Below are 72,089 nucleotides of genomic sequence, written 5' to 3' on the forward strand. Positions count from 1 at the left end.
AAACAGTTACAATACGCCAAAAGGTATGTAACTACCCCAACATTTTGCAACAACCAAACAGATAGATTAACAATTTGAGAACATAAATAAAAAGTATAATCAGATACAATTCAACATGTATCTAACAATCTGCAACAAGCCAACATTAGCCAGAAACAAGTAAACACTGAAAACACAAAAATAAATGTACTGTACCAAAACAAAGAAAAATGTTTTTTTAATCCAACATGGATTTCTTTTCCCACAGACCCAATGAATTAACAACAAACACAGAAACTGAGCAAATTGCACAGTACACTTGTTTGTAAACTACTAAATATGAGGGTTGAAAAAAAGCTGAAATGTCTATTTTGCAATGTAGTAAGTCCTTACAAACTACCAACACTAACATGATCTTTTCTTTTATCACATAAATTGACAAAGAATATATGTACTTCAGTTACCAAACCAAACAGTAAGTATATTATAATAATTACAACTCATAAAATCAGCTCCATAACACAACCATTGAAGCAAACATGTAACCGTACACCACAATTCAAAATGTTTACTTCCATGCATATGTTATACTGCAGTGCTTGTTACCAAACTCTACAATCTTAATGACATGACGTAGCCAAAACTTCACATACAAACTATACAAATCAAACAGTACATACACTGTAGATTTGCAAATATTTGATAGATATTCAATTCTATGGATGTGATCTATGGGTGTGATATGCTATGGTGGTTGTGGCCAGGGCCTAGAGTCTTGGGTGCATGGCCTGCGGCCTATGGCATTGCACCCAAGACTCTAGGCCCTGGTCACAACCACCGCAGCATATCACACCACTAGATCACACCCATAGAATCAAACATTTTTACTGTCTATATGGGCCCACCCATTCACACTTTCTGCAAGGTTTGGTGAGGATTCATCCAGGGAGAGCGAAGTGGCTTAGAACTTTGGTGCATATATATATACAATCAAACATTTTAACTATACATTATGGGCATTTTTATGTCCGCGGACACCTAACGTGTTCTAAGAACAGTTTTATTTTGCTTGCGTACAGCACAGACAGATATACTGTCCTTAGGACAACTCCATTTTGATGGATTACGGACATCCCGGTCAACACGCATGTTCTTAGAACAGTTTCAACTTGCCTGCAGACACGGCCAGATATACTGTCTTTAGGACACCCCCATTTTGATTGCTTACGGACGTCCCCGTCACTGTGCATGTTCTTAGAACAGTTTCAACTTGGCTGCGGACACTACAGACAGGAATAGTGTCCTTAGGACACCACCATTTTGGATAATTACAGACATTCCGGACACCGCAACTTAACCATAACTACACAGCCACTACCGTGGCTGTGTAATATTAAAAGGCCTGCGGTAGCGGCCATGTAGTTATGGTAAAGTTGCTAATCCCATAGGAAGAGCACTTTTTTGGCGGCTTATAACTTCACTCCCCCTGGACGGATCCTCACCAATCTTTTCAAAAAACGTATATGGCCCACTATGAATTTCATTCCAAAGCTTGATGAGGTTTGGTCCAGGGGGGGAAAAGTTATAGGGGGGGTCCCAAAATTTATTTTTTCCCATAGACATAATGGGAAAAAAACTTTGCTCACGCCTACAGCTCAAACCGCTGGACAGATTTCCACCAGATTTGTGGCAGGAGCAGTGGCTTAGTCCCGAAAGCGTGCTTTTGTTAATTTGATGTAAATCCATCCAGTCTTTTGTTTTTAAATGACCAAAACGTAAAGCAAAAAAATTAGTGATAACAATGTCCGTTCCGCTGACACACTTCCCTGTTTGATCTGTGGACAGGACACTGATTGGTGAATCGGCTTGCGTCATGTCCGTTGATACGCAACGTGTTCGCTGATTGGCTGGAGTGAGGCGTGAGGTGCGTCACATTGTTTCAATGTGCCCGCCATCTTGGATCTGCGGCAGCAAACAGAGGCAAAATGCAATTTTGGGGAGTGTGTTGGTGTGCAGGGTTTGCTTGGGGAGGTTTGGGGAGGGTTTGGGAGTAAGAGATTGGTCAAATACTGTATTCATTTGGGTGGCAGGTGCCCTGATGTGTTCGCCATGTGTGCGGCCATCGCGGCTGTCCGTGGACATAATAAATGCACTACTAGCTATTTCACTTTAGTATGATTTTGGTTTTGGGTTATGGTAGAGACACATGGTTTCCAAAGTGGTACGCCTGTTTGGGTAATATGTGTCTAGTAAATTGTTTTTCAAAATTTCTTGGCTGTTGGGATCATTTTTGGCTATTGTTTCTATGTCCTCATATGATTTGAGAACTCTTTTTCTAGATTTAGCAGGACCAAGACATAGGAGCCATAGTATATTGTCAGATGTTCCATACAAGGCATTACCAGTTAAACGGTCCGCAGCTTCATAGCAGCCACATTCTCTATGAGAGAGCATTTTTATGCCTAAGCTGTACAATTTCTGTATTAGTGTTTTGTCAGATGATATGCCATCTCAGAGGTCCTGAAGCACTGTTTTCCCTGCTTTGGTTAAGTAGGCTGTGACATATCATGCAACTGCAGTGGATTGGCTGCAATATACTGCACATCTACGTTTGCATTCCATAGGACGGCAATGATTGCATTGTAATCGTTATTGTATTTTGATTCTTCTGTTCTTTTTATGCAAAATGTGTTCTTAGGTGTTTCCTCTATGGTGATTCACCTTTGACACTGTCTGACTGAAGACATGAAGTTGTTTACTTGACCTGTTGCTGAAACTGGTCTAGGGAAACCAAAACAGCATTTGGTGTAGTATTTCCCTTTTTTTAATATTTGCGACGACAATATTTCCCACATTTGTGCCTTTAAAATTGTAAAGTTTGTGCATGAAGGTCACTATGTGTTTGTGAAGGGATTTATGACATATTTTTGGATGAACTGCAAAACAGTGCCATCACTGTCTTGACCAAATTTAGGAGCATCTTTAATCCATAACAGCATGTGGATGTGTGGTGCTCCTCTGGCTTGGTATTCTTTTCTCCAAAAGAAGTGTTGAACTTCTCCGAGGGGAGGAACAGTCTTATTGCAAATAAAGTGTAGCATAGCAATGAAGCGATGATGGAAATATCTTGATACATTTACAGGATCTAGAGAGAAGAGTTCTCCTGGTGTTTTCATATCTATTTTTGTTTTATTTTTGTTTGCTATGCGTAGGAAATCGTGTAAATCTTACCATGCATATTCTGCACAACTTAATGTAACAAACCAAGTGGGTGGGCCAAGGTTTCTTATCATACAGCGTACATCTCCGTGACATCAGAACCAGTATTCTTTTTACCACACATGTTTGCTAAAAGAACCTCATGTTTGCTAAAAGAACCTCATGTTTTTCTTGCACTTTTTGTAATAATTGCATAGCTGACATATTTTGGAAATGGGTACCTGATTTTAATGTGTGTGCAACTCTGTAGCATAGAGTTGCTAATTCTCTTTCAAAGAGAAAGTGGAATATGTATTCCACGTTTTGTCTTAATCTGCGGTTGTCAGAATACATTCGTAAAGAGCAATATTCTGATGCTGTTAGCTGTGTTGGTCTATCATCGTACCTTCCTCTTTCTCCAGTAGAAAAGAGTAGAGGAAAGACCTGTGCTTCCATACTTTTTCCCATTTGCTGCTTGGAGATACATTGGCTTGTCACATTTGGTACGTTTCCAGTGCATCATCTATAGTATCTTTAGAGTGTAAAGGATGAATTGTATAATGGTCTAAAATATTGGATTCTGTAGCAGGATTTAGAAGTTGAAATTGACCATTTTCTGGTGACTCTTAAATTATTAGAATGGTTTCTCTCAGGCTTTCTTTAATATTAATTTCTTTGTAGTATTAATTGTTGTTTTTTAGATGTTGCAGGGCTTGTCTAACTTTATGTAAGTCCACAAGCTGTTGCCACATTCTTTTGTCTTTTGTAGGTACGCCATTTACTAAGATAATTAAAGATTGATCTACTGGCTGTTGCACTCCTAGAGTGTGTATATTTTCTTTGAGATCTAATGGTAAATAAACGGCTTTGCCATGAATGCCTTTCACTAATTCAGATGGAGGTAATTTTTCTGTTTTTGGTTGAAGGCGTATAATGGCTTGAAATGGGTGCACTGTTTGAATTATGATGCTCTCATATACATTTAGTTGTTGCAGAGGTTCTGGTAGTGGGACTAACTCCAGGTTATTTGTGATAGCACGTGAAGGTGTTTGGTTGTTGTCAAGTTTTGCAGTGCAGTAATTGCAAAGTATTAAGGGGTCAGTCATTTCGTAGTTGTTTTCTGCTATAATGTAGAGATCTAATTGCAACCATTTGAATCTTCATTGTCTTCTAGTTTGTATGTTATGTCTACAGTTTTTGTGCTACTTTTATAAGTCCTGTGGCAACACGCACACACATGGTGTGGTACTTCAGCGGAAGTACTTTTAAACTTTAGTATTTCTTTTTTGTATGTGTTTAATAGAAGGTTGCTATTTGTGCAGTAGTTGCTAGTTTGTTGTAAAGCTATTGCATTTTGTAAGTGGCTTTCTCTTGGAAAGTATTTTCTCTGGATGTGCTCTATTTCTTCGAGTAGTTGTTTGGCTGTACCATGTAGAAGATTGTTATTTAATTTGGCGAGTGCTAAAGCAGGACTTTTCACATAGTAGAGTTTATGTACCACATTTCTAATAGTTGAATGATGTGTTGATATCATTTTGATATGATGGAAGGTGCTTTTGCAAATAGGTCCTGAAATGCAGACTAATGAATGTCCTTGTAGTGCTGTGTATTTGTGCACTGGATAGGCATCCATATTTTGTAGTAGTTTCATTTTGAATTTGTCTTTGCTTTTTACATACTGATTTAGGAACTGGCGTAAAGATTTGAAAGTTTTTTGGCAATGTTACACATTGATGTGCACAGCCATTTGTACACTGGATGTTTTAGTTCAGTAGACTGGAGAGGTGATACTGAGTTTTCAGGGGATATTTTTCTGAGCAGAGTTTCTTGTTCCATAATGGTGTTATTAAGTTTTTCATACACTCGTCCACTACTATGTAAGGCAATTGGGTTTGTTTGCTTTTGTTTATATGTTTCCTCATTAAAATATGGTGCTGTGCTGATGGTGTAACTCCATTCACCTCCACAGATGTTTAAGAAGCTATTTTTGTTGATAATCTGTTTATTGAGAAGTCTTTTGTGTAGTTTAGTAGTTAGTTTTGTTAGTGGTTTCATTCCTTTTAAACCTAACATAAATAACTTCCTTTTGAGAAGGATTGCACTGTCTATGAGAGCATCTAGTATTAATTTTCTACGGTAGGTTTTAAGGGTTGTGCATGATTTCTCTCCTGTTTTGATAAGGTTGTGAAGGACTCTGGGGTGGAACATTTTTTGTAAAATATTTTTTTTGGTATGGTTACTTGACAGTACATCAAGATTTATAGGTGCAGCGTTAGAAGTAGTGGTAGGTGAAGTCTTGTTAATCACTTTCTGTTTCGTTTCATATTTTGATAGAGGAGGCAAAGGTTCTGTACTGGAAGCTTATTTTGTTTCGCTTAATGACTGTATTAGCTGTTTTGTTTGAACTTTTTGTACAAAATCTGCTAGAGATGGATGCTTATTTTGGACACTTTTATTTTGATTTGCTCTACTTCTGCATTGCTTTCTACAGAGTTGCTTTTTGGTAGGCATTCTTTGGGGTCTGTTGGAGAAAAATAGAAAGTGTGGGTTGGGCTGTTGTGCAGTGCATGCATGCTTTGTGCATGAGTGTCTGAGTATGATGTTAAGGATGATTGTGGAGGTATGTGATTGTGCAATGGGCAGCTACATCAAGTGGGGAAGGCTATTCTTGTATTTGTGTGTTACTATACTGGGCTTCAGATGACAATATAAAGTATGCAGCTGGTAAGGGGAAGCGCTAATACTACATCTAATGGTAAAGGGTTAATGCACTTTAAGTGCTGATAACTCGGCTGATTATCTTCATGCACAGAAAAGCCTTTGTATTCCCCTATGTATATGTTTCATATGATTTGACTGGACCCTAAGGGAATTACTGTAAGAACATACTTGAAGGATAAGTCTACAAATATAGTACCTTTTCAATGTTTAGTTCCTGACTGTTACTGAAGAAAACTATGCAGCCTAGATATGCCATTAAAGGAAAAAAAGGGGGAGCCAGACATGTGATGTTATCAGTGATGTCATCAATGACATTTGTGATGTCATCTTTGATGTCCTGGGTGTTAGTCTTAGCAGTGCACGGTGGTGGCACGAGTTATGGTTGCTTAGTTTACCATAACTGGTGAATTTCAGGGGGTTTTCGGTTTTTCTTGGAACCATAAGGTCCCTTTAACAAAGTTTTTGTACTTTATGCCATAGGTTTTTAGTAGCGCAACTTGTTATGGTTAAGTTGCGCTACTAAAATCTATTATTCCGTAAAAAAAAGCTGTTAAAGGGATGTTATGGTTTGAAGTAAAACCGAAAAACCCTTGAAATTCGCCGGTTATGGTAAGCTAAGCAACCATAACTCGCGCCACCACCGTGTACTGCTAAGACTACCACCCATGACATCAAAGATGACATAACTAATGCCATTGATGACATCACTGATGACATCACATGTGCATTTACTTTTCATGAAAAGTCCGTACAAGGGATTCTTATTATAATGTTAATAAAAAAGTGTCAAGGATCATTGGAATAATATCATGAGGTACGTAGCGCATTAAGCAATGCATTAATCCAAATTGCATTGTATTATGAAGTTTTTTTCCAATATACTAAGGTACACATGTAGTAACATAGGCATAGTGAATATCCGGCGATTGCCATATTCAAGCAAATGGGTAATTTTTGTCTACATTCTTGATCTGCAAATGTTTATCGTGAGTCAAGCGGTGTTCCTTTTGGGTATAAGAAGCGCATTGGATGCATTGTGAATCGCAAGGCTTTGGCATCAGCTTGGCGCTAGGCCACCGTAAACGATGTCAGGTTGCTCCTTATCGCTGGTACCGCGTAAGGGCATATCGGCCCGTGTCGATCGTCCCAAAAAAGAGTCATTGTGATCCATCCATTCACGTGTATCTGCAGGTGCTGGTTAAAAAACCCGTCAGTTCGTATCTGGAATCCATGACAATCACAGAAAGTCAGGATATAACTCTTTAAAAAAGATAACAGAAATGTGTCTCAGTAGCCGATCTTTATTACAGTTTATCAGATTAACCATTAATTTGGCCCTGTGTTAAAACTATTGATGAACACGGACGTGAAACAATGGGAACGCAGACAAAACAACGTGCTAAGTAATCTTCAATTTGCTTCAGAGAGTAGTGCTATGCAGTATGTTCAGCTCGAAATGGGATGCGGACGCTGATTCTACAATCAGGGTGCAAGCCAAGGCCAAGAATAACACATAGACAGAATTTGTATTCAATATTAGCATTGAATTATGCATTTGTGGAACCTGGGAAAACCAACTAGTGGACTACACGCATCTGAATGCTGGAATTTCCATGTGCCAGTGAAAAAGCCAAGTACACACACAGGTTATAATTGCGTGTCGTTGCAATATGCCACAAACAACAACCAGGTATAATGTCCTTAGGACACCTCCAGCACTTATCAGCACTTTCTGTTAGTTCTGTTTTTTTTTATTACTCTACCTTCCCTGTATATGCTCATATTTGTATACGTTGTACTCACACCACTTTCCTTAGGGTCCAGTCACATCATGTGATACATATAAATAGGGTAAGTAGCAGCTTTGAAAGAGAGCAATCATTTCCCTGCATAAAGATAATCAGTTAGGTTATGAACACTTTCTGGTACTACTGCTGCTTTTTTGCTTACTTCACTTTCCCTGTATATACTCATATTTGTATGTGTTGTAGTCTGTTTGTGTTTTGTCTGTAATAATGCAATTATGTAGTAAGTGGGTTTTGTTAGCTACTTATTACATGTTTCACAGTACACAAAACTCTAATAAGAAAGCACTTCTCATTTCACTATTCAACATGGCAAGATTATGAATATTGCACCTCCATCATGTATGCTGCACACAATGCCTATTTTCTAGATGAGAAGCTTAGTATACTGGATAGAACTTCATAAAAGAATGCTATTTATATCAATGCATTGCTTAATGTACTAAGTAGCTCATTATGTTTATTCCAATGATTCTTAAACTGTTTTGTGAACATTATAATAAGAATCCCTTGTACAAACCTTTCATGAAAGGTAAATGCACATGTGATGTCATCAGTGATGTCATCAATGATGTCCTGGGTGTTAGTTTTAGCAGTGAAGGGTGGTGGCGCGAGTTATGGTTGCTTAGTTTACCATAACTGGCGAATTGCAGGGGTTTTTCGGTTTTACTTGGAACCATAAGGTGCCTTTAACAAAGTTTTTTTACTGAATTTCATAGGTTTTTAGTAGCGCAACTTAACCTTAACGTCCCTTTAACATTTTTTTTTATTCAATATAAATTTTCATAGTGTAAATTTGATAGATGTTTACTAGGATTCCCTTACTTTATATACATGTAACATAGAACATACCGAACACCCCGCTAATGATTTTGATGTCCGCGGACGGTCACTGACGACATCAACACTACCCAAACACTCAGGAGTTATCTGAAATTGTTCTATCATACCATATAAAAACTGCACCAGTTCAAAAAGCAGCACATAAACACATTATATGTAATAATAAATAAGCAGTGGAACCTACATATCTAACACATCAACCATCCATTTAAATACCATATGTAATAAAATGGATTATACCATAACAAAAAAGATATGCCTCCAACATATTTACCTCACAGAAACTGCAGAGCTAGAAGCAACAGTAGACCTACACAACACTACGAATACAACTTACCAGAAACTAGTAAGTAAACTTCATTTTTCTTATATATTTCTAAAATGTTTGTATAAGGTACAGCATAATAATATATTTTTGTTTTTCACACAGAAATGTGCAGTACTCTGGAGTGGCTTGAAGAAATATTCCACGTGACAAAATGTCTGAAGACAGTGATAATAATAGTAGACACTTCTCTATATAAACAAATTAATAATCATTACTTTATGTGTACTTAACATATATATATATTTATTTTTAACAGACCATACAAACATTGAAAATATTACACCAAAAGACACATTGGAAAAGGCTCTGCAACGCATGGAACAGAAACTAGACATGCTCAAGGAAAATTTCAATGGTTTGAAACAGTTAGTGGAGGACCACATAAAACAAAAAATTAAATACCATTGTCCCACCTGTACCTGTGCCCCCTCTCCATGTCCCAGTGAACTATCCCCAAACCCTCAACACCAAGATAAACGTTTTGATGAGACTTCCATCCCTTCAATCCCTCCATCCATCCTCTCCAAACCCCTAATTCCCCTGTATTTGTATCAGTCTCTGCTTCCCCCTCGCTTTCATCAATTGTGTATATGCATATAATAAAAAAATGTTATGTTTCTTTTAATGAAATTCTTTGTGTCTTATTTTTTTTTTTTTAAAAGCAGTTAAAATGTCTGCGGTCAACGCGCCTGTCCGGCCTGTCCATAATTAACAAAATCTGGATGTCCTAAGGACACGACACCTGTCCGTGCCATTCGCGAACCAAGATGGAACTGTTCTTAGAACACACCAGGTGTCTGGGATTTCTGTAAATGAACAAAATGGGGGTGTCCTAAGGACACAATTCCTGTCTGTACCGTTCACAACCAAGATGGAACTGTTCGTAGAACACACCTGCTGTCCGAGATATCCGTAAGTGAACAAAATGGACGAATCCTAAGGACACTATACCTGTCCGTACTGTCCGCAGCCAAGTTCAAACCTTCCTAAAAACATGCGCGGTGTCCGGGATGTCCATAGTCAAACAAAATGGAGGTGTCCTAAGGACATTATACCTGGCCATACAGTCTGCAGAACAGCTACGCACATGTGCACCACACCCGTAAATCCTGCGAACATCGCGCCTGTCCGTAACTGTCCGTCTCACTTGTGTCGCACTTTTAATTAGCTTCAGGACACGAGCACTGTCTGTAGAACACCCGCGCGCATGTGCATGACCATTCCTGTGCATTTGGTATCCTGCGGACACCTGTTTCCTTCGTGGACGTGTTCCCGACGTCATCATGTGACCGCACCCACGCTGAGCGTGTTTCCTAATTTGCGCACTCTGTCTGGTTCCCCAATATTTTAAAAGAACTTATTCAGACAATCCAAATTATTTTACAGTACAAGTCACCATTTCACATGTCCCAGACAATGGCCCTTGCTTTCCACATACTTTTTATAACTTTTTGAACCTTTTTGGGAGTTCGATATGTTTGCGAGACGCACCCCTACACCCCTATAAAAGGCCACACCCCATAGCTGATCTTCATTGTACTGCTGGCTATTGCAGATTGACCTTTGCTGCCTTTGCTGCTCTTGCTGAGATTATCTCATAAACCGTAATGGCATCCATGGCTGCTGTTGCTACATTTGACTCAGCAACACCCCCAAACCCTCCACCACCACCACCTCCCCAAGGGCCTGCAGGGGGAACACGCGTGAGGATGTAGAGAACGTGGATGAAGAGGATGAAGAGAATGAGGTCAAGGAACTCCCTACTACCAGCACTCGTCGGGAGTCTTGGGTGTGGCAGTTGTTTACCATTTATGGTAATTACCAAAAGCATGTGCGAACAAGGTCACCTGTAACCAGTGCAAATTGGTGCTGAGTTGTGGGAGACATGGTTCATACAGCTTTGGTACGTCATCCATGAAGCGACACCTAACTTCGTTCCACAGTGCGGACATTCACAAGGTTGTACCTTGTGATAAACGTAGTAGGTTGAGTTCCTCTACAGCATCCTCTGTTTCCGCTCCTATCACCACAAGAGACACTCCTGTTGGGGAGCGCATCCCTCCAGCTGCTTCACAGGCCATTCGCGATGCTGTTGACCCTTACCTTTCGAGGGTCACAATATTGTGTATGTACTGCAACGCAGTACTCTGCAGGGGGGAGAGTCTTCGAAGTGCTTTCGAGACTACGGTCAAGGACCACCAAAAGACCTGCTACCTACCTAAGTAAGGCCCACCCTACATCTTCCTCTCTCCACCTGCCCTTACTTATCCCCTTGGTTGGTGTGCTTTCCTTGCCCTCCTTTCCCCTCCTCTCCTAGTGTGTTGTGTGTAAAAAAAACCAAAAAATAAAATAACAAAAATCCAAAACAAAAGGCTCTTTTCAGAGCCACCTTTCACAGTTTAAAAATAGAAGTGGCAAATAAATAGTGCATGGCCCTGTGCATTTTTTGAAAGTCTGTGGACAGTCCTAGGACATCTAAAATGTTAGAGTGCTGCCCTAGCAAAACCAATGCACTTTTCTCTGGGAAGAAGCGGTGGCTCTGCAAATAACCTTTTGGTGGTGTTTTTGTGTGTTGGAAAAACTTGAAATCATCAACATCTACTGCAAAATAGGTCACTCTAGTTCCAAAAAAGGTCGCAATGCATTTTGTACATTTCTCATAAAAATCTGATTGCCAGCATATGTAAGATGGACTCCATCTCTGCGAAAAATGTATGTGCTACGAAACATAATTTTTTCTTTGTGAAAATATGACATGCCAACATCTCTTAGAAAGGCACAAACAGCCTTATTGACATTGCGCCTCGCTTTCTCCATTTGTGGACCAAATAAAGAAGAACGCAGCCACATTTATCTTTGCACAATATGAGAAAAAATTACTTGGGAATTTGGAAACATGTCCATGACCTTCTCAAGTCCTTCTTTCATTGCAAATTGCAAACAAATTCCAGACACATGTCCTAAACTGTTCCCTCCACAATGAATTATATTGATGTCCTGATGATGCTCTGTCTCTAAAGTAGCACAGAGAGGTACCAAGTCCAGCCACTTCATTCCATGCACTCCATGCCAGTGCACTTCCACATGAGGGAATCCAAGATCTGCAGCTACTCCACAACGTTCTGCATGCACCTCCAACCAATGTATCCATGAGTCTCCCAAAATCCAGATAATCTGTTTTCGAAAACACACAGCCATAGCTATCTGTTGTTCTCGCTGGAAAAATACATTCTCACAAAGGCTCTCCTTACACAACACACCCACTAAGCTTTACTGACCAATCCCTAGCTCTGCTCATTCTCATTTGCATGCCTCTCCACCCCAGAATCCCTGTAGGTAATACGCGCTGTCCGCAGACTACCGCCATGTCTGCGCACATATCGAAGATCTGAGCGTGGTGAATGTACATTTAAATAGTATGCCCGATTCCCCCTTTGAGGTGGGCTCTGAAAAGAGCCTTTTTTTGTAGATGCCTGACAGATACCTGTTATTTTATACTTTTTTGGGGTTTCTTTCTTCTTACTTTACAACTAAAATCTTCACATAACCTTCTCCAAACCAACCCTTACATTCCAAAACAACGTGGCATTTTCCAAAAAAGGTAAAGAAATACCATCTTCTTCAAAATAAACAGCATTACTCAAATCAATATTTTCATTATTACAGAAAAAACATACCAGCTCTAAGTATGAAAGCACACATGCCTCGATTGATTGCACACCTAGCAATGTTTTGCTGAGGACAAAAAAGAGAACTATTGTCAAATATTGCCCTAAGTAGTAATCCAGAAAAAATTAATTTCGCATTTGGTAGGATGTCCATTACTGCTTGAACCAACTGTTCCAAATCTGCCAACAAAGTAGGGGCACTCACGTAGCCCAAATGGAAAGCACCCTAGTGCAAAACTACCAGATGGGGACTCTTCATCCTATGCATATCTTCACGAAATTGTAGAATTCCCTCTACATTGTAATCAGGCACAGCGCTCCACACCACCTCCACTCCTTTAACATCAAAATTGTTTGCCACATGCCTGCATTGAGCATACTGCTGTAAACCACGGACAAACATATCTCCGAGCACCAACACCCTGACTTTCTCCACCTCTTCCATCTTCACTACACTCAGTCTCTTTCTACATAAATCCACAACGTCAACATCTGATTGGCTGATTCCTACAGTCCCCGCACGCCCTACCCGCGGACAGCCGAAGTGTCCACACGGCACGTAACTCTTAGCCAGCCCTCCTAACCTTTCCACATCACTCTCGGTGCCATTCCCTCATTGGATACAGCTAAGCAGTCAAACAAACATCCACCAATCACATCCAAGACCTCTACATCTAACTCCATCATCAGAGATCCGCACTTCAAATGTACTGTTGAGCAATCTGAGTTCAAGTCTCATATCATTGGAAAGCACCTACTACAAAAACTACTCTACAAGTCTCCAAGATTTCTACTTACAGCTGCATTCATATCCCCATGCATGAATACAAAATACAGGTATGCGTATTTTATTCACTGTACATGTACAAGTGTTATGAATCCATATAAACAGAGTAATGCCACTAAACCTGCATAGCCGATATATACATGACAACCCTACCAATTTAAGCATTAGACTCCCAATTTTTCATTGAAAAATCGCACCATTTTTTACTGTTTGCTGCATAACCTATACATGCCAACCCTTCCGATTTAGGCGCGAGACTCCTGATTTTTCATTGAAAAATCTCACTATTTTTTACTGTCTCCCGCCTAAATTAATGCTAATCCCAATGCAATCCTATGAGAAAAATACATGTTCCCATATGCTGTGGTGAAATCTCCCTCTCAGGTGCTCCCGATTGTTGGCATGTCTACCTATAAAATGAACTTATTGACATTTTTTCCATCTACTATAATAAACTGTCACTTCCAAACCTGTATGCTATATACAACAGACCTTTAAAAAAACAACTGATTTTCATGCACTTAAAATTCTACTCATTTGCAAAGCATGTTGCACTAACATATTGTAAATAAAATATAAACGCTGCACATAGTCAAATGAAATGCATGTATACACTATGTTCAGATATCAAACAAGAATACTACCACAAAAACATAAATATCAACGTCTACATTAACATCAGTGCTATAAACACACAAAATTACTAACTTCTTACTTTTACAATTGCAGCGAGGACCACTCTCCTGAAAATCAGCAGCATCTGAACTACAAACAACATATCCAAAGAGACCTGCTCATTGCACAAAAAAAGAGTAAGTACAATACTACCTTAATATTATTACTGTTCCTCAAACACACTGTGTGGTTCATTCATGTAATTTGTACACCATAAAAAAACAGCGATTTCTGAACTATTCTGCCCACAAATCCCCATTTATTAAATAAAGATTAGCAGGCAGAATGGCACACAAATCCCTGTTTTTTTGGAACACAAATAACATACTCAACCCTTAGAATGTTAGTACTACAAAACAAAGAACTGTTTTAATTGTAATCCATTAGATTCACTATTAATTCTTCTCCTCACCACTAGCTCACTTTCTACTCTCATCTGAACCGCAGTTTAGTAACCCACAAATAGAAGAATAGCCTTCCCAACTAATTGTAACTGCCCAATGCACAATCACCCACCACCACATACATATTTCCCATCATACTCAGACACTCATGCACACAGCCCAACCCATACCTTCTTTTTTTTTCAACAGACCCCAAAGAATGCCTACCAAAAATCAACTCCATAGAAAGCAACGCAGTAATAGAGCAAATGAAAATAAAAGTGTCCAAAATAAGCATCCATCTCTACCAGACTTTGTACAAAACGTTCAAACAAAACAGCTAATACAGTCATTTAGCTAAACATAACAAGCTTCCGGTACAGAATCTTTGCCTCCTCTATCAAAATGTTAAATAAATAAATAAAACAAAAAATGCTTAACAAGAATTCAGCTACCACTACTGCTAAAACTGCTCCTATAAATGTTGAAATACTAGCAAGTAACCCTACGAAAAAAAGTATTTTAGCAAAAATGTTCCACCACAGAGTCCTTCAGAATCTTATAAAAACAGGAGACAAATCATGCACAACCCGTCAAACCTATCGTAGAAAATTAATCTTAGAAGCTTTAATAGACAGTGCAATCCTTCTCAAAAGAAATGTATTCATTTTAGTGTTAAACAGAATGAAAGCACTAACAAAACTATCTACTAAATTACAAAAAAACTCCTCAATAAACGAAATGTCAACAATAATAACTTCTTAAATATCTGTGGAGGTGAATGGAGTCACACCAGGAGCACAGAACCATATTTTAATGAAGAACCATACAAACAAAAACAAACAAACACCATTGCCATCCATAGCAATGGACGAGGTCATGAAACAATTAATAATACCATAATGGAATAAGAAATACTGCTTACAAAAATATCCCCAGAAAACTCAGAATTACCTCTCCATTCAACTGAACCAGAACATCCAGTATACAAATGGCCATGCACGTCAATGTGTAACATTCCCAAAACATCTTTCAATTCTTTACCCCAGTTCCTCAATCAGTATGTGAAAGGCAAAGACAAAATCAAAATGAAAGTGCTGCAAAATATGGATACCAGTCCAGTGAGCAAATACACAGGACTACAAGGACATTCATTAGCCTGCATTTCAGGACCTATTTGCAAAAGCACTTTTCATCATATCAAAATGATATTAACACATCATTCAACTATAAGAAATCTAGTCTATAAACTGTACTATGCTAAAAGTCCTGCTTTAGCACTAGCCAATTTAAATAACACTCTTCTACATAGTACACCCATAGACCTTCTCGAAGAAATCAACCATATCCAGAGAAAATATTTTGGAAGTGAAAGCCACTTCCAATAGCTTTACAACAGACTAGCAACCATTCTGCCCATTGTAACCTTCTACTACACACATACAAAAAAGAAATACTAAAATGTAAAAGTACATCCGCTGAAGTACCAAACCATGTTTGTGTGTGTTGCCGCTGAACTTTTTATAAAAGTAACACAACAATTATAGATGTAACATACAAAATAGAAGAGAATGAAGATTCCAAATGGTTTGAATTAGCTCCCTACCTTATAGCAGAAAACAAATATGAAATAACTGACCCCTTAATACTTTGCAGTTACTGCACTACAAAACTTGAAAACAACCAAACTCCTTCACGTGCTATCACAAACAACTTGCAATTGTTCCCACTACCAAAACCCCTGCAACAACTCAATTTATATGACAGCATCATAATTCAAACAGTGCACCCATTTCAAGCAATAATACGCCTTCAACTAAAAACAGCAAAATTAGCTCCCTCTGAATTGGTTAAAGGCATTTGTGGCAAAGTAGTTTATTTAGATCTGAAAGAAAATGTGCACACTCTTGGAGTGCAACATCCAATAGAGCAATCTTTAACTGTCTTAGTAAATGGAGAACCAACAAAAGACAAAAAAAATGTGGCAACAACTTACATAAAATTAAACTAGCCTTGCAATATCTAAAAGACAATAAAGAATAGTACAAAGAAACACATATTGAATAATACTTAAGGGAAACAACTGAAATAATTCAAGAGTCACCAGAAACTGGTCAATTTGTACTTCTAGATCCTGCTACAGTATCCAATATTTTAGACCATTATACAATTCAACCATTACACTCTAATGACACCATAGATGATGCACTAGAAATGTACCAAATGCGACAAACCAAAGGGACACCAATCAGCATATGGGAAAAAAGTATAGAAGCACATGCTTTTCCTCTACTCTTTCCTACTGGCAAAGGAGGAAGGTAAGTGCTATAAACATTTTAAATAAAAAAAATAATAATAAATGCTTGGAGTGCTCGCTTTGTGGACTATACTGCCTGTCATTATCCAAGCTCTGTAAAGTGTTTCCTTCAGAAAGGCCTTCAAGACTTCTCTCTTGCAGTTTAGCACCTTCCGCCCATCTTAGATAGATTAACCTCTATTTCGGGTGATAATGATCTCTAGAAAACCCTAAAAAAAATCAAATCAAATCCCTGCCTTTTCTTCCTGTTAATTCTCTCTTTTCTAATTAGGTAATGCTTGTGGTTTTGCCGTTATGTCTGGATAAAGATGTGTTCTTTGTAGACACATCTGTTGAATGTTTGTGACATTTATTAGCATCTGAATCATCCATATGTCTATATCATTGAGCTTGTCTGAAGGTAGCCATAATTGTTAATATGTATTACTCCCGTCTGCATCTACATTTGGAGGTGTATGTTTTGTTTAGTGTAGGCGTGATGGTGCATCCATGGTTCATAGCCACATGCATTTCTAAACGTACATTGGTAATCTGTGTGTGGGTGTATGTGTGTGTGTGCTGTGTGTTTGTGCACATATCATCTGCATATGCATGTTTCTCCTGAAGTATCCAGTTCATCACTCTGTGTGTGTTTGCATATGTTATTCATATTGGCTAACATGTCCTGTAGTGTCCTGGTGGTGATGCCTGAGTGTGTGGTTGCACATGCAGGATCCATATCTGTGGGCATGTCTGGAGTTCTTTTGATTGTGTGTGTTTGCTGGTACATGCATTATCTGTATCCACGTTCACACCCTGATCTATATGAGTAGTCTTTGAGTGTACTGTTGTGTATGGGTAAAACATCTCTGTGGGCATGTTCGCAGATATCCGGGTGCTGAGTTTGCTTGTGTTTTCTCATGCATTGTCTGTATCTGAGGTGGATGCATCCAGATGTTGGCTGCTGATTTGAACCTGTGTTTTCCATGTTCACTTTTTTCAGTATCCATGTCTTCTGTGCACACCCAAATGGCATATTTATAAGTGAATGTATCGAATTTGGGCAAATCCATGTTTGCATTTTGTAGTGTGCACCATCTTTAGGTAAGTGGTATGTGTGTGCCAAACATCTCAATAATCCAGGTGCAAGCAATTCCGAGACATGCACCTGTTAACATGTGTTTGGGTCTATTCAAATCCCAATGCAGAAAGCTGTTGCACAATTTGTATTTGAATACAAATATTCATGACATTTCACCAATCTTGGGACTTGTGTTTGTGTGTGCACATACACTTTTTTTGCCTAATTTGGTGAACTTGATACAGAGGAAAATGTGTTCTGATTTGTCAATGTAAATTGTCATTTAGTGTACCATTTAATCTTAAGTATAGTGTTGCCAGAGTTGTAGAATAGTAGATATATGTATATATACGCGAACACTGTGTAGAATGTGTGTGTGTGATTCTTTATAGGAATACATAACTGTACAATGTGTACAGATAACTAAACACCGTGAGTACACACATGCATTTAAAAGTAAACTCATGAACGTATAAAAATGGACCTCATATACACAGACACAAACACACAAAGTATACAAAGAAAAAAAACTCCAATTATATGCACACTAAAAACGCACGATCGTATCACACTGAAGAGGAATATGTTTTGGGGGATTTCACGACCTACTTGGCTTTATCATAGTGTCGATAAACGACAACTCTACATCATATATTGAGCAAATAAATAAAACGCCACAATGTAATGTACACCAGGGGCAAGATAGCTAGGAAGCAAATCGCCAATGTGTCGAATTGAAGAAAAGAATCGATCCGCCAGACGCATGGCACGGGTGTCTGCATGTTGTTTCTAGTGCAAGGGAGGCATTCGCGGGCCGAATCGGGGGCAGTTCGTGTTTGTGTAATACCCTGGAAGAAATGAGACTGCCATGCAGTCCATTTTTTGTCCCCGCGTGCAGCAATGATTGTGACGCCCAGCGGGAGACAGTGGCACCTGGCTGTCCAGACCCAGCCTAGCACAAAGCCATCTGGGGGTAATTACAACAAGGTATTCTTAGAGGACCAGATGGGACCAAGGAACAGAAGCTCCTACCCCTCCCAGTCATTTGCAGCGTAATTCCTTTCAATGATATACTTAATCCTCCCACCAGCTAGGCTTTTCAGCTTGCGCTTGTCACTGTGCCTTTATGTTAATTCAGCTGAGCAACCGAGAAAAGGGGAGAGGGGGAGGAGGCGAGGCGGGCATAGAGAGCCAGCCACCAGTCCTCCCGAGGGACTCAAAGAAATTATTCGTCCTTAAATTGTTCCACTATACCAAGTACAGTAACATTTTTTTTAGAAAAAATGTAGGCCTTAAATTATCCTAAAGAAGAAGGTCAATGGTGCGGGCCTCGCAACACCAGCTGAGCTTGCCTCGGCCACCTGTTAGCTCGCAGGCCTGTGCTCACGCTCGCGACGCATTTAACCAGTTTCAAGGGGCTTTTTATTGACAAGATGCCGCCCTACATTCAGAAAGGAGCGAGCCACGGGCCGGCTTTGTGATCAAAATGTGTGCCACACAGGGCCTAATTGAATTATGCTGTAAGCCTATCCAGTTTGCATCGGTAGCCTTTCACTTTTGTATCATTTGTCATGGGCATTGTGAAGAGTTTCATTTTTAAGAGGTGGGGGACGTGGCCCACGAAAGAACAGCTTCTTTGTCAGTTTTTCATTCGAGTTTACATTGCAGGTGTGCACGCCTGACTTGGTCAGGTTAAGAGGGGTTTCAACCACTGCTCAAACAATGGCTAATAATCAGAAACAACAATTCAAAATGCACAAAAAAACATGGTTTCTAGTGTGTCTGGATATTTAAAATGAAACTGTTTGAAATAATCCCAAAAGAAGCCACATGTAAATATATATCCCATAGGTTAATAGGAGTGTGCTTCCTTTTTTTTGTCATGTTAAAATAAAAATACATAATTTCACACAGGATCATCAAACTTAGAAATAATGTAACTGTTCATATGAACAGTGTTTTGACATCAAAAATAAAAACTTAAAAAAATCCACAAGTGTTTTTTAATTTTCCTAATAGCTGTACAAAGAGTGCAAGACCTCAAGAAACGTGTTTTGACAGTGCGTTACAACAGTGACATTTTAAACCCTTTAAGCGTATATTTCATCTTAACCGAGGGTTCAGAAAACTCGTTGAGATGTGGCAGAAAGTCTACACTTGAGCAGAGTGCTAATCCCAGTGTTTCAACAAATGTCCATGCATTACATTAAGTGCGAGGAATGGAATTTTCCATGAATGTCTAATGGTTTCACGCTCATTAGTTTGTGTCATCTACAGCACTGAATTCCTAACCGACTTTCTTGTACGTCTTTACAAAATCGACACTTGTTTACATACACTGTGGATAAATAGTGCCACCATTTGTGTGTGGGTCATGGAACGCACGCCTTGTTTTTTCACCAGCACCACATCAGACTACACCCACTGCACAGAAAACTGGTTAGCAAGTATTCAGGCAGTTTAATGTTCTGTCTTTTAAATATGTGTTGTCATTGGCAGAATTAGTTGTGAATGGACCGGGCTAAGTGTCGCAGGTTGTCGAATTAGGAGAGCAAGACAATGTGTACAGGAAGTACGTTTTCATGATTTATTAAAAGTGTTTTTAATAGGTTGATCCCATTGAAAAACCCTTTTGAAAACCAGATACACTTATTATTCACATACATCCTCCTCGTATTATGTGTTTTGATTAAATGCAATGTAATACACCAACATCTCAAAAAATGGAGACAGTTTGGGGGAAGTTTTGAAAAGGTGGGACTTGATAAGACCCACATAGTCCTGAAAAACATAGTTGTATCCATAGAGAGATTTAGGGTCTGGAGGGTGGTGGAGGGTCTCGGGTTGGAGAATGGTGCCCCAGCCATTCACTTACCTGCCTAGCCAAGTGCAAGGTTTAGAGAAGTTGCCACTGATTAAAAACATGTCCTTCCAGCTGAAGCTATTATTGACAATCAATGGGGTTGAAGAAGGCAGGGATAAGAGAGAGGCTTACCACGATCTATCATTGCCCATGTGGTGCTGCCAAGCTGGGCCCAGTCACGTGGGTGAAGGGAGACCCGACCCACGTGACATGGTCGGGGGAATAAAGATCGGGTCAGAAGAACTTCATTCGGGACCGAGCAACTGTGCAAGCGAGTCCTGTGTTTTATTGCTCTGAATGTGTAGGGCCTGGGCGAGCGCGCAAGGAATCCCTGACCTCCTTAGCAGCACCTGAGATCTGGATCTATAACATAACAGCCCCTACCAAAGTCTGTATGAACGGTTTAGGAATGAAGGGAGCCACATGAATTGCGGGTGGTTCGAGCTCCTGCATTTCACATTAAAAAGTTTGTGGGTCACCCAATGACAGTTGTTTGGGGCCAGTGATGAGGGCAGACTTCTTCTACAACCAACAGAGCCATACAACATTCTCCACTGCCACAGTATTCCTAGGAAACGTTTGCTGGATATAGACATGTGATATCCCCTTACTGGGGGTTCTGTAGGTGTGGGTCTGAAGCCTCAAGGAATAAGGTCGCTTTAGGAGGATGGCAGTTGCTGGTTTGCCCAGTCCCACATAAGAGACCATTGAATATTCAGGCAAAGAGTAATATGTTATGTTATCAGATTTTATATAGCGCTCTTTCACCCAGAGGTATCTTGGCGCTGGGAGCACACGTAGCTAAACACTGAGCTTAAAAGAGAAGAGTCTTGAGGGATGTCCTGAATTACAGATGATTTGAGATATTTGTAAGTGCGGGCAGTAGGTCATTCCACAACTGAGCCGCCGCCATAGAGAAAGCCCACCCTCCCACTCGTGAGCGGCGGAAGGAAGGTATACAAAGCCAGCCAGCAGACCTAGAATGCAGAAACCAATTAGGAACATAGCGACTGAATTTGTCACAGAGATACTCCGCTCCCAGGCCCGACAAGGCCTGGTGAACCAAACACAGTGAATATAAAATAAGTAACAATTTATTATTTGTCTGAAAAATAGATGGTGAACATTCAATCAATAATAACATTTAAACAGATATAACTCTTGTATATTTGAGGTGAATGGAGTTGTTGTGATCATTTTCAAAGGGGACCGTTGTAATTATTACCGAAGATGCATAATGTTCTGAAAGACTCAGCGTGTTTCTTTCAGTCTTTTTATTCACAACAACTAGTTAAATACCTGGACTGGATCTTTTTTAGGTTTTAAAAATGCACATTTTTTATATAGCTTTCACGAACGGGCTGGAGGGCGGTCATGGACTTTAACGGCCCGCAAGCCCGAACTTTGGTAGACCAGATCGAAGAAAGGGCCTCAGCTCGGCCTGCGGGTTATTAAACCCATGTCTGCCCCCCCATCCGGGGGGTGAAAGCTATTTGCACCCCAGTATTTATTGCGTAGCAGAAAGTTTTCTTTTTTTTGTGTTATCCAATGGGAGATCAGCACTGAGCGAGCCCGTCTCCTGGCAGAGAAAAAAAATGTTAAAAAAATGGCTACTGCCATTGACATGGACAAGGCCTTTTTTTTGGATGACGGCGGTCATGGAAAACATGTTCCAAAATGGCCACAGTCATCCAAAAATGCACCTGCTCCCTTTTCTATTTCAATGGCGGTGGCCCGACCAGAGGAGTTTGGGGACCAGAGTGCAAGGCTCCAGTCCTGCATGTAAGTTGGGCGATCAGTTGATTTGTGGGGGTGGCGGGCAACAGCAAGAGACTCCCTGTTGCCTCCCAAAATTAAAAAATAAATAAGAAAAAAAGTGCCCCACAGTGAAGGGCCTCGTGTGGATGGAACAGCAGGCGGGGATTGTGTAATCTTGCCGCTATTCCAGCCACCTCATTGGCTGAGCGCCCTTTTCTCGAGTGTGAATAAAACATACAAATATGTGGATGGAACACGATTTCATGGCTTCATAACTATTGGGCACATGTTAACATATTTTCGCACATCCAGGGCCCACCTTCCAGCGCCCTGAAGTAGCAATATTTAATGAATAAATAATTTGTGCTTTAATAACTTTTAATGTTTGTTCAAGACCTGTAAATTTTTTGAATTTCAAAAATGTTAATCTGAAAGGATTCAAGTACTCCCCGGGGCAAGACATAAGGGGCCTAAGTGAACTTGTGGGATACCACCAGCCCCAACAGGACCATTTGCATTGGCTTATATTGTGGCCTAGCAGGCTCCATCATGGCAATTGGGCATGCTAAGCTTCTTTTTTCTGTTTCCCGCGCTCTTATGCTGGAAATATTAAAATGGTGTTGACCATTACTGGAGATCATGCAAGATGCGTGTGTGTTCTTGGGGAGAGGGAGAGAGGCGGGAGGAGGGGAACAATCCAAGGGAAGTGGTGTTCTGACAAAAGTGTTATCTCAGTGGGACAATAAATCACATGTATACATTGTTAGGAGTTCACCCACCCTTATCTCTGAATGTCAGATATTCTCAAATTGAAGTAAAACACATGATGAGTCACTACCATAGACTCCCATTTAGAATTCGGTGCAACAATGAGCATGAAGACATTCAAAGCTAGATAATACACATTCTCTGAAATAAATTATGCCGGATGGAATTCCTTACCTCTAGGATCCGGCACCAGATCCCTCACTCCCTTGCCGAGTTATCATTAACATCAAACTGAAGCCACTAACCCATCACAGAAGGCAAGCCCCACCCCCAATTGTATGCAGTGATGAACAGATTGAAGATAATTCCTCCAAATTCATTCATACACCTTTTAATCCTCGCATATTAGAGCAAGAATATCTAAAATGTCTCCTTGTTTAAGAATGGCAAATATCAACGTAGCACCAGTGTTGCTCCTTGAACAGGAAATTAAGCAAAAACATTGTGCTTCAATGTCTATTACCTAAACATGCTTTCACTAAGGCAACAATGAGGGAGACTGTTCATCTGTTGCTATGTCCGCTGCGTAACATTAAAGGGTATGAAGGAAACATTATCATTTTTTTAATTTTACACTAAGATAGTTAAAAAAAACATACTTCATTGTTTCCGTAGTGAAAACATTTTAATACAGAAATATATAGTGGGACAAAACCTGTTTGCTCTATTCCATATTACCCAAGCATACAACCTAGCGTTAAATGCATTGAATTAATATTTCCCACTTGTGCAAATGTCACATCCTCTAGATCAAGAATACCAAGATAATTGTGTACATTAATTTGCCCTACAGTAATGCCATGAAATACCCAGTATAATGTTTTCTGCCGTCGACGTTAAAGTTTAAATACTTTAAGTCAAAATCTATTATCAAGGCAGAGTGGAACCACTACAATTTCATAGGAGTGTGATTAATAAGGATACAGTTGTTATATGTTATCGTATGTTATGTTATACACCATTGTAGAGCACAGCTGCCACCATGACACAGCTGGCTGGAGCTAAAGGATTTAGAAGATTGTAATATAAGCTAATATCTTAGTTACAAGTAGAGTGAGATCTTTATGCACTCTGGCGCCCGTGACCGAGAATATGTCATCAACCATTCGGCATCTCTTTGATTTTGGCATCATGGGAAACTGACTATGAGTGCAATGCAGAGTGTTTTCTGGAGTCTAATGAAGCAGTCCTCCAGGGAACACTCATGGTCCTTGATAATGCATGGCTCCATGGGCCACACCTAAACACTTCAATTATTCCCAGATCTTCATTGATAGCAAGTGAAGTGAGCACTGGGAGCCACAGACTCCTTCACATTTCCAAATCTGAAGTAGAAGGCAGGTAGCCACATTCTTGACTCACTGTAGTTATTGGAACTGATACTTTGGCAAGCACAGTAACGTGGTGTTGGTGTATTTGAGATGTAGTAATATCAGCACAATGACAGTTTGAACTGGAATATTCAAAAATGGGAAAATCATTTTAATTATTTTCAGAACCCATTCCCCACCACTGCAGATATGCGGGAGGTCATGAATAGGCCAGTATCCATCATTATGCCCAGTTTAAAACCATTTTCTATGTCCAGGCTGTTGTTCATACTACATTAAGATACTAGGGGAGAATAGCTCAGGGGTAACGTGCTCGCCCTGGAAGCAAGACGACACGAAACAACACAGGTTCGATTCCCAGGTTTAAGCGCGTTATAAATACGCAATTAAGACAAAACAATTACACAACTAAAAAACAGACAATTTCTGTAAGAGTGCCTCGATGCCCGCGGGCTATGTGAGCGCTTTAAAAATGCAAATTAAAGAAATAAATAAAATTAGGCCAATAAACAACATGGAATCATTAGAGCCAACAAGTGTAAGCGTGTTAACCCTCAAAATATAAGTGATTGCAAAATTAATATGAAGACGTAGATGGATAGTAATGTTTACAAATTAGCTGTGATGTCAGTCTCAAAAATAACTAAATAGAATAAGACATCTAAAACGATATGAAAATATAAAGAGACATCAATGCATAAAAATATTGATGGCTCCGGTTTCTTACATTTTTGCTACATTATGTTTTCTTTTTTGTATTACATCTTATGATTCATTCAATTTTTACTTGATTTATGTTAAGTAATTTTTTCTCTTCTCTCTATATACAAAAGGGAAATGTGTGGATGTGTGTGTGTGTGTTCTAAATGTTCAGCATACTTCCCAACATGTTACACACCTAATATTTGGCATGTGGGTAGGTTCCATGGTGTAGACAATGTAAAAAGTATAACATATTAATATACCTGTATCTAATTTTGGGGAGGTGGGGAATTTGTAGATATGTGTGTGTCTGTTTACAATGTTCAGCATATTTTCCAACATGCTGCAAACCTGGAATTTGGCATGTGGGTAGGTTCCATGTGTGTGTGAGTGTATGTCTGTTTGAAATGTTCAGCATACTTCCCAACATGCTACAAACCTGAAATTTGAAATTGGTAGGTTCCATGGTGTAGACAATGTAAAAAGTATAAAATATACATTTTCCTAACTGTGTTTTTTTAAGTGTTTTTTTTAAAACCGATCTGCAATGCTTGGATGTGGGTGTGTGTCTGTTAGAAATGTTCAGCATACTTCCCAACATGCTACAAACCTGACATTTGGAATGTGGTCAGGTTACATAGTGTAGATAATGTAAAAAGTAGATAATGCAAAAAGTATATTTTAGCATGAATTACTGTGCAAAGCTAGCCTCACTATGATTTACTAGATAGCATTCACCATTAGGTACTAATGTATTGTATAGATGAAAAATCGTCCTTGGTTATGGGGCTCTTTGTATTATATGACCATTTAGTATGCCCCAAATACGAGAATTACCATATATATGTCACTTATAAAACGTATGGTTGACTGTGATAACTCTGACAGTTAGTATTGAGAAATATTGGAAATGGAAATTAGCCAAGATATTAACTCATTAACACAGTGTTTATGTTTGATTGAGCAACATGTTTCAACGTTTGGAACATTGCTAATAGGGGGCCCTACTTTTCTTTTGTGCTATAGTCTTTTCTATGATATTGTATTTGATTGTTGTCTTTATTGTACTGTTGCATGGTGTACATCTCTCTGCATATCTTTTGAAATATCAAATGTATTATATAAGACCAAATAAAAATACAATTATTTAGGTTGGAAGTAGTTGCATCCTGCTATAGCACCTTTTGGATATGCTTGATGGTTCATTGACACCTAAGAGGGGAGAAGGCAAAATTCTATGTATTCAAACTGTACTAAACATCAGATCATGTGGCACAGATCATAAAATGACACATGCATCACCTTATATATTAAGCCTACTAACTTGTTTATTAACTGTCAAATCTATCATTTTCTGCAGATAATCTAACACTCTCAAAACCATTGAAAGCCTAATAATATGATCTAACTTGATCTTCCCTAATTATAGACTGAGACTGTCTTCTACAACATATATATATATATTCAGTGAAAAAACCTTGTTAAGGGGACGTTATGGTTAAGTTGCGCTACTAAAAACCTATGAAATTCAGTGAAAAAACATTGTTAAAGGGACGTTATGGTTCCAAGTAAAACCGAAAAACCCCTAAAATTCGCCAGTTATGGTAAGCTAAGCAACCATAACACGCGCCACCACCGTGCACTGCTAAGACTAGCAGCCAGGACATCTAAGATGACATCACAAATATCATTGATGACATCACTGATACACCATTGCTGTAATCAAGTAGCATGAGAAACACTGCGCCCTATCTTAGAAATAACACACACACAACATTTTCACCCATCCACCTAGCCCTCCATATTAGTGTTTGGTGCCTCTTCCCTCAGTTCCCTCCCCAATTTTCGTGCTTACCTCTCCTGCCAAAAAAAAAAGCCATTCAAAAACAAAATAAATGTCCTTTAGGATCCACCATTCACAGTTAAGAAATAGAAGTTAAAAAAACCGGCATAGACTCCATCTCCTTTATATTTCTCAGTAAAGTACATAGACGCAATAAGATTTTCCAACATTTCCATTTGCATTTGGGGGATGAAGGCCATTAGCAGGCTAGATTTCCAAAGCGGTAAACCCGTGCTACTAAAAAAGAGGATTTTTCATCCTATACCAAAATCCTTTTCCAAGATGTCCACCATGTAAAGGGAAGGCAGGGGTTCCATACAGGGCCCCTCTTTGCTTTCCATGGCAGCCTACAAAAGGCAAAAACAAAACCCTGTGCCCATATTACCACAAGCACTATTTTCTTCCCTTTCAAATGAATCCTAATTTCGAATAACTTTACCACAGAGCCAGTCCCAGATGGACATGGCCACTTTAATCCTATGTTTTGTTCCTTCTGGTCATGGACAGTAGCCACATTGTCAGGATCATGACCTTATACCATGACCCCGACATTCTGGCCACTGCCCATGGCTGCAGCATACCCCTCAGTCACTAAAGCTATACACTATTTTTTTTAACTACATTATGACATTTGCCAAAAAAGAAAACACTGACACATTTGCAAAACCATGCTTTTCGATCATTGCCAATGAGCCTTACGCAAATTTGCTGGACATCCACCCACGTTTTATTTTTTCAAAACTGTCAAAATAATACACAAATGATTCATCATATAAGGTGGGGACAAAATCCCAACAAACTTTGTAAACTCATTCGAATTCATGTCAGAAATATTCCACCGATCAGCATTACCCCTCACCTCCCGAAGCATTATTTCATAAGTTTCACAAGTGCAATGCTCAGAAAATATTATTGTCCCGAGGGTTCGACCTTGTATTTCATGTATTTTTGTACATACGTTGATCTATGGCAAACATTTCCAATGTACCTTACCTCATTTTTCCTCTTTTTAAAAACATACGAAATGTGACAGCAGGGCGCATCCATCTTGTGCTATTCTTATCCATTGCTGCTTCTGACTAAGGTAAAGTACCCTGACGTCACTAAATCATATGCTCCGCCCCTGACCCTCACATAACCAACCCTAGTGATATTCAACACCTTTCTTGCTGATGTTCCTCTTCAGCATAGCCAAATGTACCCATAATCCCCTGCGTGCCGTGACGCAGAACCCAAAAAGCAACACACATCGAGTAACAACATAGCACGTCACAATTCGAAATATTAAACCGGTCTTTAAAAGGAAACAAAAACACTGTACAATTTGTAAAGTACTTTTATTTCAAAATAAACTCCCTGAGAACATCTGACTATTCCCATATTCAATCAAGTTGCAAATTTGTTTCTTTGCCCGTGATCGAAAATGTCAATCGTGAGAGACACGTTGTTCTTTTCCCATACACAAGTGTTCGTTTTCGATAAAGGAACCGCTTCGGTCGCACAGTGAATTCCAGGGCTTCGGCATGAACTTGGGCCTAGACCCCCATAAAAGATGTTATGTTACTCCTAATCGCTAGTGCAGCGTACGGACACATGGGCCCTGGGCGATCGTCCCACAAAACAGTCACGGTGATCCAGCCATTGACGACTACGTGCACCTGGCGAATGAAAAATCCATCAGTTGGCATCTGGAATCCATGGCAATGCAAGTAAGGCAGCATGTAGCTATTTTAAAACATAACAGAAAATATGTATCAATACCCAACCTTTATTACAATACATCTATTGATTTTTTAATTCGGCATACAGTTTAAAGTAACGATTAGCACACACAGCAAACAATCTCAAAAAAGACAAAAAGAATGTGGAAACTGATACACAAATCGATATGGTTACACATGATAGTTTCAAAAAAATTAGCATTGAACCACCTGGATGAATCTAGTGATAGTGTACATAGATTCTGCACTCCCCATAACCACAAAAAAATGACAACCACACATAAAAATTGTGCTACAGTTATATTGCCAAAATTAATGTTCAGATAATAATAAATTAAAGCTTGTTCCGGTGTACCGTCGTCAATAAGAAACTTACATGATATTCAATGTCTCCATTCTCTTTCTGTAACTCAGACTGCAATGCTCAATGCTCTTGCATCAAAGAATTGTCATGAACTGATTTTACATGTTCCTTACAAACTTTTGGAATGCATAACCTTATCAAATGTTCATTATTCCAAACCTCCTCTCCCTCCATTCTTCCTGAATATTCCCTTTCCCTCAAGGTCGAAAAACTATTGACCCTTATAGTTTCAGTCCCATGCGTAGGCTGCCTTAGCTCGCAACCAAAAAATCAAAGCTGGTGACCTTCACTCAGAATCCAAATACATTCTCACTTTGCAACAACATGGCTCAATGCATTCATGAGAACTAGTACTCGCATACACGTGCAGAGCCGCTGTTTCCATCAAATACTGCAGGTGGCTGCCTCAGATGCCACACTTTAGGGGGCACCAGTGTGACTGCAATATTATTTTAAATACATTGTAACACAGACACATTAGTCCTTCACCTGTACTTTAAACTCTAGGGGGCGCCAGTCTGACTCCAATATTATTTTAAATACATTGTAACACAGACACATTAGTCCTTTGCCTGTACTTTATGCACATTCTATTAAGGAACACCTCCAAATGTACAGTATAACTTTCGTGACAAAAAAACACCACTTTTTTACTGCCACATCCCATTCCAGCCTCATCAACCCTCACCTTCCGAGACAGTATTTGATAAGTTTAAAAAGTGGAATTTTCTGTTTTTTTATATGCTTTTGCAGCGATGTCCGCGGACATCAAAACACGGATCAAAGATGGTGGAAGCATCAGAACAATCTGACGCACTTCACGCTCTTCACCATCAAATGAGCGAATGCGTCACATGTCCGCGGACATGACGGACCCGATTAGCCAATCGTTATCTTGTCCGCGGAGCGAACAGGGAAGTGTGACTGCGGAGCGGACATAGATATCACAAATTTCTTTAGACCTACTTTTTGATTGTTTTAAAAAAAAGTACTGGATGGATTTTCACCAAATTTGCAAAAGCACGCTTTCGGGACCAATCCACTGCTCCTGCCACAAATTTGGTGAAAATCCGTCCAGCGGTTTGATCTGTAGCCTTGGCAACGTTTTTCCCCCATTCAGTCGATCGGAAAAAAAAAATGTGGGACCCCATATAACTTTGCCCCCCCCTGGACCAAACCTCACCAAATTTTGCAAAAAAATTCAGAGTGGGCCATATACTTTGTTTGGTAAGTTTAGTGAGGATTCGTCCAGGGGGAGCGAAGTTATAAGCTGCCCAAAAAGTGCTCTTCCTATGGGAGTAGCAACTTAACCATAACTACACGGCCACTGACGTGGCTGTGTAATATATATATATATATATATATGTATATATATATATATATAGCAAAGATGAAGAAAAAAAGCTAATTGCAGCTTCACCGTGGCACTCCCCTCCATATAGAGAAAGTCAGCCAGACAAAAAAAGGATCTCAATCATAAGTCCTTTAATTTTTCCAAAAGGTGCACAGGTAGACAGAGAAAAACAAACAATGACGCATTTCACCCTTACGGGCTTCGTCGGATTGTGAATATGGAAAAGGGGTTTCTCGCTTTAAGCGCATTGTCCAGGTAAATCCTTCGTTCCTTTCTTCCTTTTTAAACGCACACTGGTAAAACTGTAACTGATTTTATTTTTGGTTTCCATGAGCGCCATGTTGGGTGTAACCATCATGTTTGATGTTATTCTTTTTGCACGCAACATCAGAGTCATTTGAAATTGACTTCAGAATACTTTGCCAGCACTTATTGCAATTGCTTTTTACGCGAATGAGGCCTCATGGAATACCGTACTTAATAATATATAATATTTAATACACAATTAAAATAACAGTTGTTCATGTAGCTTACATTGTGTTTTTAAATTTGGCTTGTGCTTTTGTTTGTATAAGGGTTACCAAACAAATAAAGATACTGGAAATCTAATGTGGCACAAAAGATTTAGGGGCCGATTCATGGAACAAACGTGCGCCGAAAATCCCAGCGCAAGCAGGCGCAAGGTGGCGCAAGCATGAGAAAGCAAGCGCACGCACACGCGTGCGATTCAAGGAAGGCGCTGCGCTTGTTTCCCACTGGTTGTGCGCCAAACCGGTGCATGTCACACGTGGGCACACACGTCATCAAACAGCGTGAGCTACGCGCACAGCAAAAGCGCACATAGCGCAGAGCACACAACAAAAGTAGGCGGAACAGTGGGCGTAACACGCAGAATGGGGAATAACGCGTGAAAAAGAAGGCGTAACTGGGGAAGTACTGCAGGGAACTACACGGAACGCCCACACGCACGCGAACAACCCGTATTCGAATACGGAAAACCTGCAGACGGCAAAAGACGCACACAGGCGTGAATGCATCCACCACACGAAGGCAGGCGGAAGCGTCCCCGCGCAAACAACAAACACGTATATACAGCTACGATGAATGCCCCATTTGTCGCAGCACTGATCGTGGGACACCGCAGGAGGAGGGGAATAGACAGGGCACGCATTTTTTCACCACGGACAAGCCTTTTTGGGATGCCTGACGACCAGGTCTACGGCAGGTATAGGTTTCTACCCCGTATCATCCTAGACCTGGTCAGGGAGTGGGAAGATGACCTTACATCCCCCACCCTTTGCTCCCAAGCATTGAGCCCCTTGGAGAAGGTGCTCAATGTCCTGCATTTTTTGGCCACTGGGTCATTTCAGCAGACTACTGCCATAGTGGGGTGGATCTCACAGGCCACGCAGTCACGCTGCCTACACCAGGTGTTGGCAATCATGATTGCACGCCCCTCAGTCCGCAGGCACATATACATGCCCAGAAAACCCGCAGAAAGGCAGGCCGTTGTCCAGGACTTCTACAGGGTGGCACACTTCCCCAAAGTGCTCGGTGCCATAGATTGCAACCATGTGGCCCTACGTCCACCTAGGGCCACTGAGCACATCTACCTAAACCGCAAGCACTGGCATTCCATCAATGTACAGGTGGTATGCGATGCAAAAGGAATCATCACCTCTGTCTATGCAAACTACCCTGGCTCCACCCATGACAGTTTCATATACAGAATGTCTGCCCTGAGCTGGGCCCTGGAAGCTGGGCAGCATGGCGACACATGACTCCTAGGTGAGTACAAATTCCCTTGCACATGCATGCATGTCACACACACACACACAAATACACAAACCCCAATAATAACAACCATTATCACCTCTCCAGGGGACAGTGCCTACCTTCTGAGCTACCACATGATGACGCCAATCCGGAACCCCACCACACCACCCCAGGTAAGATACAACGCGGCCCATATTGCAACCAGAGCCATAGTGGAGCGCACATTCGGAGTGCTCAAGTCACGCTTCCGCTCCCTTGACCGCTCTGGTGGGCAGCTCCTCTATGCACCCCCAGTAGTGTGGAGGATCATTGTGGCAGCATGTGTCCTGCACAATGTTGCAACACGGCAGGGCATACCGGTGGACATGGTGGTGCCCCCACATCCCCAACCACAGGCACAGGCGCTGCCCATGGGTGGGGATAGGGCACGTGGCGAGGATGCCCGGACCCAGCTTGTGGACACATTTTTCACCTAAACTCCCACCCCTGCGGGATGCACACAGGCCTGGCACATACCAGGTGACAATCGATGATGACAAAGAGACAGTCAACTGTCACAACCTTACCACCCTGAGATTGTTGCCATGGAAGTGCCACATTGTGTGCATCCCTAGCTACTTAAACACAAGCAATCCTGTGTGACCAAAAGGCACACATGCAAGGTGTGAATCACAGACACCTGCAAAACAGGCCATGACTATCACTGGTATGTCACTCAAACCCTCCCAAAGCACAACATGACATGGCAAGCAATAGCCATACACCAACACAGTACCAATAAGGTACACATTACCATGTGAAAAATGTAAATTGGCATCAGACAATGATGCCTGACATGGAATCAGATGAAATGACTGACCAACAACATCCCACCCAAAAGAAGTCATACCCAAATGCATTCCAAAAGTCGAAGTTGTAACATAACAATGAATGCCTGTCTACATGCACATTGTGCATTGAAAAATCAACACTGCAGCTTCTGTGTGCCGTGTCCACCTCCTGCAACACACTGCTCAGTGCACAGCACAGTTAACAGCCATTGCGTGTGATGCACACCCTGAGCATCACATCTATGCGTCACACCACATCAAAAAGCAAATTAGGCATGTACAGGATCCCCAATTGGTCATAGGACATGTGCTGCAGGGACACAGTGGGCACCAGAAGGAAAACAGTGTACACAAGTGGAAATGGAAGGGTGGTTGTACATGTAGTGCATTATAGTGAGAGTGTGTGGGTCAGTAGGGACATGCACTCAACATGTACATGTGCAATCAAGTGACCATCAGTGTCCTCTACACATCACATATGAACATTAACCATGTGTACACCCCAGCATGTCAAACAACAACTATCCCCTCACACCTGAAAGGTAAACACAACACATGAACAGGCATTGATCAGCAGAACACATAATGTAGATAGGATACCACAATTACAATGTCAGGGCGCCCATCACACTGCAGGACAAGGCATCTATCACCAACCAAGCACCACCCCTCCCTCACAAATCACCATGACCCACAGAACAACTGCACCGGGGTTATGGAGCCTACATCCTTGAATTTCACCTGGCCACAGGATCACCCTTCCCCTTTGTCACAATCTCCCACCTTGTGTGTAAAAAGTTGCCTGCACCCTCAGAGTCCACCTTGATTTGCAAAAACACTACATCCAAGAGAACTCAAAGCAGGCCAACACAGAAGTCGAGCAAAAAGCTTGCAGGCAGAAAAACTAACCAGAACAGCCTCCAGTAGATGACTTGAAGTAGCAGTACCTCACAAAGGCAAAATACTGCCACAATGACGTAACAACCAAGGTAGCACAGTAAAAGAATGTCACAACAGGATGTGTACCATGTGTGGTACATAACATAGAATGAGGCACCACAAACGGATGTGTACTGTCACTGCTCCCGTGTACAGGTGCAGCAGTGGCACGAACCAACCACCCCCACCGTGGTCTGGGTGGCTGCAAGGTCCAACTCACATAGGCCTCTGAGACCCTGGTGGGGAAGGAGGGTCAGGTATATGGAGTCGGGACAGGCCTTGGCATACTGGATAACCGGAATGAGTTGCAAGAGAGGGGAGTAGGATTGACACAGGAAAGTAGGGAATGGCCAAGAATGTAGTACTCACATTAACACATACACAATCATATCAAACTTGTTCATCATAAACATAGCAGCAATTCACTGAAATGGAAGTCAAAGGGAAACTTATCTCTGGGGTGAGTGCTGGCCTCCTGCCTGCGCACTCTCAGGTCCGGTAACAGGAGCACCTCAATGCTGCAAAGAGAGCCACAGTTAAAGATATGTGCGTGCCCATAACACATAAACACATCACCAAATATGCCCCAAAGTAACCAACTACTCTACAAACAGACAATCTGGTGTAGATGCTTCGTACCCATACGTAACATTACCCCTGTGATGGTTCATACACAGTCAATGCAGTAAGTCAGGCGCCGGTGGGTGCGTGGCAAATGGAACACCAATGTGTCACGAATCACACAACATGCAATTTTCCCTGGGTAAGCAGACAGACGCATATAGCAAGGTATGACTTCCAAAAAATTCGTGTTCCACCACGACCCAAATAAAGTAGGCAGTGCATGTTTCAAATTCTACATGGAAATGAAATGCACTGCACCTGAGTCTGTCCCTTGCCGTCTGTCCCTGTCAGCTGCTTCTTTACATGTCTCGGAATGCTACTTGGGTGATACAAGTGCCTCAATGGACCATGGTGGACCGGAGGGAATGTGCCACTGCCCCTGCAGGTGCCCCAGACAACCTTACAATCAACTAGCCATGAGTCCACCAACACATCTGAGCTGTATTGTGCTTTTCAACACCAATATTCTTCCAAGCTCACCCTCGGTGCTGCTACTAAGCATGCATGTGCAACTGGCCTGGTGGAAGGTTTGCTGTGTTGTGGCCCCCCTGTGCTGCTCACCTTGCCTGGAGTCCCTTGAAACACGTCAGCAGTTTTCGGATGTATGATTGCAATCCCTGTGCCTCTGCTTGCGCACACATGTGCATGTGGGCACCACCAAACGTGTCCAGATTCCAGACGTCCAATGGCCCATGTCTGCTGGCAAAGGTGGTCTGGAGGCTCATCCCCCTGCAGAAAGGGCACGAAACACATGATTAATGCATTAGATTCATATGTGTGTGTCTCTTCAGGCATCACATCATTGGACCATGTCAGAGATGTACATCAGAAATCACACCACAGTCCGTCTTTCACAGCCAAAGTGTGGAACACACTATCTACGGCATCAATTGCAACAAGCACATATACAGTAAAGATAAGAAACATACTACACAATGCATGGCAATGAATGTAAACATGAATCATGAAACACCCCATCTAGCAAAAGCAGAACAGTGGTCAATAACACCCCAATCATTCCCACTAGGGGTGTTCACACAAGTTCCACAGCATCAGACATGCCACAGATATGACAGTCCAAAGCCCTTGTGTAATAGGCTGTTACACCGAACCATCCTTGCAAGCCCATGGATAAGGGAAGCAGGAGTGGCATATGTGAGTCAAGGACCCCAAGCAGCAAACGCATACACAAGACAAGCCTGAAGGGCCCAGCTGGAACAGACAGTCGATGCTTTCAAAAGCCACAAAGCACCACACTGTCACATGAAAGCACAATAGACAAGCAATTTTAAACTATATTAACTAATTACACTAACTACGAAAAACCTACTTTACCTAATTAAACTAACTATCAAACAGAAACTTAACTAACTAAACTAAACAAAAAATCAAAAATGGCCACATACGACCCGGGGGGTGTGGGGGACTCCCAGGAGGGGGGAGGTACAGGGTGCTGCTCAACACGCACATGCGATGATGCTGAGCCAAAAAAAAACCTCCATGGGCTCAATGCCTGCACAGCCTGACCTATGTGGAAGATAGATGGTCGTCCGAGTCTGGCTCATCCTGGAAAGGAGGACGTGGCACAGTAGCCTGGCCACGCCTAGCCGCAGCTTGCCCCTCGCAGGCAGCAAGTCTGCCGGACGGGTGAGCCTGGTTCTGTGTGGCGATGACATGTAGGTCTGCATGCAGAACGTCCCGTGATACACGTGCTTCCTCTTGCAAGGTAGCACGTGTAACACAGAGTTCCTCCTGCAAGGCCTGGCTTGACAACCGCTGCACCTCCCGGCAAGCCTGTAGCTCAGCCGAGATGGTACGCTCAAGCTGTGCAAACCTCTCCTCTGACCGCTCCCTCGGGGACATCAGAAGGACACCCAGATTGGATCTGAGGGAAGCATACTCCTCCCTCAGGGCCTCCATGTGTGCCTCTGCGTAAGCAGCAATTGCTTGACGCAGAGACGACATTTCAGCCTGGCGTGCCCTGTCTGAGTCCGCCATGCCCAGCCTGAGCGAGCGGCCCGTGGACCGTGCCGCCTGCTGCTGGAGAAGCACCTGCCTAGCAGGGGGGAGCACGGATCGGGCCACACGCTCCATGCTCTCAGCGATGTTCTCCATTGCTGCCCCCTGCCGTTCTGAATTGGCAGTCATGTCTTGCTCCCACTCAGTATACAGCAGTTGCACGCGGCGACTGCGTTGCTGGTCTTGACCCCTGCGGGACCCAAGGACTGGTTGTCCTTGTCGTGTTGGCACCGCCCGCGGCTGCACGACTACATGCCCCCGTCGACGTGATGTCCCAGGCACATCAGTGACTGGTGTGGAGGGTGACCCTGCGTCCCGATCCACCACGGGAGGAGGTTCCAAGACAGTCTGACCCCTCAGTGCAGGTGTCGCGGACAGAGGAGTGTCCACATCAGAATCACTCACCCCTGACACATGGACCTGATGCTCATCCAACTCGACATGGACATCAGAGTCGTCATCAGGGCTGGACTCATAGGCAGCCAGAGACAAGATGGCCTGTAGCACTTGGGGGTTTTCGTGGCCTGCCACCCCACGAGCCCCACTTGTGCCGGGTTGATGTAGTGATACCAACCCTGTGCCTGGCATGACAACACCATCCTCCGGCTCCATTGCGTCATCATCTGAAAAATAGAGAAAAAAAAGATCTCTACACATGTCAGAAGCACACAACACACACACACACACCGACAACATCAGGCAGACATGTGACACACAAAATAGAACCTGGCATGCATGCTGGGTCAACTTGGAATTGCTTCTGTGATCAGACCTGTTGAAAGGTGGCAGTCTGCATTGAAGTGGGTCTATGCAGTGCAGCAAATATGTAGCAAATATGTATGTTACTCACTACCTACATGTACAAGGACTCCATGGTGTGTGTCAGAAAATGTGAAGGCAGTGCAAGGTCAACTTCAGGCATCACGTGCAATGTGCATTCAATGGGTAGCATATCTACAAGCAAAGCACCCCTCCACCCAAGTGCAAAAACAGGGATGCCTAGCTTGGTATCAAAAGGCTGACCATAGACCTGTGTATTGACAGACAGTGTTGACTAGCATCAACAGCTTCATGTGAGTCAAGTGACAACACTGCAAATGATGATGGGACAGTAAGCAGGACACATGATGGAACGTCTGGAGGCCACCCACGTGTGAAGAGGACACTACACCAGTTGGACAGAGTCATTGGCCATTAAACAGGCTGAGGCCTGTGACCCACCCAGATTGTCAGACCCTAAACATGTGTGCAACGCAGTACTGAGCCACAGTAGACATGGGAAGGCTGATGAAATGCCATGCAATGTATGTCACCCAGGACTTGTATTACAGTGATCATCCAGTCAAGGACACATAGGGGCATGCGTACAACGCACATGGAGCATGAATGGGCACTCATGTCCCTGCGGGGCATCTGACCTCTGCACAGTACAAGTGAGATACCCTGCATCAAGAACTAAGGCTGTACCACACAGCATATGTCTGGCAGATTGGTTGCGGGAAGTTAGCATGTACACCGGAAGCATCAACAGGGAAGTACCCAACGGCAATATTGAAGCAGACCAGTGCAAATGTGGAATTGGGATGCAGAGCGGGGGGTGGAGGGGCAAGGGAGCATGCCTACATGGAGTACCCGCATGCAGGCAGAGGACACATGCACATCAGTCATGCTATGACATCGTGCTTGGGCTGAGAGGAAGGTCACCCCACGCTAAATGCAGAAGGGCCAGTGAGCTGGGACATGGACCGGAGGGGCATCCTGGTAACCAGCATGTGAGTAGGATGCTATAGTGTTGATGCCGACAGTCCCCGTCTGCTGCACATGTCCACCATCCAGCAGAGCAGACATGCATCACGGAAGCCTTGCATTACTTGCACATCCGAACCATGTACACCTCACATGTAGTAGCAATCATGCACAACACATCCCACAAGTAAAACACACACGTCCTCAACAAACACGCATCAACACTCACTGTACTGGGCATCAAAGTCCGGCATCTCTCCCACTCCTTCGACCGATTCAGATGGTATGAACTCCGCAACAAGTGACTCATGCGGAGTGAGGACTTCCTCCTCTGGTGCAGGCCCACCGCGAGTCACCAGAGTCAAGTTGTAATTAGAGGCACGCTTAGCGTTAGTGTTGCGTTTGATGTCATTCCAACGCTTTTTGCACTCTTGCGCCGTGCGCACCTCATGGCCAAATGCACTGACATTTTACGCAACATGCGACCAGTCAGTATCACGTTGAGCAGCCGTAGTCTGCGTATTGCTACCCACTAGCATGTCACGGCTGTGGCCCCGCACGTAGCCCACGAGGAAGTCCAGTTCCTGGTTGCAGAAAGGCTTCTTTCTCTATCTGCAGGAGGTCGTGGCTGTGTGTGAGGTCCCAGCCTGTGCTGCAGGTGCAGCCTTCCTCCTCTTGGAATGTGGCTCAGACCCTGGCAGGCTAATGCCGCCCTGACCAGTATGGCCAGTGGGTTCGGTGGATTGAGCCAAGGGAGTGGAAGGTGGAGGGATGACCAAAGGCCTGACTTCTGTCAGTGGCAGCTGGGTGCCCTCTAATGGACCCTGCGCAGCTGTGGCAGGGTCATTGACCGCAACTGTCCTGGTTGGCAGACTCACAACCGGGGTGCTGTTGGGTGCATCTGCCCCTGCCCTTGCCAACACCCGGCTGTTTGGGGCAGCAGATGACATAACTGCCCCAGGGACACGTGTCTTGGTCAGGGCAGCCCTGCGTGTCCCTACGGTTTCCCTCTTGGCCTGTTGGAAATCTTCCAAGGGCTCCTCCAGTACCAGCGCAGGCTGCGCTGGCAGACCCTGAGCCTGGGTGGCGGTGTCCCCAGCTGCACCTGCAGCTACCACTACCCTTGGGCCCGTGGCAGTCGATGGAACGGACTGCCGGGTCACACGGGCGCCAGTGCCAGATGCAGAAGCTGCATATCCCGGAACCACAGGGGGTGGTGGCATGACTGCACCGACACATGGCACAACATCGTGCTCATGTGGCGCACCCCTGCTTCTTCCCCCTCTGCGGCTGCCCTGAACACCCTGGAGTCCCCTACTCCCTGGTCACCCCGGCCACGTCCCTGACCACGCCCGCCACGAGGAGTACGCCCAGCTGAGGCGCCCCTCACCTTTGGTGGCCTCCCAACCATGGCACAGATGTAGTAGTGCCGGCACAGATGGAGTTGTGCCAATGGGAGGTGTACACCACAATTGACCTGGGCAATTGGGGTGAAGGGGGTGGGAAGCAAGATGTTAACAGCCCCCCTGCACCTGCAAGGCTGTATGTGAACCCGGTGATGTAGTGACGGGTCACGCAACGCTCAGGTATCCCAAAACTGCTGCAAAACCGTGCACGCAACCCTGCAGCCTACGTGCGTGGAATCAACCTCCCTCAGTACGCGGTGGCACCCAGTAACATGAAAATCGCGTACGCGTGGGACACGCAGGCTACTATGCATCAAAAACGGTGCGATACACAGGGGCACCCACAGTGGGAAAAATAGCGTGCGCGACTCACCGTCTGACTAGCGCGATGCAGAAAAACACGCGTAGCCAATCCCCCCGCCAAAAGAAGAGATACGTTCTTGATAGCTGTGAAGTTGTGATGGCGCGCAAAACAACAGGAAGCAGCAACACACGTCGGTCTCCACGAAAGGCACGTACAGCGAACTGCTGGCCCCGCTCACCTTTAACCCATGCTGTCACGTCACTTACGCGCGTAGGCCCTTTACTCGGATTACACGCATTCACACGGGGGCGCGCATTTTTTTGCGTGCACGCTAATCCACTATGCCCGCGTGACGGGGAAACGCCCACACACACCCCCGCGCCTCACGTCACAGAAGCGCTTACACGCGAAAGGGCCTTTGTTTCAATGAAATCGCTGACGTGCTCACGCGCTAAGGGTCTTTCCTCGAATTACACGCTGAAGTGCAAGAATTTCACGTGCCAAATCACTCCGTATCAAGCTGGCCATGCGTTCACACATGGAAGACCATGCTCCTGCCCAGAAGGCCGAATTACTGCCCCCCAGAGCCCCGAGCACGCTCCCACCTGCCATCTGCTGCTGCCTGATTGCCTGCTGCCCACGTGCCCTGCCATTTGCTGCCTGCACGTCAGCCAGGCGTGCTGTTGCTGTGACCACCCCTGCTGGAACCGAAGACTCCCGACTGCTATTCCATCGCTCCATAGCCCAGCCCCAGGACCCAGTTGCCCGCACACACCTGCCTCTGGGGTTGCCATGTCGGGCACTGCACCATCTGGCACCACTGGCAACCCCCAGCCAGAGAGGCAGAGGGGCACTAGCTTCACTGCCACCGAAGTTGGTGTCCTGGTGGAGCAAGTCCTGGGGCAGTATGATGCCCTCTTTGGAAGTTCGCGCGCCGACATGGAAGGACAGACTCGGATCTGGACGGACATCGTGACTGCCATCAACGCGGAGGGGGTGGCAGTCTGCGACTTCCAACATATCAAGAAGCACTGGGAGGACTTCAGGTCCAGGACCCTCAACAAGGCCCGGTGCCTCGTGAAGGCAGTGGATGCAAAGGGGCGCCGGGGCCACCTGTCGGAACATCAGATGAGGGTCCTGCAACGCATGTGCCCAGCGCTCCACGTCCAGGTCCTTGAGAGGCAGACCCGTCTGGAGTAGAGCGGTAAGTGTACATGCATACTGATTGGAAGCTGTGAGTGTGGTGGTGTGCCAGTAGTGTGCAGGTTGTGCATGTGGTTTTGTAGGGCCATGTATGGATGTTTATGTACAGGGCTGTGAGGCTGACACATGCAAGTCCTTGCATGTGTGACACACATGGATGGTATATGTGTGGGTAGGCATGCAGGCCAAATGCAGATGTGTGAGCACACATGTTTGGATTACTGTGTATGTAAGTTGGTATGGTTGTGGTGTCACACATGGTTGTTGGTTCCAGCCGCATGTATCTGCACCGTGTACATGTGCATGTGTGTGTATTTGACAAGGGTGCAACAGTGATGCAACATGGATGCATGTGAGACTGATATGTAGAAGACTGATTGCCAGATGTGACATGGATGCCAATCTCATCACTGCAACAGTTGGCGGAGGTGTACACATGCATGTAAGTGTGGTGGCGTGTGTGCATGTTTAGTGCACTCCCTGTGTTTCATGTGATGTCTGGCTTACCTTTGGCTGCTCATGCTGTTGTATGTGTATGAATGGTGCTGGCTGTTGCGATATGGCTGTGGAATAGCTCATGTGTGTGAGTTGCAATGACATGTGTGTTGGGGATTGTGATGCCATGTCTGAAGTTTGACAATGCCACTCATGTACAACTGTCATGTGTGTATTAGTCCATTGTACAGTGCCCTGATGCCTGTCTCCTATCTCTCCCTGGCCCTCATTACGACCCTGGCGGAAATCGAAAAACGATGGCGGAAATGCAATACCGCCATCGAATAGGGCTCGGTGCGACTATGACCCGTCACCGCAAAGTACGAAGCCATTAGCGACACCGTAGTGAACGCCAACGCTAACTGCACCAAGCACGCGCGCGCGCGCCATGCCAAACCGCAAACACCACCATGGTGCAACGGTACGCCAATTCCGACCCTAGCGGACATGTACCTAACGCCATCAGGCATGGCGGAATGTACCATTCCGCCATGGCGAGAAGTACGGCATCGCGAATCAACCGTAAACGGCCCCACTGAGTGCCTGTACACCGCTCCCTGCCCACAAAGTACAACTCCCGGTAGGTGCAATGAAGTCACAATGCAACCATTGAAATGTACAAAGCACCCATGCATGCCAACGAACAAAAGCAACACAAGAGGGGCCAATGGGAGCTGCAGGTCACAGATGGCACAAATACAGAAGCCATCCCAATGGACATGACCACAGTCCCCCACCAAGAAACGCACGCAAACACAGGCACCTGTGCCCAGCAACATTCCGAAAATCACATCATTCCACCAGTCCACCTGGCTGACCGGCATCTGTTACACAAAACCCAATCCCCCGCCCCTGAGCATGACAACATTCAAACTGTCATATAGGCAGCCCCCATCCCTGACCTCACGGGCCTAGTAGGCAAACGCGCCCAGTACAGTACCACGCAACTAAACCCCGAAGCTGGAACCCAATGCAGATCTCCTCACAATACATCGCCCCCCAAATAGGCATATGCCACATCACTTGCAAAGAAAAACGCTACACGGGCCAAATCAGAATAGCAATTTATGCACATCAAAGACACCAAGCCCATACAGCCATCAGGCCATGAACTCCAAAACACCAATCACCATTGTGGGCTGCATCCGCAAGAAATGACCAGCCACTACTTGTGTGTCGCCCTGTACCCCCATGGTACACAGAGCCACATTCACGTACGAAAAGGCAACATGGAAGCGCACAGAACCGCAGGGCTGTCCCAATGGGGAGGCACTAGTCCAGCTGAAAGGCCGAAATGTTGCTCCGAGACACCAGTACTGCGTAAGGGCATGTGGGCCATTGGCGATCGTCCCATAAGATCGTAATGCTGCTCCACCGATTAACACGAAGCAGCAGGTGTCGGGAGTAAAATCCATCTGCAGGAGTGGCATACAGATGGCAGTGGCAAAAGGGGAGGAGATACCTGTCAACCAAAAGAAAAGAAAAAGAACAGAATGGCCATCAGAACTACATTCGAACAACTCACTTCAATGATCACACGAAATCCACAGCCATATGCATGCTAGCCCACTCAAAAGGATCAACACCACCCCAAAACCACTTGCGACTCATAACCATCTATATCGAGGTGCAAACACCATCACAAACGAGTGTACCTGTGCATGCGTCTGTCAAAACAGAATCCATCAGATGGGAATGTCAACGTGCATGGACACAAGTGTCTGAGGGCGCCTCGAGACAGGGAGGGCTCAACAAGGCCAGATAGACGATGGTCCCACTATGGCAGGCCTGCATCACATAGCGTAGGGGAGGCGGATAGATCCCAAGAAGCCCTGTACATGGCAAACTCTGTATCAAATCACCTGCCCATGCATCCATTCATCATTCCCTCATCCCGGTATCAAAACGCCTGAATATTTACTCACATGACATTAGAAACATCCATTGATTCTGTGCGTTATGCAGCCTGCAAAATCCACAGTGCCCCAGCCCGTAATTCAAGTGTTGTGAAGTAACATGTATTTGGGAACGGCCGGCCTCATCGGCCACGTAGCTAATGCGCATCCCAAACTATTCATATCAGTCATTGCTCCCTCGCCATGGGCCCTGTCTCAAGGACATTGAACAATAGAACGTTATATTTGCAGTCAGACCTGTGGGCATCTCCTCGCCGCCAGCTGATAACCGAAAGCGCCGCCCTCCGAATTCCTCATTTGCAACATCACGTCGAAAAGGCATCTGTGGCCGTTTGAAATCACTAATTATTCCATCGAGTGCGGCTGTGTGTGAAAATGGCAACTGCCTTCACCCACGAATGGGACGCCCCGCCCGTCGTTGCAACTCAGTACAGTGATGCATGAGGGCCCACCGTTACTCGAGTACTACGTTCCACTGACCCTTCACAAGTCTGTTCGCGACTGCACAGATAGAATGGGAAACAATGGGACCATAGCCGAATGAACATAACAACCAATCCAACACGCCCATCGGGTACAAATACATGATAGCAATAGCAAGATACCATTCCCCGAATTGCAGCGTTGTGCGCGTGACGTGCTCGGCCAAAGGGGAGAGCAGTTTGCACAGGTGGAATGAATCACCACAGGTGGAGGCCATACAGCCTGAAAACACATGAATTGCACAGCCAGTCTCCTCCCACAACCACACCGAAATGCTACCGGCAGGACTCGCGATGTTGGCCCTGGGGGACCTGATAGCACTGCAAGTGCTCCAACTCCAAGAGGAAGACGAACACCAACTACAACCGGCCGCACGGAGGAGACGCAGGAGGAGGAGGAGGGCAAGGCAGGGCCAGCAAGGCCCACCAGCACAGCCACTACCACCACGCAGGCAGCCCGCAATCCCACGCCTCCGAGCACATCCGTTCAACCTCACTGATGAGCAGATCCACACCCTCTACCGTTTGGACCGGGACACCATAGCCGCCATTGTGGACATGACACAGGCTGACCTTGTCAGCATGATAGATAGCCCAACCGCCATCCCACCCCTACTGAAGGTGGTGTCTGTACTACACTTCCTGGCCACAGGCACCTACCAGCACACAGTCGGACAGTTGCATGGCATTTCTCAGCCACTGTTCTCTCGGACACTATTGCAAGTGCTCGATGCCCTCCTGCAGCACGCAGACGACTACATCTCCCTACCACGCTCGGAGCAGGAAATTACAAACACGAAAGTGGGATTCCATGCACTTGCCGGCATACCGGGTTGCATTGGTGCCATCGACTGCACCCATGTGGAATTGGTCGTCCCACATGCCATGGAGGCCCAGTACCGCAACCGAAAACAATTTCATTCCCTGAATGTACAAATGGTGTGTGACTCCAACAGGATCATTACACATTGTTGTGCCCGATTCCCTGGATCAACCCATGATTCTATGGTCTTGAGGAACTCTACAATACCACGCTACATGGAGCGACACGCAGGGAACAGATCCTGGCTACTCGGTGAGTCTCATTACATGCATGATGATGTGGGGTATGTGAATTGGCAATGACCTGGCAGGAAGGGGGGGGGGTGTGCGTACGTATCAATGGCATTCCACATCATACGTTTCTCGTCCACATACAGGTGATGCTGGATATCCACTGAAGAGATGGCTCCTCACACCAGTCCGGAACCCACGGGACCAGCATGAGGAGGACTACAACCATGCCCACTCACGTACCCGTGTAGTCATAGAACAGGCATTCGGCCTACTGAAGGGCCGTTTCCGCTGCCTCAGCAGGTCTGGCGGGGCACTCCTGTACCGCCATGAGAAGGTTGCAAAGATGGTCATGGCATGTGTCATGCTCCACAACATGTGCGTACGTAGAAATGTGCCCATGCCCCCTGACGCAGAACTGCAAGCACCTGATGATGGTCATGATGAGGGTGGGGATGTGGCAGCACCTCATGGAGTCTGCGAGGCACCGGAGGCCCGTGACATTCGTCAGCATCTCATTGATGTATGCTTCTAGCACTCACGCCTGGTGGCTGATACATGGACACGGGACTCGTGGCACTGCGTGTGTCTGGGACATGCACAATATGGACTGTACGCCTATGATGGCCTAGTACACAAAGATCAATGTCCACACATCTCATTGGTTGATCGTGCACTTTTTATGGCATATGTGATGTCATGTTGAACACCCTATCGACCCGCCACCCAAGTGAGCCCAACACACCCCCTCCACCCCCCTACCTCCCCCCCGAACACCAGTGTCCAAAGATGCTCATTGTCAGTGGGCTGTCGCTATTGCAAGCCCCCTCTGCGGGTATCAGGGGCACCCCTGCCTGTGGAGCGCAGGTTCCTTCCAGATCTACGTTGGGGGCTGCCCTGGACGGAGCTTGCAACGGATGATGTGTCTGCCTGCTCACGTCCATGCATGTCCCTAAGGGTTTGCGAGAGCTCAGTGAGCACACGGCGCACTGCGGCAAGTTCGGCACATACGTCCTTGGCCGTCGCATGCAGTTCCCCCCTGAGGCTCTCGGTGCTTCTCTCCATTTGGACTCTCAGGCTCTCGGTGCTACTCTCCATTTGGACTCTCAGGCTCTCGGTGCTACTCTCGATTTGTGCCCTGAGTGTCTCAGTTGATGTTTCTATGTCTGCCTTAGTGCCCCCACATTCATCAGCATGGTCCTTGAGGAGCGTGGCCAGTTGCTGCTGTTGTTCGATCAACTGGTCGAGGGACTGTTGCCTCTGCTGGGCCAAGGCCATTTGCGGGGGTGTCACAGAGGGGCTGTTGTCCTCATGTTGCATTGCCACAGGGCTTGTGGGGGATGGCCAGTCGTCGTCTTGTGGGTGCCCCTGCGTGGTATCCTCATGTTGTACGGGATGGGACAGACAGGGGGATTGGGACAGGTCATGGATGGATCTGACTTCGGCATCCCCGTTTTCTGTGTCGGAGCATGCTGCCATCAATGGGGTGTCACCTATGGTGCTGCTGCCACCGGAGGCAGTGCCTTCTGTGGCATCCATTGGGGGGACCTGTGGTGGTGGTGTTGTGGGCATGCTGGCTGCTGGGGTGCCTGTTGATGTTCCCTCCTCTGTGCTGCCACCTGATTTGTGCTGCTGCCGTGTCTTGATGCGTGCAGCTGAGGTGGAGGGTCTCTGGCCGTTGGTCTTGGCCCTCTTTGCAGGTGTGCTGGTAGGGGTGTCCTGTAGCTCGTCGTTTGGATCGGACCCTGTGGTGGAGTAGAGGAGGGCGAGGGTTATTGGTGGGTCTGTGGGAATTGGAATTGCATTGTGTCACATGCATTGGGGTGGTACCTGAGGGTGATTTGGGCCGGGCCCTTGGAGGTGCTTTGATTTGTGTGTGGAGTGAGGGTGCAGTTGTTTGGCAGCCTGCAGTTAGGGTGTGCCTGCTGCACGTGTAGTGCGTGTATTAGGGGTTTTTAATTATTTATGTATTTATTGTGGGTTTTAACGTGCGCTATCAGGCCGATGTGTGTGGACGTTCTCCTGGACATGTGTTTCTGTTGCACTATGTGGACTCATGGTACTTCACATGGATGGACTGTGTGGATTTGGCATTGTTTTATCTGGCCCACCTACCTGAATCTTCGGATGTCTGCACTCCTTTCTCCATCCCTCCGACTCCCTCTATGCTCTCCATTCCGATGGTGGAGGCACAGATTTCTTCCCAGGGGGTCAACTTGATGGGTGATTCAGGACCTCCCCCGGTGGCTATGGCAATGTTGCGGTTGGCAGAGAGTATGCTGCGGACGCGTATCCGCAGGTCGTCCCATCGCTTGCGGCATTGCTGTGGGGTGCGGGGTGCGGTCCCCACCGCACTTACCCGCTGTGCCACCAGAGCCCATATGGCCTTCTTGTTTGCAAGTGCCGTCCTGGTCATTTGCGTGCAGAAGACGACGGCAGCATTCTCCTGGAGGGTCTCTGTTAGCACGGTGAGTTCCTCACGGGAGAAGTGGACCTGCCGCTTGCGGTCGCACGCTTTCTTCGCTGCTTTTCCCATTATTCTTGGTTTCGCTAGGGTGGTTGACGGGTTGGGGTGTGTTTCAGGGTAGTGATTTTAGTGGTTGTGTGGTTTTAGTGTATTTATAGGTGTACGCCGGGTTGTTTCCCGTTCCGGGCCCATGTTTTAACTTCCGTTTCCGTATATTTCCGGCCACCGTACTTTCCGGTAGGCGCACACTGCGGTGACCGCTAAGAGGGGTGGCGGTATTGCACCTGGGGCGCCGTACGGCGGCGGTGTGGGCCGTTTTGGGGTCTTTTCCGCCATCGCGGACTTTGCACTTCCGCCATGCCGTGGTGCTCGTGCCCGATGGGTCGGAATGGGCCGCACTTTGCTCCTTCGTGCAATGGCGGAAACGCTATTTACGCTGTGGCGCTCCGGTCAGTCGCTTTCCGCCAGGGTCGTAATGAGGGCCCCTGTCTGCAACCTCAACTGATGAAGAGGGTGGAGAAGGTGCTGTGGAGCACAGCGGCAGCTATCGCACCGCCAGCCGGAGATGCAAGGCCCGGCTCCCCTCCCAGGTTGTCATCTCGTCGGGGAGTGAGGAGTCCGGTGCCGCATCGCAGGTCGCAGCTGCCGGAGGGAGGTCCAAGAGGCGGAGGTTGGAGTTGGACTCCTCGGCAGCCGAAGGGGCAGCTGAGACCCCACAGGGCCTGACAGAGGAAGATGGCACGGAGTCATCCAGGTTGGTGGGGGGTTTGGTGGAGGAGGAGGCCATGCAAGGGACAGAGACGGGGTCTGGAGGTGGGGATTCCACTGGTGCTAGTGGTGCAGTGCAAGGGCAGGGACAGGAGGCAGCACAGGCCGCTGCGGATGTGACTGTGTGTAATCCTGTCCCTGATCCTGTGACTGCATCATCTTGCACCAGCAGGGATACCTACGTCCAGACCCGTTCTCAGGGAGGGGATTGGCTTACACCAACAGGCCTTCCTCTCCCTGCGGATGTGGCTATCTGGCACCGGGTTGAGCCTGTCCTGGGTGGGGTGGCGTTGCGTCATCGTGCCATGCGAGCTGACCTGCAGTCTTTTCATGAGGAGACTGCACGTCTTCTCGCATGGCTCGTTGACCGCGTTGACCCACTGGGACAGCTCACCAGGGCCGGATTCCTCCGTTTTCTGGACCTTGTTCCGACCCCCTCCTCAACTGAACCCCCTATGCACCAGTCATCCTCCGTGCCATCTTCCCACCCATGTGTCACCTGGGTGCTCTGTGGAGCTGCCTCTGACCCTGCGGCCAGGCTGGTGGAGGACACATCCCTGCCACAGTCGGGAGTCAGACGTCCAGCAGGGGTGGCCACCTCAACAACTGCACCCCAGCTGGAGGAGGATGTGCAGGCAGCAGGAGCCAGGGCACAGGCAGCGGCACAGCAGCAGCAGCAACAAGGTGGGAGCCATGATGGCTCGGGGCCTTCATCATCGTAGGGGCAGGCATCGGCCAGAGGGCAGGAGGACCCTGGATGGGAAGTGTCTTCCGTGTGGCAGATGTTGGGCCATGCGATAGATGCGGAGCGGCAGCGGGCAGAAGAGGCATGGCTCACGATGGTCAGGGCGGAGAACTCCATGCGTAGGGCCCTGAGGCGGGCCGAGTGCCTTGAGGCCATTCGCAGGGACCTGGAGATCCAGATGTCATCGTCCCTGCGAAACCTCGGTGCCATGGAAGAGGACCGCCTCCGGGACATCGAGCAGGAGTTCGATGATGCCCTGGCCTGGGACATCAACAAGTGAGCCGTTGGACTTGCCCGCTGCCCTTGTAAATAGTTAGTTAGTATTAAGTTTCCTTTTGTTTCTTCTTTATTTTGGACCGCTTGGACAATGCACCACATTTTTGTATATAGTTTTTTTATTAGGTAGTAGTTTTTGGTAGGTTTCATTTCTTAAGATGGGCTCATGGACCCTGGATTCTTCAACTGTACATAGTTCTACATTGGATTCATCTTTTTTAATATTTCTTTTGTGTTCACCATGGAGCAATGGTTTTTATTTTCCCTTGGATTTGATTTTTTTAACTGTGACTTTGGACAACATTTCTTTTTGGATTTCTTTTGCTTATGTTTTCTTGATTTTCATTATTTATCGGACATGGACCATTTCTTTTGTTATTCCCATTGTTGTGTGTTTAATTTGATTTACGTTCATGTTATCTTTAAGAAATATTTTTTTATACTTCCATTTGTGGTATCATCTCATTGGTTTCATGCATGTCATGATATGGGTTTTGACATTCACTTGCACCCATTGTGTGTGAAGGACATGTGTTCATTTACATACTTGCCATTGGGGTTGTATCATGTAATTGGCATTTCTATGTGGGTGGATACAATACTTGGGTGGGTCTTTGGCATGTGGAGGCTGGCCATAAGGGCCAGGGATCTAGATTGTGATGACGTGTTGGCTGGGGGACATGAGTGGGGGCCTGCTGGCAGGTGCCCCGCACTGCTGGGGGGTGGGTGTGCAAGGGGACATGCGTGGGACATGAGTGGGGGCCTGCTGGCAGGTGCCCCGCACTGCTGGGGGTGGGGGTGCAGGGGGACATGAGTGGGGGCCTGCTGGCAGGTGCCCCTGACTACTGGGGGGTCGGGGTGCAGGGGGACATGAGTGGGACATGAGTGGGGGCCTGCTGGCAGTTGCCCTGCACTGCTGGGGGGTGGGGGTGCAAGGGGACATGAGTGGGGGCCTGCTGGCAGGTGCCCCCCACCGCTCGGGGTTGGGGGTGCAAGGGGACATGAGTGGGGGCCTGCTGGCAGGTGCCCCACACTGCTGTGGGGTGGCGGTGCAAGGGGACATGAGTGGGGGGTGGGGGTGCAGGGGGACATGAGTGGGACATGAGTGGGGGCCTGCTGGCAGGTGCCCTGCACTGCTGGGGGGTGGGGGTGCAAGGGGACATCAGTGGGACATGAGTGGGGGCCTGCTGGCAGGTGCCACGCACTGCTGTGGGGTGGGGGTGCAAGGGGACATGAGTGGGACATGAGTGGGGGCCTACTGGCAGGTTCCCTGCACTGCTGGGGGGTGGGGTGCAAGGGGACATGAGTGGGGGCCTGCTGGCAGGTGCCCCGCACTGCTGGGGGGTGGGTGTGCAGGGGGCATGAGCATGAGTGGGGGCCTGCTGGCAGGTGCCCCTGACTGCTGGGGGGTGGGGGTGCAAGGGGACATGAGTGGGACATGAGTGGGCGCCTGCTGGCAGGTGCCACGCACTGCTGTGGGGTGGGGGTGCAAGGGGACATGAGTGGGACATGAGTGGGGGCCTGCTGGCAGGTGCCCTGCACTGCTGGGGGTGCAAGGGGACATGAGTGGGGGCCTGCTGGCAGGTGCCCCGCACTGCTCGGGGTTGGGGGTGCAAGGGGACATGAGTGGGGGCCTGCTGGCAGGTGCCCCACACTGCTGTGGGGTGGGGGTGCAAGGGGACATGAGTGGGGGCCTGCTGGCAGGTGCCCTGTACTGCTGGGGAGTGGGGGTGCAAGGGGACATGAGTTGGTGATCATTAGTGCAAGGAGACATGTGGCTTTGCTGGGGGGCATGCCCATGTTGGGTGGGCTGCCTGCGGGACATGACCAGGGGTGCAGGGTAGTCCCCTGTGGTGTGGGCTGCCTGCAGGGGCCGTGGAAGGTGTACAGGGAACACCTGGGAGGACCCACACTGCCAAATCACGTGTAGGACTCCCCGGCACCCCCGAAATACACGTACCCTGCTGAAATCGCGTGTGAAATTTCCCGCAAACACCGTAATACACGTACCATGCTCCAATCGCGTGTGAAAGTTCACGTGAACCCCAGTTATACAGGTACCCTGCTGATATCGCGGGTAAAACTTCCCGCGAACCCCAGTTACACACGTACCCCACTTGCACAGGGCCTATCGTGTGTGAAACTTCCCGCTCACCCCTGAAATACACGTACCCTGCTGAAATCGAGTGTAACACTTCACGCGCACCCCTGAAATACACGTACCTAGGCCAATCACATGTTTAACTTCACGCGCACCCCTGAAATACACGTTCCCTGCTGGAATCGCGTGTAACACTTCACGCGCACCCCTGAAATACACGTACCCAGGCCAATTGCGTGTAAAACTTCCGGCACACCCCAGAAATACACGTACCCTGCTGAAATTGCGTGTGAAACTTCCCGCGCACCCCTGAAATACACGTACCCTGCTGAAATCGCATGTGAAACTTCCCGCGCACCCCTAAAATACACGTACCCTGCTGAAATTGCGTGTGAAACTTCCCGCGCACCCCTGTAATAGACGTACCCTGCTGAAATCGCGTGTGTAACTTCCCGCGCACCCCTGAAATGCACGTACCCTGCTCGCACAGGCCCAATCGCGTGTGAAACTTCCCGCGAACCCCAGTAATACACGTACCCCACTTGCCGTGCTGGTACAGGGTTAGGGCAGCCCTTTGCTCTGGATTGGGGATTTTGATGGCTTTTCCCTGCGCGAGGGGCGTTCTTGGGGGCGTAACTGGCCACTGTGCGCCACGGCTGGTTTTGGTAGCTGAAATCCATGAATACGCTGTGCGTGGAAATGGATTTTAGCGCACGCGGCTGGCGCAGAGATTCGCACGCGCACACTGTGCGCCAGCCGCGTGCGCCACTTGTGCGCTAAATTCTATGAATTACCCCCATATTTGATTTATATATAACCCGCATCATAATGCAATAATAAGATGTCTGAAAAAAGTACCTATGTGCAACTTCACATAAAATGCCATGTGCTTTCGCAAAATGCATTGTGCAAACATACAATAACATGTAATGATGTTAATAAAGTCATTGGTGCTTTGGACAATGATGTTAATGTCATTTCAGTTTCTGTTTACAATTGGAAACAAAGTAAAGTGCTTAGTGCTTGCAATTTAATATATGCTAAAATCAATGGTATATTATAAAAATGGGTACCATAAAGTGCTTGTGTGCGTATTTTATCATATATTTTGATATTTCCCAAACCATAAATGAAAATTGGCACAGATGATAATATATTAATTCCTAAAAGGAAAATGAAAAGAAAGGCAATTTATACTGACATACTGTTAAGTGCAATAATTAAAAGTATATCATGTCTATGTGTCTGTATTATACTGCCTAGATGGTAACGTTTCCAAGGGCTATGTCTGCCTAAATGATAACTGTATACAAAATATAAAGGAAAAGGAAAAGCTGAGGACAAACTGCTAGGTGTTATCGAAACCCTAGATATATAACACAGTGAAATGTGAACAAAAAACTCTTTTGTAGTAAAAAATATGAAAATATGAAAATTAGGGGAACAGGGTAAGATGTTTTGTTAACCTGTTACAAAGCAAGTCCATTAATTTTACAGCACTTTTGTTATTTTCATGAAACATGATATTGCATTCCATTTAATAATTATGATTTAAAGTCTCCTCTAGTCTCCAACAAATGTATAGAGTTCCTCATCTTTGTTGTGAACTCCAGGACTTTTGGTGTGATCATCTACAATATATTTGCATTCACTTTGTCTCAATTTTCGTTCTCGGTTTCCACCCCTTAGGTGTTGAGGAATGGTGTCTATTCCAAAGTATTTAAAAGATGTTATGTCCCCACTGTGTTTTTCTTCAAAATGTTTTGCAAGGGGATAAGATGGATGTTTGTTCTTAATAGCTCGGAGATGCTGTAGCTTTCACTTTTAACTTAGTGCTACCAATATACCAAAGGTTGCAACTGCACATAATTACATAAATAACATAAGCTGTGGAGCAAGTGATGTGTTTGGTAATTACTACTTTCTTCTGAGTTCGTGGATGTATATAATGTTTCAAAGATAACCCATACTTGCAAGCTTTACATTTTGTGCATTTGTAAAAACTTGTTCGGTTGATGGTTAACTATTGAGCTGTAGATAGTAAGGGGGATATAAAGAGACTTGGTGATAATTCCGATTGCAGAGATTTGGCTTTTCTGAAGGTCACACTGGCATTTGCCTGAATACATTTCTTGATGTCTGGATCTCTCTGTAGCAAAGACCAATGTTTGGCAAGAATCTTCTGAATTTCTTTGGCCCCATTGTTTTAAGTTGTAATAAACCGTATATTTTCAGATTTGGCTGCCATTGTTCTCGGTTTGCTTTTCTCTTTGTTTTTTCGTAAAATCTCTTCTCGGGTCTGTTTGACACATTGATTGTAAGCATTATTGAATGTTGAATTGTTACAGCCTCTTGCAGCAAAATTTGACGCTGTTGTAATTGCATTTTTTTCAAAAGTTGCGGCCTTGATGCAATTTCTTTTCATTCTCAAAAATTCACTGTACGGTATGCTGTTTATTAAACATCTTGGGTGTGCACTGTCCGCATGAGGCACTGAGTTGGTGCTCGTTGGTTTGTGATAGGTTTCCGTTGTGATGGCTTCATCAACCACTTTGATCTTAATATCCAGAAAAACCACTTCTGTTCAATCATGTTGCTGGGTGAATTTGTGATTCATGTTCTCTGCATTCTAGACATTAAAGAAGTGCATCCATTCAGTTGAACTACCTTCCCATAATATAAACAAATCATCAATATAGCGATGCCATAAGGCCGCTCTGGTGGTGTGAATGTGCATAGTTTCATCAGAAAACAATTTTTCTTCTCAGCATCCCATGAAAAGGTTTGCATATGTGGGTGCTACTGTCGTGCCCATAGCAGTTCCACATAATTGTTTATAATACTGTCCATGAAACATGAATGTGTTGTGTGTGAGGCAGAAAAATAACCTATCTAATAGCATCCGAGAAGGGTTTCTGAAGCTTAATGATCTAGTAGATAAGTATCTTCTGACTGCTTCCATACCTTCTTTATGATCAATACCAGTGTATAAAGCAACAACATCCAATGTTATTAGCAAATACACTGATTTCCATGGTATCTGGTCAATTTGTTGGAGAAAATCCAAAGTATCTTTGATATACGATGGCAGTGTTTCCACAAAGGGAAAGAGAAATTGATCTAAATATTTGGACGTGTTTTCAAGCAATGAGTCAATGGACGTAACTATTGGTCTGCCCGGCGGTCTTTAGTTACATTTATTGATCTTAGGTATGAAGTGTATAATTGGTAAGATTTGAAAGTCTTTCATTAGAAATGTCATTTCTTGCATTGTTAACAGACCCATTTCGTGCCAATTTAACAGTTTTAGGTCATATTCTTTTTTGTACTTTCCATATGGGTCTGCAGGCAACTTTTCATAGTTGTATGTTTGCTTGAGTTGTCGCATGGCTTCCCGTTTGTAGTCATTTGTGTCCAGAATGACAATTTAGCCTCCTTTATCGGAGGATCTAATGACGATTGATTTGTCTTTCTGTACGTTTTCTATTGCTGTATGTTCCTCTGGAGTTATATTGTGACTGATCTTGGGATTTGTGGAGGCCAATTTCTTTAGATCCTCTATGATTAGATCTTCAAAGAAATCAATGTGTTCCATGTTGTTGACCGGCAGAATGAACTTGGAATTTCTTCGTAATTGGCTGGGAGCTGGCATGCATGTTGACAAATTGTCTGGTATTACATGGACGCGGTAGCGTCCATGTAGTTATGGTTAAGTTGGTGTTTGCATAGGAAGAGCATTTTTTGGGTGGCTTATAACTTCGCTCCCTCTGGACGAATCCTCACCAAACTTTGCAAATAAAGTATATGGCCCACTCTTGCAAAGTTTGGTGAGGATTCGTCCAGGGGGGGAAAAGTTATAGGGGGGTCCCAAAACTTGTGTTTTTTCCTATAGACATAATGGGAAAAAACTTTGCGCACGGCCAGAGGCCAAACCGCTGGACGGATTTACACCAAATTTACGGCAGGAGTGGGGTCTTGGTCCCGAAAGCGTGCTTTTGCAAATTTGGTGTAAATCCGTCCCGTAGTTTTTTATAAAATGACCAAAACGTAAGGCAAAAAAATTAGTGATATCTGTGTTCGCTTCGCGGATGGACTTCCCTGTTCGCTCCGCGGACAGCACCCCGATTGGCCCATGGCCTTGCGTCATGTCTGCGGACATGCGACGTGTTTGCTGATTGGACGGCGATGGGCATGGAGCGCGTCAGATTTTCTGTGGCGCCCGCCATCTTGTATTCGCCGTCGACCGTGTACAGCGCGGTGAAACGTGGATAACAATTGTATTTAGTGCCGTGTGTTGGTGTGTAAGAGTGTTTGGGGAGGGTTCGGGGAGTATGAGATAGGTTCAATGTTTTGTTTTTTTATGTGCTAGACGTTTTTGTTGAGTTCGATTTGTCCGCGGAGAACACGGCTGTTCTGACATTTTGTAAATAAACTAAATGGTGGGGTGTTTAGAGGACGGAGTATGTGTCATTTTTGTTTGCAAGGAAGGTAAAAATGAGCCAAATGAACACTCGCGGTGTACCTAATTGTTCGTAAATACACAAACTGGGGGTGTCCTCAGGACACTGTCCGTATTGTAATCTGTCTAGTTGAATGTGTTCTAAGAACATTCGCGGTGTCCCGAAATGGTTGCAATTACACAAAATGGGGGTGTTCTGAGAACGTTGTTTGTATTGTTCGTTATCAGGGTGAAAGTGTTTTAAGACCAGTCCTTTTGTCCGCTAATAGTACAAATTCCTATGGGCGTCAACCGACTTTTTGTCCACTAAAGAAACGATAAATCCGGCTGGTGTGCGCCGACATTATGTGATAATCCTATGACTGGCGCTATTGACCTGGCTGACTTGCTTTTGCGACACTAAATCATATCTCCCGCCCCTAAGCCTGATATTATCAAAGCATTCATATTCCCCGCCTCTCTCCGTGACGTTACAGGGTGCATCATCAAACGCGCTGTAACGCTCACCTGATTCCCACGGAGGCGCCGACCCATTCTGGACTACTACAACTTCTTCCATGGTAAAGCGTAGTGCTTGGAAGATGGACTGGACTGGACCCCCAAACCTCGTCTGTCTGGCCCGTAGAATAATCCTTCTGTAGATGGGAAAAGGGAGTTAACTGTCTGCTAGATTGTGTGTGAGATTCCCCCCATTTTCCCCTTCTCACCCTCCTCGAACCCTAGCTGTGCCTTCCGTAGACTCTCACCTTAATTTCTGTATGGACGAGCTCTCCATCCTGCTTCTGACGCAGGGGCGCGTAGATTTCCAGTTACTTCACTGGATCTCGGATTTGGCGAGGGTTCGATGTCTGCTTGCCTTTACCAAAATGCTGCCTTAAGTATATAGTTCAAAAGATCAAGTCGTATTTGTCCCTTGGCCTTTGTTTAATTTTCAGGGACTAGGTGAGGAATCCGTGTGGAGGAATGGATTCGCCGAGATAAGCTCAGGTGAGTACTTTTAATGAAGGTGTGCCGTAGTGGTTTGCTCCGACACCTTAATGAGTGTGTCTTATTTCCCCATAGGGGCCGGGGTACGGAAAAGCCAGAAAAGCCGCTCCGCCCCGAAAAGGGAACTGAGGTCACAACAAAATTCAGGTAAGACTTAAGGTGAGTAATCTGTCCTTTTGCAATTAGTTTGTTGCTCACCTTGTTTTGTCCTTTTTCTCCATAGGTCTTGAATGCGACCGATGTCGCCTATGGGCGCTGAAAAGGTTGCCGGTGCCACGTGAAGGTAAGTGGAAGCAGCGCGGCAGCGTGAGAAGCGGACCACTTCTAACTATTGTCTTTCTTTTCCGTAGGTGCTGGGATGCGGCCGATGTCGCCTATGACCGCTGAAGAGCTAGACAGCGCCACGTGAAGGTAAGTGGAAGCGGCGGTGCAGCGAGCGATGAGATGCGTTTCTAACACTTGACTTTCTTTTCCAGGATCGACGGAGTGAAGAATCTGGATGCTGGATGAAGGTAGGTAATGTCCTAATGCTTGCCTTTCTCTCCTTGCAGGTGTTCCAGGTGCTGGCAGGCGTGGCAGGAGCCAGGATGCAGGAGCCGACTCGGTGAGCGTCCTGCTGCAGATGCAGAATAACGCGAAGCACGTGTGGCCATCCGGGCGTGGTTTAAATAGCCTTGGAAGAGCTTCAGGTGAATGTTCTTCCACTGGCCCCACCCGAGAAAGAAAAGAGTTCCTGAAAGAAAATAGTTCCTACCCAGCCTTAGTTGGCTTGGAGCTTCAGACAGCATGGTCTGCCTCGGGTGAGTATGCAGCATGGTCTGCCCCAGGTGAGTTCACCCAAGCATTACCATATGTTCTGCCATGATGAGCCTGGCGCCTATGGTGCCAGGACAGATGCCTTTTATGAGCCTGGCGCCAAAGGCGCCAGGACAAGGTCCAAAGAGCCCCTATAGGGGTTTGCTGGGTCCTGCTTGGTGAGTATGAAGTCTGCTTCCGGGGACGCTGGGCCTGACCTGGCTCCTCGGGAGCAGGCATCATGACACGCGCCCAGTCCTCTGCTGTCCTAGGTGACTTTACACAGAAGCCGGAAGACAACACATATTCTGTCACAACACAGCGCGCCGCAATTCGGAATATGAAACAGTGATTTAAAAGCAAACAGCAAGATTGTAAATTTTGTAAAGTACATTTATTTGACATCAAATGTTTGGAGAATATTCAGCAATTTACATTTGTCTTTGTTGTCGATCCGCAAAAGTTCATGTTGAGGCACGCGATGTTCCTTTGCGGTACAGAGGGTGTTAGATCAGCTTACAACTCAGTGCGCCACAATTCGGAATATGAAACTGTGGTTTAAAAGTAATCAGCAGGATTGTACATTTGGTAAATACATTTATTTCACATGAAATGTTTAGTGAATATTCAGTGATTTGCTATTGTCTCTGCTGTCGATCAGCAAAAGTTTATTTTGAGCCACGCGTTGTTCCTTTGCGGTAGATAGGCTGTTGGTTTATGATAAAATCAGTAAATGGTCGCTCTGATAATCGGAAGTTTGCTCCAACAACGAGCCATTAGACCACCCTATTGGTTGGTATGTTGTTTGTAGCCGCTAGTACTGCGTAAGGGCATACTGGTCCTTGGCGATTGTCTCATAAAATGGTGAGGGTCATGAAGTTGCATATTTGGACCTGCACCTGGCAGTTGAAGACCCCATCCGCTGGAGTCTGTAAATCGTGACATAGGCAAAATGGGGCCACATACCTGTTTTAAAAAACATAAATTAGTCTCACCAGCCGATCTTCATTAAAAATCATCATTTTATTTATTAGGGCGTGAAACTATTTGTTATCGAAGATAGTGCAATGGAGTATGTTAATAATAAAATAATAATATTTTCCCATTCATATAGCGCTAAGAACCGTGAGGTATCTAAGCGGTGCTTATTATTAACCACGGTGTGTGGTGCTCATTTATCGACCACGGAAGGATGAAAGGCTGAGTTTGGCCTTGCCGGGATTCGAACTTGTGTTAGCAAGCTGTGCACGTATGTCAAAGCAAGCTTTGTACTCGCTGTGCCACTTGACAGGCTACAGTGAAGTGGCACAGCGAGTAGAGCGCTTGACCGCCTATAGACCGGTTAAATTATTTCTATAACCCACCCTGTGTCGTCTGCCTTTTTCAGAGCCCTCTAAACGACAGGGGATCAATTCGGCGGTGATAGTGCGCGGTAGAAAAGATTATGCCACTTTCAACAAACAAGTTCAACTTGAGCGGTCTTTAATGCTACGCTATTGTAATTATATTTGGTATAAAATAATCTAAAGGGTTACTTACAGTACAATTGCAATTTCCATTGTCTATGAGTAGTGCAAAATACGACTCTGCGTGTGCGAACGATCTTTCGCATAGTGATATAATATTTAAAAGTGGTTTCGTTTCAGAAATGTCATCCTCATCTTCTCTTACGTTTTAGCAACACTCCTTCAAGAGAAGTCTTTCATCACAATCTCTGTCTGTCAAGGTCAAAACACAATACAACCTTATAGTCCGCTTCGTGAGCCTCTCCGGGGCCCGAGAAAAAAATGGAAGCAGCTGACCTTCACTGTGAACGAGCATAAATTCTTACTTTGCAACATTCTGTGTAAAGCCATCTGTGAGAAGTTGGTTTTTGCATGCCATGTTTGTATATTGTTGCATGCCATGTTTTTGTATATTAAAAAAAGTTTGTTTAAGGGACGTTATGGTTCTAAGTACAGCCGAAAGACCCCTGAAAATCGCACGTTATGGTAAGCTATGAAAAATAACTAGCGCCACCACCGTGCACTGCTAAGACTAACACCCAGGACATCAAAGATGACATCGCAAATGTTGCGAAAAAAGTGTCAAGGATATTGCAATAAATATCATACCGTTATTAGTGCTTTGAACGATGTATTGATATAAATAGCATTGTATTATGGGATTCTATCTAGTATACTGAGCTACTAATGGAGAAACATAGCATTGTGTGCAGAGTACAAGATGAAAGTATAAATTTGTAATGTTAATATGTTGAATAATGAAATGATAATTGTCCTGAAAATGTTTGAAAATTCACAAAATGTGGGTGTTCTGAGGACGTTATTCGTATTGTGTGATTGCTTAGATGTATGCAATGAGGGAATGGCACAGAGAGTAAAGTGGACGCCGTCCGCGGACACCGCAGCTGTTCGTGGACAGGGCGTGCAACATCCGGGTTTTTCCAGGAAATCCAACATGGAAAGAAGACTGTACGGATCAGCCAATCAGATGTCGAGGTTGTGGATTTGTGTTGAAAGAGACTGTGTGTGGTGAAGATGGCAGAAGTAGAGAAAGTCAGGGTGTTGGTGCTTGGAGATATGTTCTTGTATGGTTTACAACAGTACGCTCAATGCAGGCATGTTGCAAAGAACTTTGATGTGAAAGGAGTGCAGGTGGTGTGGAGCACTGTGCCTGATTGCAATGTACAGGGAATTGTACAAGTTTGTGAGGATATGGCCACGATGAACAGTCCGCATGTGGTAGTTTTGCACTATGGTGCTTTCCATTTGGGCAACGTCAGTGCCCCTACTTTGTTGGCTGATTTGGAACGCTTGGTTCAAGCCGTAATGACGATCCTTCCAAAGGCGAAAGTAATTTTTTCTGGATTACTACCTAGGGCAATATGGGACAATAGTTCAGTTTTTTGTCCTCAGCAAAACATTGATAGGTGTGTCATCAACCGAGGCATGTGTGCCTTCATGCTTAGAGCTGGTATGTTCTTCTGTAATAATGAGAATATTGATGCCAGTAATGTTGTTAATTTTAAAGAAGATGGCATTTCTTTATCTTTTACGGGAAATGCCTTTCTATTTTGGAATGTAAGGGTAGCTTTGGAGAAGGTTATGTGAAGATTCTAGGAGTAAAGTAAGAAAAAAAAACAAGAAAAAAAATACAAAATAACAGGTGTCTGTCAGAGCCAACTTCAAAGGGGAAATGGGGCACACTATTTAAATTTACATTCACCAAGCTCAGATTTTCGATATGTCCGCGGACATGGCGGTATTCCGCGGACATGAAAATCACTACGAGGGGGTTAGTATGTTCTATGGTACATGTATATGAAGTCAGGGATATTATGGTTAAGTTGTGCTACTAAAAACCTATGAAATTCAGTGAAAAAATGTTGTTAAAGGGACGTTATGGTTAAGTTGCGCTACTAAAAACCTATGAAATTCAGTAAAATAACGTTGTTAAAGGGACGTTATGGTTAAGTTGCGCTACTAAAAACCTATGAAATTCAGTGAAAAAACTTTGTTAAAGGGACGTTATGGTTCAAAGTAAAACCGAAAAACCCCTGAAATTCGGCAGTTATGGTAACATAAGCAACCATAACTCGCGCCACCCTGCACTGCCAACACTAACACCCAGGACATCAAAGACGACATCACAAATGTCATTGATGACATCACTGATGACATCACATGGCTGGCTCTTCCTTTTTATCCTTTACTGACATATCGAAGCCACATAGTTTTCTTCAGTAACAGTCAGTAAGTAATAATTGAAAAGGTACTATATTTGTAGACGTAGGGTCAAGTCACATCATATGAAACACATACAAAGCGGAAGACACAGGCTTGAAAGAGAGCAATCCTTTCTGTGCATGAAGATAATCATTAGGGTTATCAGCACTTTCTCATAGTTTTATTTTTATTACTCTACCTTCCCTGTATATGCTCATATTTGTATACATTATACTCACTCTCCTTTCCTTTGGGTGCAGTCATATCATGTGATACACATACATATGGTAAGTAGCAGCTTTGAAACAGAGCAATAGTTTCTCTGCATAAAGACAATCAGTTAGGTTATGAACTCTTTCTGCTACTACTTCTGCTTTTTTGTTTACTTCACTGTCCCTATATATACTCATATTTGTATGTGTTGTTGTCTCTTTGTGTTTTGTGTGTAATAATTATGTATTAAGTGGGTTTTATTATCTACTTATTACATGTTTCACAGTACGCAAAACTCTAATAAGAAAGCAGTTATCATTTCAGTATTCAACATGGCAAGATTATGAATATGGCACCTTCATCATGTATGCTGCACACACTGCCTATGTTTCTGCATGAGTAGCTTAGTATACTGGATAGAACTTCATAATAGAATGCTATTTATATCAATGCATTGCTCAATGCACTAATTAGCTCATGATATTTATCCCAATGATCCTTGACAGTTTTTGGTCAGCATTATAAGTATACCTTGTACAGAGTTTTTATGAAAAGTAAATGCACATGTGATGTCATCAGTGATGTCATCAATGACATTTGTGATGTCATCTTTGATGTCCTGGGTGTTAGTGTTAGCAGTGCACGGCGGCGCAAGGTATGGTTGCTTATGTTACCATAACTGCCGAATTTCAGGGGTTTTTCGGTTTTACTTTGAACCATAACATCCCTTTAACAAAGTTTTTTCACTGAATCTATATATATGTATTAACTGAAAATAACTTTGTTAAAGGGACATTATGGTTAAGTTACACTATTAAAAACTTATGAAATTCAATGAAACAATGTTGTTAAAGGGACGTTATGGTTACAACTCATCCCCAACACCCAATTTAGCTCTTCCAAATCTCTATCAGTGAAACTATCCTTATCACCAGCCAACACACCATCTCTTCACCTCATTTACAGACCACCAGGACCTCTCACCTCTTTCACAGAGGATATTACTTCCATCTTTACCGACAACACTAAGCCCAACTCACAAGTGCTGCTACTGGGGGACATCAACCTTGGCATATCAGACCCTAAGGATCTTATGGCCACCGAGGTTGCTAGTATCATCTCCAACTTAGGCTTTCAGCAACGCATCCTCGAACCAACCCACAACAAGGGAAGAACGCTCGACTGGATTGTCGACTTAAACTGCAATACATCGATAAGTTCAAACTCCGCCTGTGCCTGGTCTGATCACCACACCATTATCTTTCACTTACCAGCCACCAACCCCTGCCCTAAACCTATTATAGCCCCCCCTATTCCCACTAGGAACAAAAAGGACATCACCAGGGACAAGCTACTCCCACTCATCCTACCCATTCTGAACAACTATGTCGCACAGCATAACAACCCCACTGTCATAGTGGACACCTTCAACCAAACATTGCTTAAAGCCATTGACACCATAGCCCCGCTTAAACTACGGAAAGCTAAACAACAAGCCCATCTGAATTTGTGGTTTACTCCGCAACTTAGAGATCTTCGCAATGAAAAATGTAAGGCGGAAGCTCTCTGGAAAAGTCTTCCTTGTGCTTCCAACAAAGATAACCTATTCATCACATCCCTTAATTACAAGGAAGCGATCATACAAACAAAAAAAGAGACTTACAACCAGCGTATTTCACAAGCTGAATCCAACTCGAAGGAGTTATTTAAAATTCTCAAAGAATTAGAATCCCCTCCGCCCATTACAGATACATGTAGCAAAGACAGTACATGGTGCAATAATATCCAAAATGCTCTCCTCACCAAAATAACCAACTTACAAGCCAAAATCAATGGCAAACAAAACTCCCTCCTTACCTCTTCCCTAACCAAACTCCCTACACCTAAGATGGCCATAACCTTCACCCAGACTCCATTCAGCTTTGTACCCCTCAGCATCCCAGAGGTTGCAAAAATCATTAGCAATCTTAAGCCTTCCAACTGCCAAGGTGATTCCTGGCCACACTGATTAACAAGGAATCGGCACATGACCTTGCTCCCTTCATTACCGCCTTCATCAATTCCTCATGTACTCTGGAATTGTCTCTAACAATCTGAAGGACGCATGGGTCACCCCCTTGCTGAAAAAACCTACATTGGATCAGTCAATACCTACCAACTATAGACCCATCACCACGGTCCCGTTCCTTCTCCTTCCTATATTTTAGATAGAGCAGCCTACTTACAGATACAGAAGTATCTGGAAACTAACAATCTACTTGGCACAAGACAATCTGCCTTCAGACCTAAGCACGGGACAGAAACAGCCCTATTAGATCTCAAAACTCAAATCGAGGACTTAAAAGACAATGGCAAACTAGCCCTCCTACTACTCCTGGACCACTCTGAAGCTTTCGATTTGGTCAACCACCAAATCCTCTGCCATCACTTGAAATCAGCTGCCCACTTTTCCGAAAAAGCCACTAATTGGATTTGCTCCTTCTTGGACATTAGACACATGAGAGTATTCTCTCCCACCTCTTTCGCTGATCCATCCCCGGTCCCTTGCAGAGTTCCACAAGGGTCTTGTCTATCCCCTACACTTTATAATGTATTTACCAAACCTTTGTTTTATGTGCTTGACTATCTGGGTGTCACCTACACCAACTACGCTGATGACACCCAGATACTCATCCCAATCACTGGTGACTACATCGCAATTTCCAAAGCTCTGAACGACATATACCAAGTTGTCCAAGCCAGGATGGCCCAACATGAGCTCTGTCTCAACGACGACAAGACAGAGCTCCTCATCCTGGGCACCCAACAAAGACTCAACAAGCTGGAGCCCTCGTTCAGCACCTTCAATATCGATGGCAATTCCATCAAAGTAGCCAAAGAAACTAAAACCCTGGGAATCTACCTTGATTCCACACTCTCCCTAAACAGACAAACAAATGCAGTTGTCGCTGCCTCGGCTTACACATGCAAGCTGATCACAGCCTGCCGCCCATTCCTCTCCACTCAGAACTGCATTATCCTTGCTAGGACACTGGTTATGTCCAAACTTGATTATTGCAATGCACTCTATCAAGGCACCAACCAACGCAACATCAACAAACTCCAGATCACTCAAAACAATGCTATTAGAGCGGCCCTCAACATCCCTAGATCTGCGCATATCTCCGAAACTAGGAAGAGCCTACACTGGCTCTCAGTTCCCCAAAGGATATCACTCAAATCCCTGGCCCTTACTCACAAATGTGTAAACAACCAGGACCCCATCTATCTAGCCTCTCAATTCTCTCAGAACACACCTTCACGGTCACTCAGATCTTCCCATGCACATTGCCTCACGATCCCCAGATACAAGCTACAGACAGCCGGATGTGTTCGCTTCCCAGTCCTTGCTGCCAGACTCTGCAACTCACTGCCGCTCACCATTAGACCCTTGCCTTCTCCCACCTTATTCAAACACAAAGCCAAGCTCTGGCTATCCACCACATCTAACCAACTGCCTTCTCAGGCCATCTGATCCTCTTCACCCTCTCTCCCTCTGCTACTTTGCCTGCCAACCTGCACTGCTACGTACTTTACTGCCCTGTGAATGTAATTGACTGACTGTACTGCACTTTACTGACTATACTGTAATGTTCTTTACTGCCCTTGTGAATGTAATTGACTGACTGTAACTGTATCCATGCCATTCATGTTCGTTTGTGCTCTAAGATATGCGCCCGGTTGCCCCCAGGCCTGGTGCGCTATACAAATAAATAAAATACAAAATACAGATACAAGTAATACCGAAAACATTAGAAATTTGCCAGTTATGGTAAACTAAGTAGCCGTAACGTGTGCCACCACCGTGCACTGCTAAGACTTACACTCTGGACATCAAAGGTGACATCTCAAATATAACACCTTTTTTCCCTTTTTTGCTTTTATGTACAGTAGTACTGTACACTCAACAATTTTCTTACAGGAACGTTTTAAATGCATTCATAACATTGTAAAGAAAAATTGCACATTTCCGACATCTGTGAAGTGAACTCTATCTTGACAAAAAAAATTCACACCATCAGAACTTATATTGTCATTCTCAAAAGATGACATTCCTGCAGCATATAGAAAAGCAAATAAAGCTGCCTTTATTCTTCAATTTGTGGACTGAAAAATGTTGTTTGACATCTCCATATTTGCCTCTGATTTATTTCAGAAAAAATAATCTTAGCAGCAGGAAACAGTTACATTAAGCTTTTAAAGAAATCCTTCAGGGCAACCTACAAAGACAGGAAGGAACTTTTAAGCTGATATCACTTTGTTCCCCCGTGCCCTATTCACTAGCAAAAGTTTGCGCTGTCTCATTGGTGAGTCATAGGACGGAGACTTTGAGTTCCTCAACTCCGTTTGTAAAAAATGGAAAGGCAAGCTCCTATGACCATACCATATTACTGCGGCAGAAAAAAATAATGAACAAGAAGAATTGCTGGTTCAGAATGAAGTTGTGTAAAGGGCAGGTTTAATTAACATTGCCCTATAGATAACACGTGTTTCGGCATGGTGCCTTTATCAAATCAGGGCATTTCTGAGTATAGAAAGTCATACGTGAAAACAAAACATACGTAATCAGGTTACCAAGTCCCATAACAAATTACAGCATTCACAATGGGAGAACCAAATTATAAAAAAACATTAAATCAATCATAAGATATATAAATCTAGTAGTTGACATGTACATTTGCGTTCCAAAAACACAGAGAAAAGAGGATGGGGAATGGGAAGGATTGGAGGGTGTGGAAAAAACCAAAATGAACAAGAAAAAAAAGAAAGTTAGTGAGTGATTGTGCTTATTCATTATGGTGCTAAGTGTGCAGTGAATAAAAGATGCCTGCTTACCCATTGATGTTTTTCATGAGCATGACTGAGTAGGTAATAACTGGGTTCAATCCCAAGCTTTGGAGTGGAAGGATGGAAGAGGGAGGAAAAATGACGGTATTTAATCATTACAGTGGGTCCACCCATTAAATTCATTATTAGTTGGAATCTAACGTTTCCGAAAATAGCCAATCAGCATCACACTTTCCACATGTGTGCATGATCAAGGAAATGCTTATGGCGACATTAGAAAACAGTATCTTTATTTTTGAAAAACAATTTTATAAACAGAAGAGAGGCGTTGCAATGGGCATTAAATACGCCCCAGCGTTGGCCAACCTGGTCATGGGAATGTTTGGGGACCTCCTGATCTATACAACAGATGCATACAAAACCAATGTAATTAAATGGACACGCTATATCAATGATGTCTTCTTAATTTGGAATGATACACTACAAGACTTGGAAGATTTCAGACGTCAGATCAATAATAACACTTGGGGCATTGAATTTACAGGTACAAGCAGCCAATCGGCAGTCAATTTCTTGGATCTAACAATTTTGATCAAAGACAATCGACTCATAACCAAAACTTATTGAAAAGAGACTGAAGTGATCTCAACACTGTTTGCCACTAGTTGCCACTATGAACCGGTAATTAGAAACATCCCAAAAGGTGAATTTATAAGAGCAAGAAGGAATTGTGCAGACCCAGTACACTTCAAGGAGGAATGTCACCTTTTAACCAATAGATTCAAAGCCAGAGGCTACTCACCCAAAAGCGTACAAATTGCCCTCGACAAAGCACAACTAATACCAAGAACACAAACACTAATCAAAAAAGCCAAACCTACTCAAGACAATAAAGTACAATTCATCACAACGTACTGTGCCAACAATCATGAGATTAGAAGAATCCTCAAAAAAAGCTGGTGCCTGCTCAAACTTGATCCACATGTCGGGACTTTAATTCATGACCATCCTTCTATTATTTACAGAAGAGAGAGAACACTTTGCACAAATCTAAGCCCATCACTACTACCTGAAAAAACTAAAGAAAAAGCTCAGACCTGGCTTGATGACCCGCGACCAGGCTTCAGAAAATGTGGCACCTGCACTATGTGCAGATATGCAACAACCAGTACTGACACCTACTGAGACTCTAATGGCATACAAGCAAGAATAAAGGAACAAATCAACTGCCGGACAAAATACGTGGTTTACGCAATCATATGTATCTGTAAAAAAACTTATATCGGAAGCACAATCAGAGAGCTACGGACAAGGATCAGAGAACACCTCTCAACAATTGGTAGCCAAGATAAGAACTTACCTCTGGCCGATCATTGGCATAAAGTACATCAATTACAAGACAAAAGAGACATTATATTTATCGGCTTAAAGAAGGTAGTACTGGGACCAAGAGGTGGTTACCATGAACTGCTCCTACGACGGGAAGAGGCCAGATATATTTGTCATTTCAGAAGTGTGAATCACGGCCTTAACACAGATAATGAGATGTCAAATTTTCTATAATCTGTATCACAACAGTGTACAGTCTACCAAGATACAATTCAGATGTAACACGTAATGATGCGCACGCATAACAATAGTTTATATGACACGTGCAAGAACTTTAAAGTGTACCCTCCAGGTCCACTGCATGTGAACATCATGTAAATCCAGCCTTTGAATTATTACCTACATAGCGCCACAACACTCCATTGTACTGTCTACCAAGATGCATTGGAGATTTAACATGTAATGATGTGCATGCACAAAAATTGTATAAATGGCACGCGTCAGAATCCTTTATTCTACCCTCTAGGTTGACTATACAGGGTTTTTCATGTAATCACAATTTCTTTTGAATTATTACTTACATATCCCCACAATATACTACTTTAGAATCATATGGGACGGACTGGCGGTCTTACGACCAGACACCATTTGCAGTATTAGCACAATCAGGCCCCTATTTGGCCTCCCAACCCTCATGCGACTTAACTAGGCTTAATAAGAAACTCCAGAACCCCGTTATGTACTGTCTGATATATTTCGTTTATGCTTCCCATGTTTATTTCAACTTCGCTTGTATTAGCACTTACACTTGACTACGACTCCCATAATGCACAAATTTGTAATCACATGGGACTTACTGATAACAGTGCAACCACACGCCTTGTTTACAGTCTTAATATTAATCATGCCACAGTTTGACAACCTGATATATAAACTCATTACCAAACCGGGACCACAGGAAACTCCCAAATCACGTGCATGTTAGCAAGAGCAGAAACACAAATCATGCAATTTGCGCTCTTCAATCATGTAATTTATCCCCAAATACACACGTCCCTGAAACAGATGGGAGCGCTTATTATTTATTTTTCAAAAAATATGACGTTGTTACATTCATTAATATGCACCGGTGGGTGACACTCGGAGAGGGCCGACGTGAATACACACATTTACATTTAGTCCTCACAGACACAAACAAGGGACTTAGTAGCTGGGATGTGGCTTCATTACCTGGCCACTAGCTAGGATCTGAGCACCATTTCGACAGGACGCGGGACGCGGCAAGACTATTTGCAGGTAAACCCTGGGGTCCACTGGCGTAACAGGGGCCCCCGCAGCCCCCGCGGTGCGGGGGGGCCCGCGGTGTGGGGGGCCCCACCAGCACATGGCTGGGAGGGGGCCCCAGTAAAAAAAAAAAAAATAAATAAAAAACGTTTCTTTTGAACTTCACTCTGCATTCATAAAGAACATTTCTGTAACAGAAATAATTTCTTTATGAAGGCAGAGTGACTACAAAAAGAAACTTTCTTTTTGAAGTCTGAGGGCCCCCGTACCCCATGACATGGAAGACCCTAGGCTGGAGGCCTCCATGTCATGGGGTGGGGAACCCTATGCCTTCAAAAAGAAATTGTTTGTTTTTGAAGCCACTCAGCCATCATAAAGAAATTATTTTGATTATGGTTCGGTCCTTAACTGAAATAATTTCTTAATGAAGTTATAGTGACTTAAAAAAGAAACAATGGGGCTCATTCTGACCATGCCGGTCCGGAAACAACGGTGCTAGTAAGCTTACAGGCACTGTTGTTTCCGGACTGGCATATTACAGGTCTGCCTGGTGGGGCTGCCGTGCCCGACAGGTCTGACCCTGCCAGGCACAGCAGCCACGGTAGGCAGACCTGTCATGGAAGCACCGGCACCGTTAACAATGGTGCAGGTGCTTCTGTGTCCCCATTCCCGTGGAGTCTGGGGTTTAACGAAATTACCGACTCCTGATTTTCCAGCCGCCGGACTTGAAATAGCACGGTGGCACCGGGAAGTCAGGCCATAGTCATTTTTATGGGTCTGGCGGAAACCCGCCGGTAGCACCGGCACGGTTACCGCTGGACCCGTAATGAGCCCCAATTTCTTTTTTAAGTAATAGGGCCCCCCCTCAACTCCATGAGGTGTGTGTGTATGAGTCTATGGTGAAAGGGTGCACACTCAAATGTATAGCCGGCTGCCTGTGTGTGTATGGTGAAAGGGTGCACACTTAAATGTATGGGTGGCTGTGGGGGTGTGCCTGCATGGTGAAAGGGTGCACACATAAATGTATAGGTGGCTACCTGTGTGAGTGTATGGTGAAAGGGTGCACACTTAAATGTGTGGACGACTGTGTGTGTATAAGGTGAATGGTGTGTGTGCTTGTGTACAGGGGCACAAGAAAACCTTCATTTCGGGGGGCTAATCCTTCAAATGTTGGGAGAGGCGCTAACTTCACATGCGGTGGGGAGGGGGAAACTTATTTGTGTGGGCGCATCCAAATTATTTACGCATTTTAATGAGACTATTCTAGTGCAGATTCAATGTTACAAGCAGTTAACTCTCTCCTATAAGTCTCCTGTTCCCTCTCTACCCTTCCAATCACTCCCCTGGCATGCAAGTACTAAACCCACATCACGATTTCAATCGCCTAAACAATGTGGCATTTGAATGCAGGTACTAACAGTGAAATGCTTTACGTTGGTAATTGCTGGGTTCTTGTTAACAGCAAAAACCAGGTGCCGTTTAAAATCTGTGTCCTGTTCGGTTTGGCTACTGCTCTAAAGGTTAGCCAAGTTGAGTCAATATAGCCCAAAATGTCAGGGCGGGTAGTGCTGAAGCCCAGTCAACTCAATGGTGTTGCGCTACTACTTGTGTTTAATGCCTTGCTTACTCCTAGCCCTATTCTTCCTCGTCCCAGTACTTATATACGAGGCAGTACGTGTGTTTCAGGCACTCTGCCTCATACAAAAGTACTGGGAAGAGGTAGAGGTACATGGAGGTAATGCCTGATTTAGCTACCTGTAATCTTCATCACTCCTAGTCCCACTGTTCCTCATCCCAGTACTTACCTATGAGGCAAGGAGCCTCATACGAAAGCTCTGGGACAAGGAAGAGGGACGCAGAGGTAATTCTGGGCCAAGGAGCTGATTGTGGAGGTTGGGGTGGTGGGTGGGAGGGAGAGTGGATGTGTGGGGGGGCAGGATTGTGTGATAAATCATAATGGTTGTCCATGTCCAGGCTAAGCAGGCATGATATGTGGTATTAGTGGCTAGAGAGGCATTTTGATTTAGCCAGTCTAGTCATTCCTCAGTTTGGTATGACTTTCTTTTAACTGGACATTTCTGATAAAGTAGTCCTGCTAACTTTAATTACCTGGCTAGATTGGCATTTGGGTGCTGCCAGTCTAGCCATTTCTTACTGCGGCATTGTATATTTTTTTGGGCATCTGTGATAAAATGATATGATGTGATTCAAGTCATTTATAATGCGCCTGTACACAAGTGTACACAAGGGAGGGATGATAGAGGGAGGACAAGACAAACGATCTCACTAGGCCTTGTGTCATTGTGAGAACGAGAAGTGCAAGGGAAAAGGGAGCAGGGAAGTGCAAGTGAGAGGGGAGGGAAAAACAGGGCAGCAATGCTCTCAGTAAGTGCAGCCAGGGCAGAGCAGCTATTGGTTGTGCAAGGAGAACAATGGACTGCAGGGTTACAGTTACAGCCCCTAAGTGCATGGTAGGCCCGGAGGCAGTGCAAGGGTGACCAATCAAGAAAGAGCCTGGACTCAGAGAGACTCTGAGGGTAGCCAAGCAGCCAGTCAGTACAGCAGACAGGTAGGTCAGGTAGGTCAGCAGGGGGGGGGGGAGAGAGCGAAAGCAGCAGAGAAGAGGAAAGCTTTTAGCTGCTTCCGAAACTTCAGGTTGTCCTCTAAGCCTTAGAGAGTTGGAGGTAGCTGAGTGAAGGGTTAGAGAAAGAAGGTATTTTGGAAGAGAGCATTGGATTTAGTGTTGGCACTGGCCCCAGAAAGCCTTGTGGGCAATGCAAAGGTTCTTGAACTTGATCCTTGCAGCCAGTGGAGAGATTTCAGGGCTGGAGAAATACAATCCCAGGGCT

The sequence above is a fragment of the Ambystoma mexicanum genome, chromosome 6p (assembly GCF_040938575.1).
Source record: "Ambystoma mexicanum isolate Mex_15411 chromosome 6p, UKY_AmexF1_1, whole genome shotgun sequence".
In the NCBI taxonomy this organism is placed as follows: domain Eukaryota; kingdom Metazoa; phylum Chordata; class Amphibia; order Caudata; family Ambystomatidae; genus Ambystoma; species Ambystoma mexicanum.